The sequence below is a fragment of the Podarcis muralis genome, chromosome 4 (genome assembly GCF_964188315.1).
Source record: "Podarcis muralis chromosome 4, rPodMur119.hap1.1, whole genome shotgun sequence".
Taxonomy (NCBI): domain Eukaryota; kingdom Metazoa; phylum Chordata; class Lepidosauria; order Squamata; family Lacertidae; genus Podarcis; species Podarcis muralis.
Genome location: NC_135658.1, coordinates 72,018,043 through 72,088,749, shown reverse-complemented (window position 1 = coordinate 72,088,749; position 70,707 = coordinate 72,018,043). Strand labels below are relative to the sequence as shown.

Below are 70,707 nucleotides of genomic sequence, written 5' to 3'. Positions count from 1 at the left end.
GTATTAGGAAGGTATAGGCCGGTAAAGAAACTAAAGTTAAGATACTGACAGGAATATTATCTGAGAAACAATAAACTTGTTAATATTTGTAAAATAAACTTGTATTTTTGGTTCACTTTTAACAACTGTTTGGACTCAGTGTTTTACCAGAGAGTAACGGATTGGTGGCAGCGGGGAAGCGAGCACAGTGGTGGCACAGGGATCAATAGACCGTTAAACGTCCGGGGACCCTGTGTGATCTCCACACCCACCCACGTGCCTCCCTGTGCCTAGTAGTCAACTGGAAGCATGGTTTGTTGTACACACAGACGAACAAACTCAACAACATAAGTGAATGCTGTTTTAATAGAATGTATAGGATGAAAATCTGATGGATTAGGGTAAGAAAGCAGAAACGGGGTGGAAGAAATTCTAAAGTATGGTTACCAGATGTCCTCATTTCCCAGGGACAATCCCTAGATTTACAAATCTATCCCCAAACAAAATCCGTCCCCGGAATGTCCCCGGATTTCATTTAATTTCCCCGGATTTATATTTTAAGTGTTGTAGATTTATTAGCAGGGAATGAATGTTGTGTGATTGGTTCAATGGCACAAGACACATCATATGGGGACTTCTGGTGAGGCAAAATGGTGGGTGCCATGGCAGCGAGCAGCTCCTGAAGCCAGCCAGAGCCAACTGCACTACCAGGCTGGCTCCGAGCTGCTGAGACTACTGCTGCCACTGCCACTGCCAAGGGGGAACCAGGGATGCCCAGCGCGTCAACTGGGGGAACTGCTGACCCCCCGAGATCCAAATCAAGCCGGGAGCGAGAGCACCCAGCCACCCGGCCGATTGCCCAGTGATGCTCCGGGGCCAGGAAAACCCCGGAGCTGAAACACGGAGGAGGAGGAGAGGAGAAGGAGCCCTGACCTTGCCGCACCACTGCTGCCACCGCCACTGAGGAGGAGAGGTAGGAGAGCACCGGGAGGGCAAGGACACGTGGCTGAGCCCAGGCCTGACCCAAGCCTACTCCATGGCAACTAGCACTCCAAGAGAGCAGGCCGGGGCCCAGAGGAAGGATGCGTGACAGAGGAGACCACAGAAGAGAAGATATTACTTCTTAATTACTATTATTTTAAATAGCTTTTTTAAAATAACTTTTTAAAAAAAAACACCAAAGTGTCCCCAGATTTTTTGAAAAAAATCTGATAGCCTCATTCTAAAGACTACAGATGCAACTTGCTCGAAGCAGCTAAGGACAAGAGGCAGCAGGGTGGCTGATTCTAGATGGTTCTATCTGAAGTAAGAAATTTGAGAAGCCAAAGGAAACATCAGTGATCTCCGATAAGTTCACATGCGTACAGTAATCAGACAGAAAATCTCCAAAGGACCAAAATTGTGCTTAGTAGTGAGTTTGAAAGCTTAAACAGCAGACAGGCTGTTTTATCAACGGGGGGGGGGGGCATTTTCAAATAAAGAACACATTTCTGATATCTGAGAAAAACCACATCAGCTATTATTTATTTATTTGTGTGTGTTTTTTTCAAAGGTATATACTGCACCTTTACCTAAAAATTGGTTTCAGGGCAGAATGCATAAGAAATAGAATGTAAAACATAACCAACAGCAATGCAACAAAACTAAGAGGAATAAAACTATTCAACCAGCTTAAATACACCATAATTCTCAATGCGTGGGTAAATAAAAAGATTTTAACCTAGCAGTTGGAAGAGTACAGTGCCAGCACTAGGCATACCACTCTTGGAGAGCATTCCACAATTGGGGCACCAACACAGAGAATATTGTCTCCTTTGTATATGTGTGCTTTCCCTAATGATAGGACATGGGGAAGGACCTCCCGCGACTCTCTCAAAGCATAGGCAAGTTGATAAAGGAAGAGGAACATCTTCAAATATTTGTGTTCAAAGCCTTTTATGTATCTATTGCAACATACATTTTCCTAGGAATCGCCCCACTAAACACAGTATGTTTTACTTCCTAAAATACACTGAAAGTTCATTTAAAAAACAATGTTCCAATTCAAGTTCACTCACTCCAAAAAGGAATTAGTTCAAGTTCAAGTTCACCCCCTTCAGAAGGGAACCGATTCTGCTCCAGTTCAATTGGCAGCTCGATCCTCAATTTATCCCTGCCATCCTTGGCATTTTTATTTCAGGCCTTCCTAATTTTATAAGCTTCTCTGATAAAGTGTAAAATATACTCGAAAAGACCAATTAAGAAAACATCATAGCACACACACAGTGTACTGTGAACAGCAAAGATGCACTAAAAAATGAACTTCATTCTCATTCAGTTCTCATGGAAACTTCAGAAACTGCATCAAGTGGCTTAAGAAAATCGTAGAATCCCAACTACCACCCCTTTAGCTTTGCTTTTGCCTTTTCAAATTATATCTATCTATCTATACACACACACACACACACACACACACGTATATACATATATCTCACATTATTTTCTTGGAGGAAATAATCCTCAAATTCGGGTGTCCTTTTAAGAGAGAATAGAATCATAGAACAAGCCGGTTCAAATGATACAAAGATCTATCAGACACAAAGTCATTTAAGATCAATCCAAACATTGAAAGTGTTTTAATAGAGTCTTCCATATTTACCAAAGTATTGATGCAGTTTTACTTAGAAATGAAAGAAGGAAGTAGTAAAATACCACAAGAAGGCATTTGGTTTTCAAAACATTTGTGCTTTCTCTCTCTCTCTCTCTCTCTCTCTCTCTCTCTCTCTCTCACGTTTTAAAAACAGATTTGTGTAAGAGCAGCTTTCCAGATACAGTACTGTCTGTTCTTATTTTATCAGTTAATGATGCCCCTCACCACAGAGAAAAGTACACACACAAAGGGAAATACCACAATTATTTAGCTAAAACAAGTGGTGCTGTTTCTGCTGTGTTTCCATGAACTTTAACTTTTAGCAAGAAATTTCTCTTTCATAGTCCCACTCAAACTCTGTGAAACGTTTCCGCACCCAAGTGCTAACAATAGTTCAGTCACCAACCTCTTTGAGCCTGTGGGCACAATTGAAATTTTGAGAAAGTGCTGTGGGCATCAGTAATAAAATGAATGCAACTGAGAAAGTAGAAAAAAGACAAAGGACCACAAAATGGTGCAGACATGTTGCCACCTCATCTTCAGGTCCCAACCATGTGGAAAAGGTACCTCCAACAACCACCACTGTGCTCACTCATATGAAAGTCTTTGCACCTCACCTTTGTTCAGACTGAGCCCTAGCTGTTCAATCACTTCATCAGCAAAAATGTAGGCATGTTTAAGGTGGCCAGTTCAATGCAGAGGAGGCCCCCTTCCTTGGAGGTTCTTAAGCAGAGGTTGGATAGCTGTCTTGTAGGGTTTAGTTGAGATTCTTGCATTGCAGGGGGGTGGACTAGATGCACCTACCAACTTTATGGTTCTAGGTGAAGTATTAACTCAGTTGGGTTATTTATTGTGCGTGTTATTCTTCATGAACCTTAAAATCACCATCAGCAAAACATTTTGGCAAGGACCTCTCTAGGGTTCAGTGGGCCTGTTTAGGGTGAATTATTCTTCATGCACCATCAAAAACATAAGGAAGTCACCAGAAGCAAAAGAAAGTGCTCCATTATACTTCCTTGTTCAATGAAATTGGAAGCGAAAAAGGAAATTCATGAAAGACTGATGCAACACTCCTCATGAGAACAATATATATACCCTCACTTTCTCAGTAAAGCACACTTAGCAAGTGCACTACCAAAGCTTCTCTCAACTACACATCTCTCTGAGCCCATATGAGGAGGAGGTAAGAATAACACCCCACTCAACAGAAAAGGGGGTACATTCACAACCTTTACGACAAGCTTGATGGAGAAGGGGTGGGCAGCAGCAAGAGTAGTTCCCGTAACCCCGCCACCCAATCCCTATCTGCTAACCTTCCATATGCTAAGTGCCCAATCCCTCCATCAGCATGGCAGCAGTCACCAGTCCGGTCCCACCCCAGGTCTTTGCCACTCTCAATTCCTCATCATCAAAGTTCAAACCCCCCTTCAAACTTCCATTGTTTTGGCCCTCCAGAATATTCCCACAGACCCAAACAGGTGCTTCAATCTGTTCTGTCAGTCTCGACATCCCTGGCATCCTTCTGGCCTCAAACATCCACCCATCCACCAATCCTCTAAGCTACCAAAACTGTTCAGTTGCAAGTTCTACACTCCCTGTACCTTTAGATTGCAGCAGTTTCTTGTTGGGGAAATGATTTCAGGTTTGTTTGGTCCTTGCTTGTGGGGGGGAAGGTTACTGCCATGTTCTATGAGTATTTCTTTCCAAAGCTTCATTGCTCACATGAGCAGTCCCCATCAATGTATTTATTTATATTCAAATATTTATAAATGACATTTTCATATAAAATATAGCAAGCACAGCAGAATACTGGGGCGGGGGGGAGGGGGACACATGATAAGAAAACTGCCTGGTAAATAATCTATCATCTGTCTATCTTTCTGTCTGTCTATCTATCTATCTATCTATCTACCTATCTTATTAGCCAGCTCTAGCAAGAAAGAACATTTTTTAAAAAGCTGAACTTCAGTATTGCATGTCCCATTGAGGGAACATTGTAGAACATTAAAAAGAAACCTTCTTTGTAAAAGCTACTGAACAGAAAACGCAGTAGCCATCAGAGTTGTTTTGTCCACAGAAAGTCTACACAAAGTCTTTCATTTATACAACAGAACTTGTCCCCTTCACACCTTTCCTAACACACCTCACAAATCTGTTTTGGGGGCTTTGCTAACCCTCCAACCCAGATTTGGGGAGAGCACAGGAAAAGGGGGGCAGTTGTGTTACACAAATGAAAGTCCTTGCGGCATGATAACAGAATGGCTTTGCAGAAGGAAAAATGTACCAAAACAATGAAATAAAAGAAACCCCCCTCTTTCACTTTAGGACTCATTCCTCTCCACTTATAAAGAAAAGAAAAATAGCATGGTAGCCACTCTAGGATTTGCTGACACAGTTCGGCTCATTGTTCTGTTGTACTCTATTTTCTACAGAACTTTTGCACAGGAGGAGGGTAAGTATATATTTTCAAGTTGATTAGCAGGTTATAGTGCAGATATTAATATTGCAGAGATTGAAGTGGCTGGGTGCATAAGAACTGACTACTTTTGGAAATAAACATTGTCCAATCCCATAAAAAAAAAAACCAGAACAAAATACATCAAATGATACATCCAAAACATTTGTGCAATGTCTTGTGCTGTCCAGCACAGGTTCAGCATCTTAGAAATGAAAGATAATTCCAAAAATCCAAACTGTGTCTCTGTTCCACATTCCAGACCCCAGTGGCCTTAGCCTATGCATGCCTTGGTGAGCCATCTACATCCTTTTGTTCTTTGTGGCATCCAGAGAAAGGCTAAAAGCTACCATTCTTTCAAGATGGCAAATTTGCAACTCAGTAACTTCATCACATGCTCAAAGGTTACATTCAGAGTAACAGGATACATTAGAGAAACAGAAAACACTCAACGGGCAATCATTGACCCATTTAGGAGCTTAGAGTACCTTAGAAAACTGTGGGGGAAATCCATATTAGAGATACACATTTATCCATTCTCCATGTTAAACCATCATTAACACACAGGCATTTCCTCATTTCTGTGTAAATAAAACCAATTACTGTATACTTAATAGATGATGCCAACATACAGGTATATGAGTCATTCATTCCTATACCAGCATGTTTGAGTCTATCTGAGTCATTCTAGGCAATCATATCATACCTACAGAAGTACAGAACTGCTGCCAGGGTATGCATAACTCTGGTGACAAGGGGTGTAATATGGGGTTAGCATTCTGACCTCATATTGATTGAATTTAGAACACCCTAGGGTGAACATTGGCAATGGAACTTGTAGAGAAACACCACTTGACCTTAAAAAGGAGACACTTTCATAGAATCATAGAAATGTAGAGTTGGAAGGGACACCGAGGGTCATCTAGTACAACCCCCCTGCAATGCAGGAATCAGAGCTGAAGAATCCCAGACAGATGGTCATTCCATCTCTGGTTAAAAGTCTCCAGTGAAAAAGAGTCCACCACCTTCCAAGGTAGTCCATTCTATGGTCCAACAGCTCTTGCCATCAGAAAGTTCTTCTTCATGTTTAGTCGAACCTCATTCAAACTTATAGGATGAGCACATTAACTTAAGGTTACCAGATTTTTTTCAATGAATCTAGGGACACTTTTCAACCAATGGATTTTGTATGGGTACTGATTTGTAAATCTGGTAACTGTCCTCGGGAAACGGGGATGTCTGGTAACCTTACATTAACTCTTCTCAGAAGAACCCATGCAGGCAGCGGCGGAGCAAGCCAATCGGGTGCCTGGGGCGGCGTGCGTTCCCTGTGCCCAGGGGCGGGGCCAGCCGGGGCAGGACACTCCACAGGGCCTCCAAGGAATCTGCCTGCCTCCTCCCACTCAGCTGCCCTACAGCTGAGGGGGAGGCAGTGGGCAGACCGTTTGGGGCAGAGCGGAGCCTGCGGGTGCCTAAGCCACCGTGTCACTCCCAGGAGAGACGTGTGGCTTGGGAGCTCTGCAGGCCCTGCGGTGAATGCTGCCCAGCATTTTGTCACCCCCCTCAGTGGTGACACCTGGGTGGACCACACCTACCCGCACCTACCGCATCCCCCTTCCTTCACCCCTGCATGCAGTTCCTCAGACTCAGAACCAAACTCATATACACAGATGACACATATATGAGATGATGATAAAAGTACTCTGAGCACTTCAATGCATGTTACTAAACATGATCTTTCCTAATTTTTCTCCCCAGGACTGGAAGGGACATCAGCTGAAAATTTATCCTGTGTCATTTACACAGTTCATGTTACCTCGATGGATTGCACTTGGGATACTGGCAGGAATGCCCCTAATGACGTCCAGTATTTTCTCAACTTGATATATTTGTAATTCATTTTCATTTGTTAAACGGGGGTGGGGAAGGGAATGGTTAGAGTATGCTACTCCTGGTTGGATTTTTAACAAAATATTTTTGCATGCAGCGAAAACGATGGAGAAAGCATTGAATGTCCCCAATACAAAAATAATGAACTTGGAAGACATGTTGGGTGCCATTTTCCTAATATGAAAGTTCCTGAGAATCATATTACCCTCCAGGTGACTGGCTCAAGCAAAGAATCGCCAATTCAGACTTTGGATCACCAAGCCTGGCCTTTCGATTATGGTGAGAGGGGGTGGAGTATATTGGTTTACTTTTTTCTGCCAGCAGTACTAGAAATTTTGATATAGCTATAAATCTGGGATGGGAAAATGTGGCCTCAATATTAGATTCTGACTCCCATCGCCACTGATCACAGGTTAGGTTGGCTGGGGCTGCTGGGAGTCCAACCACATCTGGAGAGTCAGATGTCGTGCAACCCTGCAATAGGCCCTTAATTTAAAATGCTTGTAAAATTATCATTAAACAACCTCAAAAACGTATCTGACATACATCACAGCTTTGTCAGTGACAGATACACCCACCCACACCCTGTACCCTTGCATGACCTCACACCATAACATTCCTGGCTATAAACCTGGCCACACTCACCCATAGCGTATGTGAATCTGAAGTATTTAAGAGAGGGATGGAAGACTCACCACTCTAATGCCCTTGTAATCTCACACCTCTTCTAATGTCAAGTAAAAGATGGGTTATTTCATTCCAGAAAAACTTGCCCCACCGCAATTTATCACTGTGAATTGTCGTGAACTGCTATTGTATTGTAAAGTAGAATGGAAACGTCCTCCAACTGCTACTACAAATGCAGATTACTGTTTTAAGTACCAGATAAAGGTAAGAGGCCATTGTGGTTCTCTTTGTTGAATTGTTTTTGGTCATCTTTGCTTGTCCCATGTGCATATCTCAAGTAGAAATCCAAAGGGGGGACGGACCATTTCACATTTTGAAATATGTCCAGCTTTCAAATGTATATAGAATTCAGTTTTAGCACTATCCATATCTGCTAGAATCAATGACAGCTTGAAATAAACAGAATGAGATTCAGATTTGTTCAGCTTCCATGTTAGAAAGGCTATGACAAAATGTGGGTGAATAGAAGAAACTTGCAATGATTCACAGGATGAGGAAAATTCTACAGAGAACAGAAGAGGGGAAAGATGTTGCAGAGGACCCAGTACTGTTACTCTGGGATTGGTGAGGCACATGAGGAATCAACAAGATTCAACAAGGTGGATGGGCTGAGAAAAGGGTCTATCTGGCCCAGGACCTGCAGTGTAGAATTACCATCAGCAAAATGCCCCAAGCCAATCATGTTTGTCATGTCAAACAGTGGAGCAAAGAAAAGATTGGGAGGAAAGTTAAATCATCTACCCACAAGTAAGTCACAGACACATGTAATCAATTGCTGTTGACAACTTTTGCCTTCCTTGCTGATTAAAGTACCCAGCTGAATTTGTGAAATCAAGCATACTTTGAAAAAAGCACAAAGAAAATTTGACACCAGTACCAACTAAAAATGTTACCTTTTTCCCTTAAGGATGAACTGAGAAATGGAATTATAACAGTAAGTATTGTTACTTTATATAAACACTTACACATGGGGGAATGAATTTAGGAATGAGACAGCCATGTGTATGTTGCCGTGGGTTACATACTGGAAGAAAAATGGGGTATAAATGCGCGGTATAGTAAAATTTGGTCACAACGTTCTGAAATAGGGCCAGTCTAGAAGTCCTATCTAGGTGTCTCCCTGTTTGTTTTGTTTTTTTAATCTACTTTGCTTTCTGATGTATTCTAATCTGGGTTAAAGGGACGAGGGTGGTGCTGTGGGTTAAACCACAGAGCCTAGGACTTGCCAATCAGAAGGTCTGCGGTTCAAATCCCCACGACAGGGTGAGCTCCCGTTGCTTGGTCCCTGATCCTGCCAACCTAGCAGTTTGAAAGCATGTCAAAGTGCAAGTAGATAAATAGGTACCGCTCCGGCGGGAAGGTAAACGGCATTTCCATGTGCTGCTCTGGTTCACCAGAAGCGGCTTAGTCATGCTGGCCACATGACCTGGAAGCTGTACCCCGGCCCCCTCGGCCAATAAAGCGAGATGAGCACCACAACCCCAGAGTCAGTCAGGACTGGACCTAATGGTCAAGGGTCCCTTTGTTGTTGTTTAGTCGTTTAGTCGTGTCCGACTCTTCGTGACCCCATGGACCAGAGCACGCCAGGCACTTCTGTCTTCCACTGCCTCCCGCAGTTTGGTCAGACTCATGTTTGTAGCTTCGAGAACACTGTCCAACCATCTTGTCCTCTGTCGTCCCCTTCTCCTTGTGCCCTCCATCTTTCCCAACATCAGGGTCTTTTCCAGGGAGTCTTCTCGTGAGGTGGCCAAAGTATTGGAGTCTCAGCTTCACGATCTGTCCTTCCAGTGAGCACTCGGGGCTGATTTCCTTAAGAATGGATGTGTTTGATCTTCTTGCAGTCCATGGAACTCTCAAGAGTCTCCTCCAGCACCATAATTCAAAAGCATCAATTCTTCGTCGATCAGCCTTCTTTATGGTCCAGCTCTCACTTCCATACATCACTACTGGGAAAACCATAGCTTTAACTATACGGATCCCTTTACCTTTACCTAAAGGGTCCCTTTACCTTTACCTAATCTGGGTTAATGATAGATGGCTGGTGAAAGAGGCAGAGAAGGGAAAATCTCCCAGGGTGGGAGACTGGGAACATATAGAGGGAATCTTCCAGGTAAGAGCTGGGAGGGTACACCCCCTTCTGTGTGAGACAAAGGTTAAGATATGCTTATGAGAGAGGCCATTGTATACTCCACCCATTTCTATTTCTATTATTTCTATTATTTCTATTATTTCTATTATTTCTATTATTTCTATTATTTCTATTATTTCTATTATTTCTATTATTTCTATTATTTCTATTTTTTTCTTTTTCTTTTTCTATTTCTATTATTTCTATTTCTATTTCTATTTCATTTCCCTTTTTTTCTTTTTATTCAGATTAGTTTGCTTTTCAATGTATGGTATAATGAAACATTTTAATAAAAATTTCATGGCAAACCCCCTCCCCACAAGAGGGCTTGGGAGAATCACAGAAGTAAGGCTGTGGACCATAGTTTGAATTGGCCATGCATACTCAAGTAAATCTAGGAAGGACCACAGTTCTCCTCTCCCTTGCCCTTAAGACAAACATATTGTGACTTTTCTTGAGTTTCGACTTCTAATCTCTTAATAGTAGTTGTAAAACTGAAGAATTATTAATATCCTGCTACTGAGCATATTTACTTAAAAGGCAGCTATAGTGATTTTCCAAGGGGAAAGTATTTTCCTAGTGAGTGAATTAAGGCAGCAGCTTGTTGAATGCTTTTGCACAAAAGAAATATCCGTCTTTACATTACACAGTGGAATTGGGTGGGCACCACTAATACTATTTAAAAAATCAAATCGTTGAATGCAAATTGGCATGTAACTTCACTTACAAAGGCATAAATCAGATCAATATCTTCCTTTTAAGAAAAAAACTGGGAAAACCTACCACTTGTTTCCGAAGGATAAAGAATACATCTTGAAGCTTCGTGCAGCTGGACAGTATTGCACTGTTGGAGAAGAATGGAGTGACTGGAGTGAACTAATTAAATTTGGTAAGGTTACAGATGTCTTTCTCTCCATGTTCTTCTTCCTTTGCCCTGATCTCTATCATTCTGCCTAAGTGGCTAACTCAGGTTTGAGAAGTGCCTCTATCAGTTTGGGAAACAAGGCAATCGAAAATGGTTTTTTGCACATTAAACAACATCCTTGGTATTCAGAAATATATATGGGTTTTTAAAAAATAATAATAATAATTGTTTAATAAACAAAAACAGCTTATTCTTCCAGTTTCCAAGATTTATGGAGACCTGTGTCAGGTATCAGGGAATCCGATCCCCCCCCCCCCACAGTAGGCTGCCAGGAACAGATAGACAAGGAAAGTCCTTACCAATGTCTTTTATTCAATATTCACAGAGAGAGGCTTAGAAATGCAGCCTCTTGGAGTAATGGCATAAGTAAGTCTACTTACTTATTATTTATTTATTTCATGGAAAATGTACACTGCTTGCTTGTAAATAAAAACCTTAAAGCAGTTCACACACACAAATATTTATTAAATTTTGATACCACACTTCAGTCAAGGGTCACCGGGTGATATAAAAATATAAAATATAAAATATATAAACATACAAATATGTAACATAGTAACAAAGACAGTTTAAAAGGCCATAGCTTGTTTAATTAGCCAAAGGAATTTAGTTTGGTCACACAAAATCCGCTCCCAGTTAGTCAAAGCTTTCTTTATCTGAACGGTGTAATTTTGGACCAGAGGGTGAGTCATTTTGTTGATCCTACTGTTTGGAGTCAGAAAATTTCAAATGGAGAGTCCCCTTGAACTCCAATGGGATTATTCTAGGGTACAAAGTTTAGAGCTTTCACTTTCCAATAGGTGAAGGCTGCAACGCTTACTTTACTTATATGAGAGCATTCCCCCCCCCCCCCTGCTATTTGGTAACAGAACTTGATGTTTTGTAACAATTGTCACTGGATTTTCAGGATGCAGAAAGAAACCAGGAAAGAATACATACACCTGTGAAGAAGGTTAAAAACTCAAAAACAGTGCTAAAAGATGGATCACATATTTACCATAGTCATGCAAAGTCAAGAGTTTAAAACTTCTATGGAAACCTGAGACCTGAAGATATAGGGTGGCATACAAATTTATTAATAATAAATCACTGAGATTTCTTGCTGCAAGTGGTGTTCATTAACTTATGTCCGAGTTCCATCGTGAAATGTATCAGGTTTAACAGTATGCCATAGAGCTCGCAAGTAAATTTGTGATTCTTTCAGAAATATATTTCATATATTTTTGTACCATAATGGAAGATCTGTATCTTATAAAGTTTTCAGTTTCTGTACAATGGATAACCAAGCAGCTACCAATAAAGAGATCAAGAGTTATGCAAACAAAATGTATCTGATGTTTCCCTCAGTGATTTGGAAAAGGGACAGGTTGAACTATTTCTTATATGATACTCACTATTTTCCTTAGGGACGCGGGTGGCGCTGTGGGTAAAACCTCAGCGCCTAGGACTTGCCGATCGCATGGTCGGCGGTTCGAATCCCCGTGGCGGGGTGCGCTCCCATTGCTCGGTCCCAGCGCCTGCCAACCTAGCAGTTCGAAAGCACCCCTGGGTGCAAGTAGATAAATAGGGACCGCTTACTAGCGGGAAGGTAAACGGCGTTTCTGTGCGCTGCGGTGGCTCGCCAGAGCAGCTTCGTCACGCTGGCCACGTGACCCGGAAGTGTCTGCGGACAGCGCTGGCTCCCGGCCTCTAGAGTGAGATGAGCGCACAACCCTAGAGTCTGTCAAGACTGGCCCGTACGGGCAGGGGTACCTTTACATTTACCTTTATTTTCCTTTAACCCAGTCGACCCAAATCAAATAGTTGGTGTGGCTGTGGCTGTCCATAGTACCTATCAGGGGCCATATTTGACATAATGCAAGTTAATTCAACCAGGGTGTAACAGGTGTATTATTTATTTGGAAAATTGCACACCTTAAAATTTCCTTTAGCTATCCTTTGCCAGAACTTTCCTCAAAGTGGGCTCAAAAAGAGCAGGGTGACAATGTAACCGTGTTAGAGGTGAACAGACTGGCAAAATGCAAGACTGCCATTTCTCCATGTCAAGAAAGTGCACAAAGTAAATGGGTTATGTATTTTTGAAAGGTGAACCAAGGTGAGGTGACCTGCCTCAGGCAGCAGGATCCACAGGAAACCTTTCCTTTCAAAATTGTTTTTGCAGGTCTTTGTACTGTCATAAAGAATGTGTGTTCACTTCCTCTTTCCTGGAGGGGAGGGGCGTCAATTTGTTGTTTGCCTCAGGTGTCAAAATGTCTTGGGCCAGCCCTGTTGAAAGGCAGTGTCCATAAAGGGCCCTGGCCTAACATTTTTTCCTACCCAGTGTTTTCGTACCGTCATCAACCTAAGAGAGGTTTAATGAAGCTAAAAAGCTTCATAATATAGCATATTGTTTAGGAGTACCCCATCTCCTTCCATTGGGTTTTTCATACAGAATTTCCTATGCCATGTGTGGATCAAGCATTGTAGATCAAGCACTGAATCAAATGAAGTGGATTAGCTTCTGCACACCTACAAATTAAGCTTTCAAAACAGGTATTTTAAAAGGAAATTCACTTCAATTGCCAGACAGCTTTGTAACAGTCAGCTGTCATCTGCAGATATTTTCATCCATAAAACCACACCGTCAGAGCCAGCAAAATTATGCAACACTGGCTTGTTAAGAGGCTTTCCTCATCAGATAATGATAATCATGCTTGCAGAGAGATCTACAGTATTCTTTAGACTGTGGTGCAGTATAAATATTTTAATCACTTGGGAGTGATCTCTGAGTGTTGTGAGCTTTCAGGGATTGCACTTACCCAGGGTTCATATTTCTCTTTTTTATATATAATTTTATTTATACAATTAATTTTACAACATACAAAAATTCAAAAAAAGAAAAACTAAAAAATCCAACAATGTATCATATACTGTATATATATGACTTCCCTCCTCCTCTTTCTGTAGTTCATTTTTTATCATATTTTACTGCATTTCCAAATTAAACCAATTTAATTTTTATCCCCTATGTTCCATATACATTTTATTCTACTACTGCACGTTTTTATATTAAGCCTGCTAAACACTTAATGTGTTTACAATAATTCTGAATATACGCTATAAATGATTTCCATTCTTAAAAAACTTGATCATTTTGATTTCTTATTCTTCCGACGAAAACCAGCAGCGCAATGAAAGGGAAGCGCTGCCGCGGCTGCATTTGACCCCGCCCCCAAGCCTCTGCCTGATTGACTGGCTGCCAGGGGGCACGGCACAGCAGCCCGCTCACAACTCCTCCCCTCTGGAAGGAGGAGAGGCTTTGCCTTTATATCTAACAAATAACAAGGCACAGGTTTTGAAAAGGGCAAAATTGAAGCTGTGCTGCTCTGATGATCGGCTTCTGTGGCTCTCTGGCCTTTTCGATCACCCACACTCTCTCAACTACACAGGTCAAGATGCTGTTCCATCTCTCTACTTTTTTCTTTTAGAATGGCCATTGTAAATAGTCATCATGACACCGTCTGTACTTTTCTCACCTTATTGTTTCACAATTCTACCCAGCCAGGTTTACATGTACCTACACATCAGGATAATGCTTCATGCATCCGAAGACATGGACTTTTGTATGCCATCTTCCCCATTACAAATGGCCCAGGATTTTCCCCTCCCTTTACTTTCTCCATCTTCATACTCTTTCAGACACATACATTTTCTTTCTCTTCCCCCCTTGGCCTGTCTAGACATAAGGAGGTCAGGGTTTTCTTTTCCTGAATCAGAGAAGCCAAACCCACAGGCACAAGTTATCCAGAAAGCTTTACCTTCCTCTTCCCCTCCCACACCAGCAAAATAATGATTTTGTGGTAGTTTGGCACCACTCCTCTCCTTAAATAAGCAATTCATAACACTTAATGAAGCCTATCTGGAAATGTGGGGGTGGGGGTAGAGGAGGTGGTTCACATTAGCATGAGACTGGCCAAATATATCCTTCTGAGTAAGCAAGCACAAAAGATTGTTGATAAGTAAAAAATAAGTTTTGGCTGTCTACACCAATGAAATTTATCTGATGGCAATGTTCAAGGGATTCCACAAGGCAAAAATCTGAATCTGTTACTCCTTTAAGAGAAATTGCAGCAGTGCATTTGAATGTCCTGCAGATGTAAAATAAATGCCCCCATGTCTCTATTTTCCTTCATTTTCCAATGGCATTCAGTTCAGCTTTTTCCTTTTTCCAGATATAAATCATTAAGATTTCAGGAGGCTTTGGCCAAAATGGAGGCGGTACAGTTTACCTCCCCTCACACATAACTGCAACTTTTTAACTATATGGCACACATGACCATCACAAAATAATTAGATTTGTTTCATGAACAATCCTGCCAGTGTTTCTCTCTCTGTGTGTGTGTGTGTGTGCATATCTATCTATCTAATCACTCTGGGACTTTTGCCACCCTGAATACTGCACATCTGAAAGTACTTTGACTCATGAAACATCTTCCAAACTTCCTAAGGAGATGTTCCATTTAAACATTCTCAGAACCCGGTGTTAAAGCAGTGACCAGTGTGTGCTGCTATTCCCAAGCAGAACCAGCACTTGGGACAGGAGCCAAGGTCCCAGTGCTGTTTCACGGCACACTCCAGGGCCCCCTTATTGTGTTTTCTGACCAGGCACTCCTGGAAACTGGATGCAGCTGCTCTTTTAATTTCCTACCATGGCCCCAGCTCTAAGAGTTCCAAGGCATTGTGTATGTTTCTGAGCACAATTCAAAGTGTTGATGCTGACCTTTAAAGCTCTAAACAGCCTTGGCAGTATATATCTGAAGGAGCATCTCCACCCCCACCGTTCAGCCCAGACACTGAGGTCCACCTCTGAGGGCCTTCCTCACTGTGAGAAGTGAAGTTACAGGGAACCAGACAGAGGGCCTTCTCAGTAGTGGCGCCCACCCTGTGGAATGCCCTCCCTTCAGATGTCAAGGAGATAAAGAACTACACAACTTTTAGAAGACATCTGAAGGCAGCCCTGTATTTGGAAGTTTGATGTTATGTTTGATGTTATGCTTTTATTTGTGTTGGAAGCTGCCCAGAGTAGCTGGGGCACCCCAACCAGATGGGTGGGGTATAAATAAAATGAGGATAGACTCGATGGACAGATAGGCACAGTGCCAGAGCAATGCCACTGCAGCTAAATATGCCAAGGCCACCTGAGGCAGGTGATACCTGAAGACATTTTGACCAGCCCTTCCCCTCAAACCTGGAGCCAGCCCTCTTCTCAAGTGGAGCTCAGCTGGGTGACAGTTCTGGAGGAAAGTCAGTGCACACACCACAGCATTGCCTTACAAACTGGGCTGCCAGCATCTGCCTCTCTTGCTCACAACATGTGATGAAGCTGATTGGGGTACCATTAATGTCATTACATCATTTATTCACTAGATGGCACAGGCCTTAGTTGTTTCCTGAGTTTCTTCTCTTTCTCTCCTGGATATAATATAATAATTATTGTCTTCTTCTATGGCGATCACTTGTAGCCAAGTAAGAGTTTCTTCCATGAAAAAGGTTTTAACAGTGAGTCCATAAGTGACTGTGGAGGCTGGTTCTGGATCCACATGTCCTTCCACAGTGGGGACATAGGTTTCTGGGCAGGAGTTTATCACAGTGAGGGTTTTCCAAGAGTGCCTTCCTCTTAGCACATTTCTCCCTTTCGTCATGGGTGTCTTCAAAGCCCATGACACCTTTGGTAAAGACTGTTCTCCAGTTAGAGCACTCGCAGGCCAGCATTCCCCAGTTGTTAGTGTTTAAACTACATTTTTTTAGATTTGCCTTGAGAGAGTTTTAAACCTCGTTTGTTCACCACCAGCATTACGCTTTCAATTTTTAAATTCGGAATAGAGTTGTTGCTTTGGAAGATGCTAATCAGGCATCCGCACAACATGACCAGTCCAACAAAGTTGATGTTGAAGTCAATGAAGTTGATGTTGAATTATTGTCCTGCCTTAATGATTGGAATTCCCTCTGAGCCTTCCATCAATAAGAGTTTTGTTGTCACTGCTCCAAGTTGCAGAAGGATGAAAAAAGTGAAGGGGGGTAGGTAGATTCCCTTCTTCCCAAACCACTCCCCAAATTATCGGAAAGTTCAAACTTTCCACCTTTAGTTTATATACCCAGGGATTTGCCTAAGGCTATCTTCTAGGAATGTAGTTTTGCAGCAAGCATGTGATTTGAAGAGATTTCGAGATTATAATTCCTGCACTACATTTACTCAAGCATTCATGTGTATTTTTATTAGTAGTAGTAAGTAATTTCTATACTGAGATTTGAGTTGATTAGTGTCAGTAAGAAATGTAATTTGTTGCAATGGGATTATTGTAGTGAAATTTAAAATGCCATGTTTCTAGGAGGGGGCAGCAGTGGGAGAGAAAAAATAAGCTGCAAACTAGTTGAGTGTTTTTATAGGTGTTTCTGTATCAACAATGGGGGGTGTTTTTATTTATTGTTTTAGTTTTGTTTAGTTGGGTTTTGAAAAGTGGGGGGTTGTATTCTCATATTCTGGTACTTGCATGGCACTTGGGCATGAAAACCTATTGGAGAGAACAGCTGCACCATCTTGTGGTGAATGTTGAAAGTCTCACCAGTTAATACGAAACTGTATTACAGCTTCATAGATACATGGCTGTTTTAGCATTATCAAACTCCTGGGACTTTTAGCTTTTAGGGTTTGATTCTACACATATCAAAACACACAACATGAAGGGTTTTTTTTGTAATACTTTAAAAAGCATTGTGGAGGTTAGTAAGAGGAGTTTAATAAGGGGTTGGGTTAATAAGCCTCTTAAGGCACACAGAAAAGAGCCCGAAACAACTGGGAAGACGAGAAGTGATAAAATTGCACATCCATAACTATATCAGCACCTATTGTATTCATTCTGAATTAATGTATTTATAATGAAGTGGGCACGTGTATATGAATAGCTCCAAAGAATAGTGTTTTATCGGTTTGGGGCCACATTTACCTTCTGTTCTACTGCTAATTTGCTTTCTGTGTACAAGGCGAGAATATTGAGATTAAGCCAAGTAGAAAGCAGATTAACAGCTGGATGGAAATACAGCCTTGAAATGCAAAGCTATAGATACAAATTACATGGAAATTCAGCTTCTTAGAAAGATAAAAACAGGAAATCAAACAGTGGCCATTCAATTAGTTTTGTACTCAGAACTAGGTTTTCTGTAATTAGACCAGGATATGAAGAAATACACTGTTCTGTGAAAGGAGGAAAGAAGCCTCTTTCTCATGACAAGTTCGTCTCAGAACAAAAATGAAGCAAGCTTCCATGCAAAGTTACACCCTCCTCTTGCTTTGCATGCAAATTCATCTTCTCTCTTGCCCCACTTTTTCATTCTTGTTGGATGTGTCATCCCCTATGTCCACAGCCTGTGCAGTGGTTTATTTTAGATTCAATTCTCAACCCTAGCAAAGATTCGAGAACAGTTGGACTGTAGGACAGTCCATGATTGGAGAAGAAGGACTCTCTGTCTAAAGGACTCTCAAATGACCTCTATTTGAAAAAGCCCTCTTTTTGAAGCACTGTCTGGTTCAAGTCCAGTTTAAAGACCAGTAGGGAAAGCAGGCATGCAGGCCACCTGGCTATTTGCACCCCAAGGTGAGTTGTGTTGTTTGGATAAAAGTAAAAGTAAAGGGACCCCTGACCGTTAGGTCCAGTCATGACAGACTCTGGGGTTGCGCGCTCATCTCGCTCTATAGGCCGAGGGAGCCGGCGTTTGTCCGCAGACAGCTACCGGGTCATGTGGCCAGCCGCTTCTGGCGAACCAGAGCAGCGTACAGAAACGCCGTTTACCTTCCCACCGGAGTGGTACCTATTTATCTACTTGCACTTTGACGTGCTTTCGAACTGCTAGGTTGCCAGGAGCAGGGACCAAGCAACGGGAGCTCACCCTATCACAGGGATTTGAACTGCCAACCTTCTGATCGGTAAGTCCTAGGCTCTGTGGTTTAACCCACAGCGCCACCCGCGTCCCATCGTTTGGATAAAAGTACTAGCTAAATTTGCACCTGTACATATATATTAGCAAAAGTAAATTTGATGGCAATGCATAAGTGCAAGGGGCAGCCCATCCCATTTCACCGCCTGAGGCAAAACAGGAAAGTGTCCCTAGCCGAAGCCTTGCTTACCCTGCTTGCACAGAAGTGGCTTCCAGGGAGATCTCTCCTACTGCTCTGCATTCCCCAGTGGTGGTAGGGCAGGCGGGGTCCCTGTGTGGGCTCTGCCCCATGGGATTCCACTGTCCAAGATGGCTGCTTCAGCCTGCCTCGTGGGCAGGTCAGCCTTGCATAAGTGGCGACCCTTCCCCATTCCTAGTCTTCTGCTGGACCAGTGGGCCAGGAACACTATGGAAAGAATGGCTTCTGTGGTTTGCTTGTATAAAACTGGAAACAATAAAACTATCCAACATCTTTTTTAAAAAAAACACACCAGGCCTTTATTATTTCTGAGGCTCCTTGTGTATGGCAGCACTCCATTGCCCACCCAGTGTCCTATCACTACCCTGAAAAAAATCTGATTGCATAAACAAAACCTCCCCTCCACTATCATATCCTCACGCCACACCTACTGATAACAGGGGCAGGCACTTATCCTATCTGGAAACAGGTCCTCTGGCTACAGCAAGGGCTATAGCTTAGTAGCAGAGCATCTGTTCTGTATGCAAAACATCTGGGCTGAGGTGGGAGAGAAACTTGCCTTCAGCCCCAGAATGCCACTGTCAGTCAGTGTAGATAATTCTGATGTAAATGAATCAATGGTCTGACTCAGTAGAAGGCAGCTTTCTGAGCTCCTATGCTTCTTCCTAACAATGGTTATAATATAAGCTCCCTTGCATAGAAATAAGTATTTTCCACTTAACATGTTCCAAATTAGGTTATTGTCCTGTCTTTGACAGAGTGAATCACTGAACTCCAAGTCAGGGCTCTCAAAACGGCTGTGTCACATCAGAGCTTCTCTATGTTCCCGTCAGACCAGAGGAGCTTTGCTCATAACCCAGCCAACCACTTCTCACCAGTTCCTTTTCTCTTCTCAGTAAGAAAGCTCCGCCCTTGCCCTGCTCCCTTCCACGACTCTGTCTGAGGCTTATAAATAAGCCTTTAGGACAGGCATAGGCAAACTCGGCCCTCCAGATGTTTTGGGACTACAACTCCCATCATCCCTAGCTAACAATAACAGTGGTCAGGGATGATGGCGGGCAGCAGCGGCGGGACCATTGGCAAGAAAGGGCTCCTTTCGGGCCACTTGTCCCTCTGCTGCCGCCTCTGCCGCTTGCAAGAGCAGAGATAGGAGCCACAGTTGGGAGAGGCACAGCACAGTGCAGCACCTCTCCCAACCACAGCTCCTGTGCCTGCCCTAGTGAGAGGCGGGAGGCAGCAGTGGGACCAGCAGCAAGAAAGGGCTCCTTTCGGGCCACTTGTCCCTCCACCGCCATCAGCCTCACTCAAGTATAAGCTGGGGGGGGGGGCTTTTTCAGCGTAAAAAATGTGCTGAAAAAGTCAGCTTATACCCGAGTACAGTCATACCTCAGGTTGATGTAGCTTTGGGATGAATATTTTCGGATTGCGTTCCGCAAGTAATGGAAGTAATGGAGTACGTTACTTCTGGGTTTCGCCGCTCGCACATTCGCAGACGCTCAAAATAACATCACACGCATGTGCAGAAGTGGCAAAATGCGACCTGCGCACACGCAGTCGCGCACTCGTGGGTTATGTTTACTTCAGGATGCGAACGGGGCTCTGGAACAGATCCCGTTCGTATCCAGAGGTACCACTGTCTATACAGTAGATGGAAATATTTTTCAGCTCTAGCCACGTGTTCCCCACTGTTTTGTTTTTTAAAAGATATTTATTAGAATTTTACAAAAAGAAAAAAGAAAAATACAAAATAAAAATAGATAAAAAACAATTCCATCTTTCCATCACTTTCTTTCATTTGCTTATTTCCCGGACCTCCTCACACCTCCCTTTTTGTATTCCAGTTCAATTTGTTAGTTCAGCAAATCCTTCCCCTCTTTGTTTATCCTAATCTTTAATCTTAAAATAATGTAACATTAAATTTTTGTCTGTTAATAGTCCATTTTTTTTTCATACTCCTTATAGCTAAAAACCACATAACTTTTCATCCATCATCATTCTAACATTCATTAATTTTACAATATTTCTGTAGGTAGTCTTTAAATTTCTTCCAATCTTCTTCCACCGACTCTTCTCCCTGGTCTCGGATTCTGCCGGTCATTTCTGCCAGTTCCATGTAGTCCATCACCTTCATCTGCCATTCTTCCAGGGTGGGTAGATCTTGTGTCTTCCAATACTTTGCAATAAGTATTCTCGCTGCTGTTGTAGCATACATAAAGAAAGTTCTATCCTTCTTTAGCACCAATTGGCTGACAATGCCCAGGAGAAAGGCCTCTGGTTTCTTCAGAAAGGTATATTTAAATACCTTTTTCATTTCATTATATATCATCTCCCAGAAAGCCTTAATCCTTGGGCACGTCCACCAAAGGTGAAAGAATGTACCTTCAGTTTCTTTACATTTCCAACACTTATTATCGGGCAAATGATAGATTTTTGCAAGCTTGACTGGTGTCATGTACCACCTGTATATCATTTTCATAATATTCTCTCTTAAGGCATTGCATGCCGTAAACTTCATACCTGTGGTCCATAACTGTTCCCAGTCAGCCATCATAATGTTATGTCCAACATCTTGAGCCCATTTAATCATAGCAGATTTCACCGTTTCATCCTGCGTATTCCATTTCAACAGCAAGTTATACATCCTTGACAAAGTCTTAGTTTTGGGATCTAACAGTTCTGTTTCCAATTTTGATTTTTCCACCTGGAATTCAATTTTTTTATCCGAATTGTATGCCTCCATTATTTGATAATAATGAAGCCAATCTCGCACTTTGTTTTTTAGTTTTTCATAACTCTGCAATTTCAGTTTGTCTCCCACTTGTTCCAAAATTTCCCAATATTTCGGCCATTTGGCCTCATGTTCCCCACTGTTTGAGTCACAACTGTTTCCTATAATTTCTGCTGCTTCCCACAAAGAGGAAGAGGTCAGTTGGGGTCTATCCATCAATTGTGTAACACTGTGTGGTCCCACACCACCTGATGTTACATTAATTTGGGCATGGGTTTTAACCAAATAAGTCATGATTAGAGTAGACACAGTGAAATCCATGGATTCGTTAGTCAATGAGTCTACTCTTAAATATGATTTAATTAGATCCAACCCTATAGTTATGGGAACGGTTTATTATGCAAATCACTGAATATTTTGTTAAAACAGCTCAGTCTTGTGGTACCTTATAAAACCTAGAACCAAAGTAGACCTGAAGCAGGAGGTCCTTATCTTCCCATGGGTATTTTTGTGGGGTGTTAATCACAGCTGTGGAAGATGGAGCTTATTCTGATTGGGACAATGACACTTCCAATTGAAATCATCCCTTTTCCATCGCCACCCAGCTTTTATGCACCACTCAGAACAAAACTTGCAGGTTCTCTACAGGTTGGCAATTTTATTCTGCCAAAGTAAACCTCTCTGTGTCTTAAGGGAAGGTTCAGAGGTCTTGCTAGTAGTCCAGTTGGTAAGATCAGTTAGATCGGTGAGCATGAGAGAAAGGAGCTTTTCGGTGGTGTCCCCACAGTTATGAAACACCCTTCAAAGTGGTTTGTGTACAGCTCCATCAGGACAGACTTTTAACCAGGCATTGGAAACCCACTGAGTACAGATACTATTGGCCTGTTTGGGTGAGTTGGGGTTCTATCTTATTATCTATCTATCTATCCCCCCTATTTTTGGAGTTCTGCAAATCTTCCAAGCTTGCTGATACCTCTCTCTTGTGCATCAGCTACATAAGCAAAGGCTGAATATCAGAAATAAAGGGAATGGTGACTAGATATGATACACGTCATTTCTATTGGTTAGAATATTATTTTCCTGAGCATAAGAGTGGAAATATCCTGGGTTGAGTTCCCAGTGGATATCCATTGCAGCCCCAGGAGCAAAACTGAAGCTCTCCCTCATGAAGTATACTATATTGACAGAAACTTGCTTGCACCTTCAGAACGCCATGGTGACAACTGTCATTCAACAAAAGAACACTCTGCAGCCCACAAGCTATTGTCTTTCCTGGGCTAAGAAGATGTGAAAATAGGAACTCCCCAAAAAGGAAACTTTTGGCTGACATTAAAGACAGGAAGTGGTTGTTCTTAGTGAGGCAACTGTGACAACTGAGATGGCCTGTGATGAGAATTTCCTGAATTTCCCCATGTCTGTTACTTTAATTAGAAAACTGTGGGCTTGAAGGCTTCAGACACTTTTCTCCAGGTCCCAAGGATCCTCAGAACACCAGGAGGTCTCTTATGTCCAGAAACCCTTGGTGAACCCCGCCCATACACTGAATTGGGAGTTTTTAATCATCATATCATTTATGAACAAAAGCTTTTGACAATGATCTTTCTAGGAGATATATTTGTTCAGTGGGCCTGTACATGGTGAATTCTTCTTCAGGCAGTATCAAGAATATAAGGAAGACACCAGAAAGGCCTTCAAGAGTAAGAGAAAGCATCCCACTACTTTGTTCTTTCTTATTCACTTACTGTAAATTGGAAGTGAAAGAAGGAAGTTCATGATGCAATGCTCCTTATGAAAGCAACTTATATATCCTTGCGTTCTCTCTGCACTGCCACAACTTCTCTTCACTACAATCTTATTGAGCCTGTAAGAAGAGACGGTAAGAACAACTTCCCACCCAGCAGATAACAAGGGGCCACATTCATAACCTTTCACAAATACATCACCCATTTTTCATTGGTGGGGGGAGACACAGCAGGGATAATAGAATATATCTACTATCCCAATCCTTTCAACATCGTGACAGTCATCACCACTCCAACCACTCTAGGTCTTGAGAAACCCTTTGCTATTCTCAAAAACTGGAAAGAGGGTAGTTTGGGTACCCAAGACAGAAGAATGCTACCAAGAAGCAGGAATCTTATTAGGACTTAGAAAGGTTTGTGGGTTAGGAAAGAAAATCAGTATTTTAGACCAATGGAAAGATTCTTAGTGAAAACGATGTCTAAAAGAACTAGACAAAAAATATTATTGTGTGCAAACTGTATTAAAAAAACAACTGCTTAACAGATTGGACATTCTTTTTTTACTCCCCAAAACATAACCCATTGCTCCAGTACTTGATGATGAAAGATCAACAGATGGACAAGTAGGGAACTTTCATACCTGGAAGGAAAAGGAACTGGATTGCTATCAAGATTAGAGAAAGAAAAGAACTGACAAACAAAAAGCTGGAAAAATACAGGTAACCAACCTATATTTCTATATACAGTGGACCTGCAACTTATACTTACTTTACATATGTGATTGCAACCTTACATGGGGGGTGGGGGTGGAGAGTGGTGGAAACCTGCCATTCCCCACTCCCCGTTTATTTATTTCCCCCCATCTGTACACCCGGGCTTTCTCCCCTTGTTTACCAGGCAATATTAAAATGTCAAATTTAAGAATTTTATGGGGGTTTGTTTTGAAATTTTAGTAGGGTTTTCCATGCAACTTTTTGCAAACAAAAACCTAAGCTTTGTGTATTTTTTAAGCAGAGAGATATAGAAAGAGAGAGAATTATCAATACATTTTTAATTTTTAACTTGGGAATATGTATATATCATCTGATTGTTAGGTGTCAGTGTTTGATAAAACAGATTTACAGAAGAGGGTAATGCTAACATAATGCAGAATGCCCTGCAGTGATTTTTTTGGATGGTTGTTGTTGTTTTAAAAAAGAAAAACTTTGTCATTAAGTTCAATACTGTATATTGGGTGACTATGGGATGCTGACTGTGGATGATACAAGTTGTAGTTCAACAACAACTGGAAGACTGCAAGTTAGTCAGGAGTATTTCAAAGACGTGTTCTCTGAAAACAATGTAGGCATGCCATATGTAGAACTGAATAAATACAAATGAGAACAGAAACTTTTTTTAAAAAAACCAAAGCTCCAGTATTACATGTCCCCTCATATAAACTAGAAAAAACGAGGCTGGCAACCAATGAAATTGTTCCATTAGCAAAAGGATTTCCATTTCCCCTCACTCTTCTCTGCCTGGTCACCCTCAAACCTTTCCTGGGTTTCCCTCAAATCCTCTGGAGCAGATTTAGGGAGGGCACAGGGTGGACATAAAGGGAGATGAGAGGGAAAGAATGTTCCATTCTCCTAATGGAGTAACTTCAAAGAATACCACTCCAATGAAAATGTGGCAGAACAATGAAATAAAACAAACTCTTTTTTTCATTTTAGGATTTATTGTTGTGTATTTATATAAAAAACGAAAAATCAGTATGGTGCCCAATATAGGATTTGTTCACATGAGTTGCCTCACAGTGTTCTGCTCTGTTTTCTTTATTACTTTTGCGAATAATCAGGGTAAGTATACATTTCTATTGAACTGTGTGGGACTTACTTTAGCATAGATATGGTTAGAATTGCGGAAGGTTAGAATTGCGGAAGCTCAGTTGAGTGACAGTGGAGAGCAGGCAAAATCAGAGTGGAAGGAAATGTATTTATTACCAAAGTAGTTCATTAATGTGTGGGTGAATGAGGCATTTTAGTTTTGGAGTAGGGTTGGTTCTTATGTGGGTGTAAGATGGAAAATGAGGAGAGATGAAAGAAGCATGTTTTCTTGAAGATTTCTCTCTCTCACACACACACGCACACACATATAATACACATATGTAGGCACACAATACACCTCAGGGCAGATGGATACTTGAAGAAGATTAGTTAGGTACCATAAACAAATAACATATTACAGTAGGGAGCATTTGTGTCCGCTGAAGATGATACAAAAACAACTATGAGATATAAAACAAATCATGAAGTTCCCAGAAACTGCAGCAAACAGGAATGAAACTACCATGAAGTTACATGAACAAGCAGCTACATGAACAGGCTCAACGGAAGCTGAAATGAGCAGGTGTCAGACTTCAGGGACTCTGCTTCCTCCCCTCTTGGCTGTAGTTAAGCAGTACAAAGAGAAAGCAGTCTCTTACCAGTAACAGAAATGTTTAATGTACGGAGCAAAAGAGCAAGCGACCATTCTCAGAGTGCAGGTGATCCCAATTAAGGTTCTGTCCACTTCCCTCTAGTCACATCCGTCCTCTCGCCTCCTAGCCACCTGATCTCTCAACCTTTGAGCCTTTTGCGCAGTCACCTTATCTAATCTCAGAGCCTGCACAACTTCCAGTGAGAGAGTGTCAGCTAGTTCACTCTCTTCCCATTCTTCTTGCTGTTCACCTCCTAGTTCTGCCCAACTATTGTCTTCTGAACTGTGCCCCTCAGCAAATCATTGTTCCAAATCAACACTACTCCACTGCTCCTGTGGAGTTTCAGGATCCTGGCCATGAGCAGGGGGAGGGGTAGGCTCCCGCCATTCGTCATCAGAGTTGTACTCTTCAACCCAGTCTCAGACAGCAGGTAAGCAATAGAGAATCACATCCCCACTAGGGATAAACATTGGTGGTGGAAACTGTGTTGAAAAGCCACTTGACATTAAAAAAAGGAAGCACTTTGCATAGTTTGATCTCATAAAACACATATAGGATAATCAATGCAGGTATGCAGCCTCAGAGCTACACACACACACACACACACACACACACACTGACCATTCCTATTTTTTCTCCCCAGGACAAAATGGGACATCAGCTGAAAATTTATCCTGTGTCATTTACACAGTTCGTGTTACCTCAATGAATTGCACTTGGGATACTGGCAGGAATGTTCCTAAAGACGTCCAGTATTTTCTATACTTGATATATCAGTAATTCATTTTCATTTGTTAAATGGGGGTGGGGAAGGGAATGGTTAGAGTATGCTGTTCCTGGCTGGGTTTTTAACAAAATGTTTTGGCATGCAGCAAAAATGATGGCGAAGAGACAGAATGCCCCCAGTACAAAAATAATAAACTTGGAAGACATGTTGGGTGCCATTTTCCTAATATAAAAGTTCCTGGGAATCATATTACCCTCAGAGTGAATGGATCAAGCGAAGAATCACTGGTTCAGCCTTTGGATCAGCAATTCTGGCCTTTTGATCATGGTAAGAGAAGGAGGGTGGGGTTTGTTTGTTCGTTTACTCATAGTGCAAAAAATTAGATATCTTGAGATACCTTATAAATCAGGGATGGGGAAGCTGTGAACCTCCAATATTGTTGTTGTTGTTGTTTGGTCGTTTAATCGTGTCCGACTCTTTGTGACCCCATGGACCAGAGCACACCAGGCACTTCTGTCTTCAAGTCTTCACTTCTGTCTTCACTTCTGTCTTCTACCTCCAATATTATTAGACTCTAAATCTCTTCACCCCTGATCACAGGCTAGGCTGGCTGTGGAGTCAGAAATCCCTCATCCCTTCTCTAGTCCTTTGTTTTAAAATGCTTGTAAAATTAAAGAAACCTCAGAGATGTATTTGTCTGCCTGCATTCACATACCCTGTACCCCTTCAAGACCTCTCACCACAAAATTCCTGGCTATAAGCCGAGTGACACCTACCCACAATGTATGTGAATATGACATGCTTAGGAACTGGAAGCAGGGAAGTTGACCGCTCAGATGCCCTTGAAATTTCACAGCTCTCCACCTGTCAAGTAAAATACTGGCTATTTCATTACAGAAAAACTTACTCCACCAGCAGATATCACTTGGAATTGTCATGAACAGCCGTGGGGATGCAAAGTACAATGGAAACCCCCTCCCTGTGCCTTTAAAGATAACGCAGACTACTGCTTTAAGTACGAAATAAAGGTAAGAGGTTAATTGTGGTTTTGCTTGTTGAATAGCTTTTTGTTACCTTTGCTAGTTAGTCACATGCAGATATCTGATGTAGAAATTCGTGGTGAAAGAAACATTTCACATTTTGAAAATTTGTCAGATTTCAAATGTACACGGAATTTAGTTTGACTGCTATTCCCTATCTACCGGGGTGAATGGTCATTCTTAGATAGGTTTTTGGTTGGTAGAGATGGAGTTGTGTACAGTTCTTTCATGAGTAAGAAAATCCTCAGATAAAATAGAGCAATACTTTTCTTGTGGGATGACCTCCCAACATATTATGCATTGCAGCCTCGCTTTTCAGTTCATTTGTTGAGCCTCCCTATTAGGAAAAGCTTATGTCTGCAATCTAGCCTAGAAAGTCCCCATGAGGATAGACACATCATTCGTTTTTCATTGTGATGTCAAGGTTCCAATGTGTGAGCTACATTGACCGGCATATACCATCAACCCATACATGTGGGTGCATCAATGTACCCATGTGCAGAAACATCCTGCAACAATGCTGGTTTCTTAAATCTCGCCCTTCCTAGCTTCATACCGTATGGCTCAATTTAGGTATGCATGCTGGTACACAAATACCAGGTCTATCCTACATATTTAAAATAATGACTGGATTGTGGCGATACATTTATTTGCTGAGTTCCTATATACATCACAAGCTGGTCTGCCAAATCCTTGCACTATAACAGAGGAGGCCTATTTGTGGCCCTCCTCATAGCCCCAGTTTGCATAGGCCAATAGATGACAGGATCCCCCTACATCTGGAGAATCACAATTTTCCCACCCTTGGTCTATAGGAATGCAAAATGGTTGCCTGGTGCTTTATGGTCAGCACTTGTGGGAAGCCAAACACCATTTTCTAAAGTTTCACATCTGTTAATGTATGGAAAAACGTGAACTTCTATAACTCATTCGTCTTCTTTTAATATGTATGTTTAAAATTGTGTATGTGTGTTACACAATGAAAAAAAGAAAAGATTATGGGGGAAGTTAATAGTCCACCCACAAGGAAGTCCGCCCTCTGTCCTCCGATATTATCAGTTACTCTTGACAACTTTTGCCTTCCTTACTAATGAAGGTATACAGCCAAATTTGTGAAATCTAGCATACTTTGAAAAAGCACAATGAAAACCAACTAAAAACGTTACTTTTTTGTCTCTAAGGATGAAATCAGAGGCCAAATTTCAACCGTAAGTATTGCTATCTTATATAAACATGAGGCATGTGAACTGAATTTAAGAATGGGAGAATCATGTGTATGCTACCTTGGAAGAAAGCTGGGCTATAAATATTAAGAAAGTAGCCTAGTATTCTTTGTCCACAGCATTCTGAAATTAATTAATTAATTAATTAATTAATTAATTTTTTATTGCTTCTACCCCACCCATCTGACTAGGTGTCCAGATTTGGTCCAAAAGGGGAAATACAGCAAAAAATATATCCAGAATCCTCAAAAGATGGGCAACACAAAGTAAAATAAATATTTGGCTTGGAACCTGCTTCATTGCTTCAGATATTCAATGTGATATTATGCTTCAGAGCTGATTACCTTCCATTTCCAAAGCCTTAGGTGACTTCCACATTCTAACGAATGGGGAAGTCAACAAGTGCCTATAATCTTTTCATTTTCTGTATTTATTTCAACTGTTTATATACCGCTTAACTCCTTAGTCTCTAAACAGTGCCCAATAAGGTTTTAAATGCAAGAAAATAAAATCAGAAAAAATACTTTAAACACCTGCTGAAATAAAGTCTTTACTGCATGACAGAAGTTCAATAGGCAAGCGGTTATGCTGTGTCTGTCTGTGATGAAGGCACAGAAACATACCATGGCCACCTCTGAAATTTCTGCCTGCGAAGGCAAGACTGTTTGGTGCTATGAATGCAGGGCTGGTTTAGCTCACACCACAACTGTAGCACTTTACTTGTGTGTTAGAAAACAAAGGATTGCTGTCTTCGAAGAAATAAGCTTGATATACAGCAAAACAATTGAAATGCCCCCTGCACTGGCACTACTTGGGCTTAGGATCCCGTCTGTTCATGATTATCCTAAAGATGACCTCTTAGCCTTTCTACTGACTGTTGCTCGTATGGTTTAATGTATGCTTTAATATCATCTGTTCCTTATACTTTGGAACTCCCTGCCTATTGAGATGAAGCAGGTGTCCCAGAATTACAGACTTGTAGAAGGTGGGAGGGACCCCAAGAGTCATCTAGTCCAACCCACTGCAATGCAGGAATCTTTACCCGAATGTAGGGCTCAAACACACAACCCTAATATTAAGAGTCTCATTTAATCTGTTTCAGTATGTTTTAAAACATGCCTGTAATTTTTTCTTGATTTTATCTTTCTTAACTGTTTGAGGTTTGTTTCCTTTTACAATCAAATGGTGTGTAAGTTTATGAAATAATAAGTTGATGACTATGAATTGGCATGCTATTTCACCTACAAAGACATAAAGCAGATTAATGTTCTACTTTTAGTTAACAACAGGACAAACCCACCAAAATTACACGGTACGTGGGAAATACTCATTGAGGCTCCGTGCAGCTGGACAGTATTGTCCCATTGGGACACAGTGGAGTGACTGGAGTAAACCAATTGTGTTTGGTAAGATTACGGATTTATTTATATTTTTTTCCATTGGCCCTTTCTCTATTATTCTCTCTGCTGGCTAACTCAGGTGCTTGTGTGCCTCTATCAGCCTGAGAAACAAAGCCATCCAAAAATGTTTATATATATCTATTCGGAGAACTCCCTCAGCATGCAGAACTATATAAATTTGTAGATTAAAATATTTTTTTTTGAAAGAAAACAGCCCATACTTCCAAGACTTCCAGCTTCTAGAACTTACAGAAAGTTTCTGGCGGTTGAGCCTTACAGACATCAAAAATGATATAGTGTCAGTCCCCCTGTTGCTTCGAGATGGAACTTTAACAACAACAACAACAACAACAATTTATTTATTTATACCCCGCCCATCTGGCTGGGTTTCCCCAGTCACTCTGAGCTGCTCCCAACAGAATATTAAAAATACAATAAAACACCAAACACTAAAAACTTCCCTAAAATGGCTACCTTCAGGTGTCTTCTGAAAGTCAGATAGTTGTTTATTTCCTTGACATCTGATGGGAAGCAATTCAACAGGGCGGGCGCCACTACCGAGAAGGCCCTCTGCCTGGTTCCCTATGACCTCACAGTGAGCGAACTGCCAGAAGACCCTCAGAGCTGGATCTCAGTGTCTGGGCTGAATGATGGGGGTGGAGACGATCCTTCAGGTGTACTGGGCTGAAGCCATTTCGGGTTTAGAGGTCAGCACCTACACTTTGAATTGTGCTTGGAAAAGTACTGGGAGCCAATGTAGGTCTTTCAGGACCAGTGTTCTATGGTCTCGGCGGCTACTCCCAGTCACCAGTCTGGCTGCTGCATTCTGGATTAGTTGGTTTCCAAGTCACCTTCAAAGGTAGCCCTATGTAGAGTGCATTGCAGTAGTCCAAGCGGGAGATAACCAGAGCATGTACCACACTGGCGTAAGGTTACCAGATTTTTCCCAATGAATCCAGGGACACTTTTCAACTTCAGTGAATTTTGTATGGGGACTGATTTGTAAATACGGGGACTGTCCTTGGGAAACGGGGACATCTGGTAACCTTACTCTGGCGAGACAGATCAGTTGATTGACACTGCCGTACATGTGTGCTTATATAAGACTGATGCTTGATTTGCAAAACACCATCCTGGTTCTTCCCCAAAGCACTACTCTGGAAGCCCCCATCCCAGCAAGCAATGTGGACAGAGCCAAGGGGCAAGAGAGGCTGTGGTTGTTACCAGGTCTGGTGCTCCTTTAAGGACCAGAACCACGTCACAAGCTGATGTTGGGCCTGTGTTTATGATACACTTAGCACTAATGCCTTCCTATCTTTTCAGGTACTGACCCCAATCCATTTCCTACAGAATTATTAATATTTGTAGTACTTGGGACCGTCATAACAATCTTGCTCCTGATTTTGATCTGGAAAAGGTAAAACACAATGCATTTTACCTGCATCTAGAAAATGGCTAGCATTTTTAATTACCATTGTTCTGAGATTTGACAAGCCTGAGTATTCTTTGTTAGGATTTTAACCAAAAGATCTGAAAAATTCAACATTTCTAGAAGACCTGAAAACACTAAATGAAAATCTAACGCATTAATATTCTAATCAAAATGTTGAATAGGAGGATCTGTTAAAGATTTAAGACAATGCAGTACGTATAGTGCATAATTCAATCTATGTCCTATCTGTGCATGCTGTTTGGGCGAGTGCTCCCCTTCTAAGCATGAAGCTCTCCATCTGCAGGCAAGAGGATATGGATTAGGGTGAACAGGATTTGAGACCCTGGTCAAAGCCCCACGTTTTCCTTCCTACAGATTCCACATATGGAGATGCCTAACTTTTCCAGTTCCACAACCAAAAGATGTTCTTTGGCAATATGAGAATGTGGTAAGTTCTAGAATGCCTTGAATGCAGTATTCTGCCAGTTTTTAAAACAATTTAAAGATGAATGGCTGTAATTCACAAAGTAATGCTATGTGATTGCTTACTGCCACACGGAAGGTGCCATGAAATTGCTGATCTAGCAGTTTCCCCCCATTCCTAGAGATGTTTGCATGCTAGAATTTTATCTAGTCTAGTAAAATATTTCCACAATTGTGTAATTATTATTATTATTATTATTATTATTATTATTATTATTTATACCCCACCCATCTGGCTGAGTTTCCCCAGCCACTCTGGGCAGCTCCCAATCAAGTGTTACAAACAGTACAGCATTAAATATTAAAAACTTCCCTAAACAGGGCTGCCTTCAGATGTCTTTTAAAAATAGGATAGCTGCTTATTTCCTTCACATCTGAAGGGTGGGTGTTCCACAGGGTGGGCACCACTACTGAGAAGATGCTCTGTCTGGGTCCCTGTAACCTCACTTCTCGCAATGAGGGAACTGCCAGAAGGCCCCAGCGCTGGATCTGAGTGTCCGGGCTGAACGATGGGGGTGGAGACGCTCCTTCAGGTATACTGGGCTGAGGCCATTTAGGGCTTTAAAGGTCAGCACCAACACTTTGAATTGTGCTCAGAAACGTACTGGGAGCCAATGCAGATCTCTCAGGACCGGTGTTATGTGATCCCGGCAGCCAGTCCCAGTCACCAGTCTAGCTGCTGCATTCTGGATTAATTGCAGTTTCCGGGTCACCTTCAAAGGTAGCCCCACGTAGAGTGCATTGCAGTAGTCCAAGCGGGAGATAACTAGAGCATGCACCACTCTGGTGAGACAGTCTGCGGCCTGCATACCAGATGGAGCTGGTAGACAGCCGCCCTGGACACAGAATTAACCTGCACCTCCATGGACAGCTGTGAGTCCAAAATGACTCCCAGGCTGCGCACCTGGTCCTTCAGGGGCACAGTTACCCCATTCAGGACCAGGGAATCCCCCACACCCGCCCGCCCCGCCCCCCAAAAACAGTACTTCTGTCTTGTCGGGATTCAACCTCAATCTGTTGTTAGCCGCCATCCATCCTCCAACCGCCTCCAGGCACTCACACAGGACCATCACAGCCTTCACTGGTTCATATTTAAAGGAGAGGTAGAGCTGGGTATCTGCATACTGATGAACACCCAGCCCAAACCCCCTGATGATCTCTCCCAGCGGCTTCATATAGATATTAAAAAGCATGGGGGAGAGGACGGAACCCTGAAGCATCGTGTATGAATGATGGAAGTCTCCAAACACTGTAACCACTTCCCCAAACCTATCTGTGTGGTCATAAAAACAAAAAATGTAAGAGTTTCTAGTTATAATGGGTGGGATTCACCTAACTAGCTCCATCAGTGGAAGGCCTGTGTAAGAAACTAGTAATTTTACTGACATTTTAGTGCCAAGGGTAGTTGCTTAGTTTCATCTAAAAGAAATGGGACTTTCAAGTAAGTTTTAACTTAATTGGAGATATTGAAACCATAATAATTCTACCCCGCCCACCTGGCTGGGTTTCCCTAGCCACTCTGTGGAAATTTGAAACAGGGCTGAACTGAATATATATTACAGAGGAAAAGCTGCATTGCAAAAAGTGTTTGCTGCAGCTTCCATTTGTCATTTTCTAAATGTTGGAGGAACTGTGGAAAACTCAACCACCAGCACACCATTCTTCAATACTGGCTATGCTAGCAGAACTTTGTTATGAGCTGTAATAAAGAAGTGAAACTGAAGTGGTCACGCGCCTTAGGAATTAACCTTAAGGGGATTTTTCTTTTCCCTTTTTGTAGAAAACATGGGTGGACCTGATGCCAGCAGCAGATGAAAAAATAACAGTGGTTGAAGAAATGAATTGCGAATTGCAAAAACAATGAGATTTTTACTTGCCAGCTGCTACCCCAAATAAATTAGGGAAATGCTATTATTTTGGTGCTTCCTTTCGTCTCAGCTGCAAATGCATGTATACAAGTACAAAAGCTGCTACTCAAGCACACTGGAAGACAATGTCAGGGATAGGTTTCCTATGCAAGTAACAGCTAGAGAAAGAAGCTTGTGCTTGTGTGTATATGTGTATATATATATCCAACTGTAGGGGCCAACACAGAAATCAAGTCAGGTGTCATTTTGCTACACAAGGAAGTGGCAATGATGACCGCAAGGTAGATGCAGCTGAACTATCTACACAAAATTTCTGTCCCCTAAAATATAAAGGGTTATAGATTGGGTGCACTAAATTCAGAAGGGTTGGGGAACTTAACTGTTTGGGAAACACTACTCTAAAGGACAGGGGCTACTGCAATGTTTGTAGTCTATCTTTGCCATGCTTCATCGAAATCAAGATCTCAACATTTTCTTAAGATGCCCACTGCTCCAATAAATAAGCCTTATTGGCCAACAAGGCTTTTTGACAAGCCTGTTAAGACACTCAGTTGATTGGCTAATCTTACATTTTGCTGGTTTTTATTGCCAGCCAAGCTTTAAGTGATCCTTATTGTGATACTTCCGCATTCATGTGTTGTGATTTTAAGTTTTAGTGTATTGATGTCTTGTGCCCTGCACTGAGATTTTACAAATATTAGCGTTTTTAGCTCTTAATTCCTCTTGCTAAAGGAGTTAATAAAGGTTTATAAAAACCATTTCTAATGTACTGTGTAATCCTAAGCATCACTAGAATAGATGCATCAGAGCTAGTCATGCTGCAAAATATTACTGTGTTGCAGGGGGTTAGAATAGATGACTCTTGAGGTCCCTTCCAACTCGACAATTCTATGATTTATCTAATGTTTTTCAAAGCAGAGAATCTTGAATTTGGGCTATTAAAATGCTCTTCTTGTACTATGCATACACAAAGGAAACAGTGAATATACCTTATCTATTTATGAATGAACTATATTGCTCTGAAGTGCTGCTTCATTCACTTTGTTAATTTGACAGCTGATGTCATCAGTACAACCACCAGCTGTACAAATCCAAATTATTTCAAATCCACCTACCTGCTTTCCAATGTGGTTTTATACCGTGCTTCCCACCACTTCTTTTTGGGGGGCCCAATTGTCATACTATTGCACAATGAATTATGTACATAAGCATTGCCAAGCCATTTTTTAAAAATTATTTTGCAGGTTCTAGTGTTACCATATTCAAAACAGGTTCCTTGGATTCTAAATCAAACTATTTTGCCCATTTGTCATAAAGATGTAGTCAAACCTCTGGAAGTCTCAGAAAGTAGATCTCATTTACTCATTTAATTTAAAAGTGGAAGTTCAATCATTAATGTCCAGTGATCAAATGTGGTATTTGCAGTGCCAAGCCAAGTCAAATTCAAATGTTACCCACCCCTCAGCTAGGCCCACTCCTCTACAAAATCCTGCTGCACCAATTTAATTTTTCATCCGTGTTCCCTCCCCTATCTGAAGCTGGTAGAAGTACCATACTGCATAGCAGGCATGACCCTGAACATCAAGTTATAACAGTAAATTCAATACATCAGAGTTAATTTTGTTTATTATTTCACAGAATGCCTCAATTCTGAGAACACAAATGCTAGATGTTCAGCTGTGCAAACAGTACATAGTGCTTAAGTACAAGTGGAAAAAAACATGATTTGTTAAATGAATACTTCTCAAAACATGATTTTATGGTCCTCTAAGATAGGACTTGAAACTTCAGGCTGCTCTTCAGTGAAGTTCAGCTGCCTTGGACCCAGAACTGCTAGCACTACGATTATCACCAAAAATAGACAAACTCAGTAAGCTGAGTTGTCTGTTTCAATGCCGGAATAATGGTATCTCAAAGTGTTATCAGTTCACTGAAGGCAGTTTCTAGCCCTACTTAAACACAATCTGGCCCCGATAAATAAGACTCCACACAGGAATTTTTCAAAGATCAATGGTCCATAATGGCAAGTTATTCTACATGATCTGTCAATTTAACTTACAATTCTAGTAAGGGTATTTTTAGATGACTTTCTTGAACTCATCATACAACACAAGCACAAAAGCACCACCCATGCCTCGAAGAACATTAGACCATGCACCCTTGAAGAAAGCCTTTCCACCTTCATCTTTGGCAATCTTTTTCCAACAGTCAATTGTTCCAGAGTACATGATGTCAGCTGTAGGAAAAATAAGTTGATTATTTGAAGCATTTATTCTGTGAACCACCCTGAGATCTTTTGATGAAGGGCAGTATATAAATTTAATAAATAAAAAGTTTCAAGGACAGCAGGACTATCATGTTAATTTCTGTCCAGAGAAATGTAAAAGCAGTACTGAGCTAACACACTGTAGAACCTATGCACAGAAAGTTGTTCTTCAAATATTACTCTGAAACTAGATAATATACTGCTTTTATTGGGGGTGGGTGTAGGGTAGAAGAAGGATCCCAGTTGTTACTACTAAGCCGATTTTACAATGCTTATATGAGGGCAGTCTCGTCCTGTGACCCCAGAAGAACTAAATTACAATGAGTATTAACAGGAGTTAAATATTAACTACTTATGTAGAATCAATGCAAAGTCTATATATATGGTGTCTGAAGCTTAGTAGAACAGAAACAAATTTGAGACACAGCGCCAGATTCACCTAACCTAGTGTGCTAGTGGAAGCCAGAGCAATCACTTCCACTAGCGCAATGGGGCGTTTCCCCTCTCTCTTCCCCCTGCACCTCTCCCAAATCAGCTCTAGGGGGTTGGGAGAACACCCAGAACAGCACAATCAAGAGTGTGGTATTGCATTCCGCCCAGCATAAAAGTGCTCACATCTGCCACCAAAAATAATTAAAAGCCACATAGCCCATAAAGGTAAAGGTACCCCTGCCCGTTCGGGCCAGTCTTGCCAGACTCTAGGGTTGTGCGCCCATCTCACTCAAGAGGCCGGGGGCCAGCGCTGTCCGGAGACACTTCCGGGTCACGTGGCCAGCGTGACAAAGCTGCATCTGGCGAGCCAGCGCAGCACAAGGAAACGCCGTTTACCTTCCCGCTAGTAAGCGGTCCCTATTTATCTACTTGCACCCGGAGGTGCTTTCGAACTGCTAGGTTGGCAGGCGCTGGGACCGAACAACGGGAGCGCACCCCGCTGCGGGGATTCGAACCGCCGACCTTTCGATCGGCAAGCCCTAGGCGCTGAGGCTTTTACCCACAGCGCCACCCGCGTCCCATAGGTAAAGGTAAATGTACCCCTGCCCTTCGGGCCAGTCTTGCCAGACTCTAGGGTTGTGCGCTCATCTCACTCTATAGGTTGGGAGTCAGCGCTGTCCGCAGACACTTCCGGGTCACGTGGCCAGCGTGACAAGCTGCATCTGGCGAGCCAGCGCAGCAAACGGAACACCGTTTACCTTCCCGCTGGTAAGCGGTCCCTATTTATCTACTTGCACCCGGGGGTGCTTTCGAACTGCTAGGTTGGCAGGCGCTGGGACCGAATGACGGGGTTGAACCGCCGACCATGCGATCGGCAAGTCCTAGGCGCTGAGGTTTTACCCACAGCGCCACCCGCGTCCCCCTTAATAGCCCATAAACATTACTTATTACCCTGTTAAAGATGGAGAGTTCTGACCTTCTTGCAGCAACCCAGTGATTTCAATGTGGGAAATGCAGAAGAGATCTAGCACTCTTCTCTCTCCTCTGTTAGCCTGCTCACTAGGTTTGCATTCAATTTCAATTAAACATCTGCATGAAATTCCTTGCAGCACAGGACTATCAGGCTGATGCTTAATGTAAAATAAGCTTATTTTTATGTGCTGCTTACCTGCTTTACGTCCAGACTGCATCATCATTCGACGTCGCACTGTATCAAATGGATAGGAAACCACACCAGCTACTGCAGTCACTGATTGTGCAATCATCCAGCTTATAAAAATGTGAGTGTTTCTAGGATCTGGGAGCATACCTATAATGAAAAAACAAAACTTCTGCATCATTTTGAAAATTGAAGAAAGGATCTGTTTACCATTACGCAACATTTGAATACGTATTTTGGGGCACTTTATGGTGTATCATGAAATAATGCTCAACTGTTGAATTTTGCCTTCCTGGTTAATATAGAAGATCATATTACAGGCAACTCTGTTTACCTCTGTTTTATGATTCAGCCATTAACACACAACTAATGGAGCCTTTTCTCAATATCTAGTTACTAGAGAAGGTGTATAATCCCTTGTGACTAACACTGCAGCTAGTATGTATGGTCAAATCTGAAGTTCTAGTCTGCTTGCGTCCAAATGGACAGTAACCTCTTTTACTCAGGGAGTGAATCCATATAGGGGAATTCACTGGCTGCTAGTTATGACCAACATTTTAATGTTTTGCTATTTTTTAACGCCACCTCTGATCAGGCAACCTCAGTTCTTTTAGTAAAGTCTTGTTTTGTTTTTAAAATATGCTCCTCCCTGTCATCTCTTTGGTAGACAGTGAGATATGCGCTACTGGAAAGATACTCCATTCAGGTGTCAACACCTTATTTAATTAACAAAAATCCAGAACATCTAAATTCAGAATCACCACTAAAATCCATCTCAATAATATGAGCTTTGGGATTACAGCAGTTAAATTTAAGCTCTAGTCCTCTGCCCTAAATGAACAGCCTTGGGTAACTTACATACTTGGTTACAGTTAAAATTATAGCAACAGTTAATGTAACCACTTTAGCTTTTACAACTTTCCCTTTAGTATAAGTAACATTTCATTTGATCTTTTTCCTCCTAGTCTCTTTCATAACCCTCTTCAACCGTGACTGCCCAGGGTTCCACTCCCTGCACTCCAAGAGAGGTTTCCATCATCGAGTACAGAACCAAATAGTGACACACAGCCTAATGCCTATTTAAAGCTGGTTCATTTTGTCAAACTGATTCACATGGAGTTTTCTTCCCTAGATAATCTGTGTGGCTTTGTAAACCAACACTTTCTGTGGTTTAGCTCCCTCCCCCCGCCTCTATGTGGATAGTATAGCAAATGAGTCTATCAGTTTTACTTGTGCTACTAGGCACATCGCAATAGTTACATGGTGCTATTCAAAAACACAAGGCCTGTTGCTTGTCAGTATCAGCCTGACCATCACATTTACCTTTTGCTGTGTCATAGATCCCAAAGTAGGCAGCTCTATAGATGATTATTCCCTGGACAGAGACATTGAACCCTTGATATAAGCCCCGCAGACCATCAGACCTGAAGATTTTGACTAGGCAGTCCCCCAGGCCTTTGAATTCTCTTTCAGCGCCAGCTTTTCCAACATCAGCAGCCAGTCGGGTTCTTGCAAAATCCAAAGGATAGACAAAGCAGAGGGAGGTTGCTCCAGCTGCACCACCAGAGGCCAGGTTACCAGCAAAATATCTCCAGAACTGTGTGTGCTTGTCTACTCCGCCTAAGAATACTTGCTTATACTTATCCTTGAAGGCAAAGTTGAGCGCCTGAGTTGGGAAATATCTGATGACATTGGCAAAATTCCCACGCCAAAAGGACAGCATTCCTTGCTCTTTAGGAATGCGGACAACACAATCAATGATTCCTTTGTACTGCTTATCAGCAGCAATCTGTTGACTTGCATGTTGTACCTGCAAGAAAAAGATGTTCACAGTTACTCTAAATGAGAAATTGTATGGTTCCAAATAAGCTTTATTCTTTCAGGTTCAGTCTGAAGTATACATTTCAAATATCTGAAGTCACAATGGGAGCTAGAGAAAATGGGATAGAATAATTTAATCCAATTAAGTCATTAAAGGAACAAAATTGACTTTCTACTCAAACTATGCTTTAGTATAGTGACATTAGTACACCATTCCTATTGAAATCAGATAGGCACCTACAATTCTGGCTATGTTGTCATTGCTGAAAATATTTGTTTCAACAAGTGTTTCCAGAGAATTAATTTAATTCAGTGTTGGTTATTAGTTCTCTAATCATTTTAATTTCCCCTCATATTTTCTATGAATTGGCAGTTTAGAAATGCTCTTATTAGCTCACTATGTAGTTAATCTTCCAATGAGGCTTGTTAAAGCCACAAGTAGACTGTGAAAATGTCAGCTTACTGTAAAAATTTAACTAATGAGCAGGGATATAGCTATTGCAACTTAATTTCTAAAGGAAGTTAAACCAGTAGAACTACAGCCATTCCTCATTGCTAACTGTGGGGTTTTCATTTAAATAAATATGTTTATATTTCTAAACTAAGTGCCCTTTTGCTTCCATGCAGAAACACTCATAAAACTGACAGCTTCGGTTACCATTCTGTACATCAGTGGTAGAGAATCTTTTTGGTCTGGTAGGCTAGATCCTTAACTCTCCCACTCATGGGTCAATTTTGTGTGGTTCAACCCCATTGTCAATCACCTAACATCATAATGGTTCCCATGTGTCTCTAAGTATCAGCTGGTTTTTGAGTTCTTAGGAATCTCTGTATAATGGAGGAATTCCAGGCACTGCTAACTGGCAGGACCTACAAAGCCCTGTTTGGCAAAGCCCCACCTTTAACTTCCCCACACCTGACATCAGATGCACAGCAAGTAGGTATAGCTTGCCCCAAAACAGCTTTGTGGGCCAAATGGGGACTTGTGGCAGGTTCTCCATCCCTGCTGTTATCTCAGAGTAAAGACCCAAGGAACTCAGTGGAGTCGGCTTTTTAAAACAAATGTGCATAGGATTGTACTGATCATCACAGGTTCTGAAGCTACCAAAGAACATTCTCTTCCGCCTTGTCCTTTCGTGGTTTTTGCCCATACTTGTAGCGTAGGCTGTAGATGCTGGACACACCTTATACCGAGTCAGTGGCAGTGTGGCGTAGCGGTTAAAGTGTCAGACAAGGACCTGGAAGACCAGACTTCAACTCCTCACTCTGCTAGGAAGTTGACTGGGTGACCTTGGGGCCAGATACTGTCTCTCAGCCTAACCTACCTCACAGGGTTGTTTCTGGACATTAAATGAGGATGAGGAGAGACATGTAAGCGACCTTGAGCTCATTTGGGGGGGGGAGAGAAAGTGGGATATAAATGCAATAAATTGAAAAAATAAAGTCAGCCACTGGGTCATCTGTCTACAACGTGACTCTCTGGGATTTCGGGCAATGCCGAGGTTTAGCATTAAACTCATGCCCTTCTTCGTGCCAGCCGGATGCTCTGGACGGCCCCTCTCCGTCCAGAATATATCCTCCCCAATTAAAAGGAGAAAGTTATGTCCTTTGGATGTACATGGCGGAACTAGTCTGGAAAAGGTCGCGCTCTATGTGTCTCTGTGCAGCGCGAGGCCTGCTCTGCCTGCCCGCATAGGGAGTCTCACAGCCCGCCCCGCCTCAGTCACGCATCCGCCCGGCTGCGGCCCGATGGGAGGGGCTTGGGCTTAGGCCCCACTGCAGCACAGGCGGCGGTGACCTCGCGCGCTCCGCAGGGGTCACCCGCCCAAGCCTCGCGAGACGAGAGCAAGGGCGGGACCCGGAGGCGGGAGGCCGGTCGCATCCAATCGGCGCGGACGCCCTACGCCGCCGTCGCACCAATCAACGACACGTCGCCGCAAAAGAAGATGGCGGCGGCAGCTTCCTTCGACCTCTCATTGCGTTCCCGCCCTCTACATCTTAAGTACACCGCTACACAAAGAGGGGGGGGGGCATAGGAAATGAAGCGGGCGCGGGCGCCCCCACCGCATGAGGAGAGAACCCTTTCATCTGCGTGTTGGTTGGGGAGGGGGGGAAGAGGAGGGGAACAGCGCCGCGCGCATTCAAACTGCCGCCAACGAACTTTCTACAGCGGAACCGGCCTAACGGCAGCCATGCGCGCGCGCGCGCACACACAGAGAGACTCACACGGGGCGGGCGCCTCTCTCGTCCTTGCCGCAGCCGTCGTCACGAGCGGCCTTTCGAGGGCATAAGTAGTTCCTCACAAGCATACACACATGAATGCGTATTAAAAACAAAATAAAGCAGCGCAGTGGGGGGTCTGGGCCGCGCACCCCAAACGCCTCATTCCTAGCTTTGCCCCCTCTTTCAGACCCCCCCTCCCACAAATAAAAGCGCCCCGCGAGGAGGCCTGACCTGAAGCAGCAGCTTGACCCGCTCGATGGGCGCCACGGCCGTCTTGCTGATGGCTGCCGCCACGCCGCCTGCCAGGAAGTCCTTGGCGAAGGAGAGGGCCTGGTCTGCCATGGCGGTGGTGGTGGTGCTTGGTAGCGGCGAGTGTGCGGGGAAAGGGGCTGCGAGGCGAGAGACCACAGGCGCTGTCGCAACTCAGGCCGCCGAAAAGGGAAGGGCCAGCCCGGCTCGTGAGCTAAATGGCCGGCTCAGGAGGCTCCGCCCGCCGGGCTCCATTGGCGGGGCAGCCGCAAGGAGGAGGGATCCGCGGCCTCGCAGACGCCGGGGGAGGAAGAGGCGGCCTCCTGACGCGCTTCCTTTGCCCAGGAAACCCGCCCATGAAGAGCTGTTGAGTGAATTTATTATTATTATCATTATTCTTTATTAAATTGGAATGGCGGACCCCGGTGGGTGTTATGCCTGGGCTGCGGTCCTCGTCGGAGCTATATCCCCGTTGTGGCTCGAGGGGGAGTTACAGCGGACTTACTCCCGTGTAAAGTGCACGTGTGAGCGCACCAAGTGTTTTGCTGCGGGGGGCGGAAGCGCGGGCTGCATGGTGTCAGTGAGTTGGCACGAAGTCAGGCCCGGCTCATGTTGACTCGGGCCTGATCCCCCCTATACCCCGAGGTTGCAGCACCAAATTCAAGAGGTCAATCCCACTGAACTCGCCGGGACTTAATTTGTGTGCCCGATGTGCGTTGGGTCGGGAAAAGATTCCGCATTGGGCTTGCTGTGTCAGTAATTCACCCAGTTGGTTATCGTGGGCTATTTTATCAGGACTCTTTTAACCTGGATTGGAGGTAACTTCATCCTGTGGCCTGAACGAGCAAAGTTGAAATGGGTTCTAGACGCATTATAGGAAACTCCTTGTTCATGACAGTGTTGCAGTTTAATTGCTTTGTAGAGTCTATCCGTATATTACATCCGTTTTAGATTATGGTCCCATACTATTAATATTACGCTGCAAACAGTGCTGAAGCCTGACAGCTTCTGTTTCAACAGGACATGAGGGAAGGGTAGAAAGATTACAGTGTTATCACTTATGAAACACTGCACTTTCATATATAATTGTTGCAAGTCCTTGGATATTTTCCTTTTGTATGTAATATTTCCTTATAAATTCCAGAGGACCAGCCTGTTAGTCTGTAGCAGCCAAAACAAGGGAGTCTGGAGACACAGCTAGAAGACTAATAGATTTATTGTCATGGCATGTGTCTTTGCAGACTTTAAGATGATGCAGGACTTTGTTTTTACATATTAAAATATGTACACATTCACATTGACAGTTACTGCTTTACTGAGCTGTGATTTCCACCCCGCCCCACAAGCTGGGATGGTTCAAAGTTTCATGTAATGTTAGATTCTCCTTTACTATTTTTAATTAAGCACATGTACTTTATCTTCATCAGCAGATGGGCTTGGCTTAAGCTTTATCATTTTCACTTGTTAGCTGGCTTTCACAAATTTTTGTAAAACCCTTATTTATTCAGAAGTACCATTGGTTTTATGGGACTTCATAACTAGAAAATAACACAGGATTGCAGCCAAACTACTAAACAACCTTTTTATTTGAAAGCTGCAGTTACCAAGAAAAAGTTTCATTTAACTCAATGGGCCTTCTGAGTAAACTTGCCTAGGTAACAATATATCAAAAACTGTTGATTTGTTGAGACTATGAATTGATACTTTGACTGTTACTTAGCACCAACAGTGAAATGATTAAGTGATTTCAAAAGAAGGAGGAAATTTAAAAATAGGCTAATTGTAAACAATGATACTCTATAGTTTCACTAATTTCATAGTGCTTTTCAAAGAATGAAAGTGACTCCTTTTGTATTAATAGTAAACATATCAGGAGGCTCGTTTTTTATTTCAGAAATGGTTATGCAAATATATGGTAATAAATCATTTTTGGAACTTAAATCGTTAACACACTGATTGGGAAATTTCATTTTAGATATCTTTGAACAATCTTGAAAATAATAAGAACTAATTTTTTGACAAATAGATTAAACAAACAAGTACCACCACACATTCTGGATATTGTATAAGTTGCATGTGGAACATGAGGGCACACAGAGAGGAAACACAATGTAAAAAAACAACAAAAAACCTTTCAGGATAAATTTTCTATGGTTGAAATGCAAATTAAATTGTTACAATATAAAGTGTTCCTTGTCTGATTCATCAGGGAGACCTTTGCTCTGCACATTGCATGTTGTATGAAGGAACTTTGCTAATGCTTTGCATTTATGCTTTCAAGATTAGCTCAAGAAAATAAAAATCTGTAACTCACCTGCTGATAGTCTTTGGAAAGTTACTATAGTGAGCGTTGAGTAGCTCTCTTCCCTCCTTTTATCAGATGAGAGGAGATAGTATTCTGGACGATTATATAGCATGGTTCAGGGAGTGAACCAGAGGTCAAAGAAAAAACTTGCATGCCTCCCCTAAAAAACCCCAGTCCAGTCAATTTTAGCAAAGTAAACTGTATATAATCATATTTTGAAATCCACAAAACAATAGAACTAGTCACAAGTTGTTTTGGCAGATCTAGAAAGCAATTTATACCTATTGTTTTAAATAAAAACGGTCATTTCTCTATACAGCTTCCTAGGACAGAGAACTGGGAAGGAATACTGCACTGAGAACATTTGATTGAATTCATTTCAAGTTCTCTGAAAAGACATTTCTTTAAAAATCAAAGAGATATGTATTCATGTCTTTTCTTGAAATGTTATTTAACTAAATTATTCTGGATCAGAGAGGAGGCCCTACCTCCATCTACACATTTTGATGCCATTACTGAAATGGAGAGAGATATTTTATGGTCTGAAGTTTTATTCCATGCTGACCCACTCCAAATATGGATGTAGTTTCTCTTACATGCCCACTAAACCTGGCATGGATGTTCACAGCGAATTGCTAAGTCACTTATACCTGTTCAGTTTGGGTTCCTAGCTGTTGTTGGACTACAGCTCCCATCATACTTGACCATAGGTCCAGCTAGCAAGGGATGGTGGGAGTTGTAGTCCAACAACAACTGGGGAACCCAAGTTTGAGAAACACTGCACTAGTGATACATTGCTGCACAAGAGAATGTGTGATCTGGTTGTTGGCAACTTTGTTGCACAATAGATTTCACAATATAAAGTAGCTAGCGCTACTGTTGTATTGGATTCTTCTTCTGTGCCACATTTAGCCTTGCACAGACAGACAATATCTGATACAGCCCTGAATACACACCAATTCCTTTCAAAAACTGCTGTACAGATTGCATGAGAAACTACATAGTAGTCCCGCTGAAGTTAGTGGAACTGTAGCTTTATGCACAGTTTGTTCTCTCTTGTTTCCTTGATGTTTCCTGAGTTTTAAAAAGTGGTTGCAAGGGGCACATGGTAAGAAAAAATAAACATGGATTTGAAACTAAATTGCCATCAATTATATAAAGGGGCAAGCAATGCATTTCCCAGGTAGGGGAAAAAATAGGTCACCGGATTTTCTTAGTACTGTTTTAATCAACAAAATAGGACAAGCTTTTATGCATAGTTCAAACTGTAACATGACAACCATTAGTGCAACCCCAAAACAGAAACATCTATACTAATTCCAGCTGATGGTGGCAGTAAATCAAATTACTTGCTCCATCTAATTTAATGAGTAGATGTTTTCTTAAAGCACAAAATTGCATCTAGCAGGTTTCCTGTTATCTTAATCTGCACATTGGTGAATCTGTGTTTCTCCAATAACTGTTTATACTCCAAGCCAGTTCTTTGCTTGCCTTCCGTCATACTAAGGGACTGCAGGACAGCTCTAGCAGGGCTTGTTCGTTTCTCATCAAGCACAATTTCTGCTACCAGCAAAGCACTGCCTGCATTTAAAGGAAAGAAAGAAAGAAAGCAACGACACCGTTTAGTTACAAATTTCTAACTTCAAGTTAGCATTTTGTCTTCTCTTGCTCTACAGGAAGGTTTTTATTTTATTTTATTAAGAGTCAGGAGATTTGTTTCTTTTCCTAAACTTGCTCTATCTGACTAGAGGTGTTTGTACAGCTAAACTAGAAATGTGCAGTTTGAGCTAAAAAGAGCAACTGCTGCAGGAAAGAGTCTCATCAGGACTGGGATTGCTGCATGTATGTGTGTGTGGGGAATTCAACCCTTTCCCCTGCACCAATAACAGCTTCATCCCACTTCTCTATTTTGACCTGGAGCCCTAGTGTGGGAAAATCCTGATTACCTACAGCTGTTTAATTGTTGCGGGGGAGGGGGGGAGTGCTTAAAATTTACATTCCTCAAAATTTACATTGCTATCTGAAGTGCTGGCACTTTGAAGGTACACATTTTACATGAAGATTTAGTTTTAAATATATTGTTCTTGATTCAAGAGACTGGCTGCTTTGTACTGTACCACTCCAGTGCCTTTAACGGTGAAATTTAAAAATAATAAAGTGCCAGTGATATAAGGCTCGATTAATCACATTCCTTCATTCACTACACTGTGGCAGGGCAGTAAAAACCTGCTTTAATTACTGGCTGTACTTGTCTCCTTTCCAGCTCTGGAGTCTACATTACCATGTCTAGATATACCCCCCCCCCTTTTTTTTTTAGGTGGAGGAGAAAGCAAGTGATCTCCCTGCATCATAATCACTCCACTTTTTCTTTTTTCTTTTTTGAGAAGACAAAATATGTAATGCACAAAGTTAGGTGTGTTTAACAGAAGTCCTACTGCTTTCATTTGCAGATAAGTGTGTACAAGACTGCAACTTAAGATATGTCAAGGATGTACTTCAAAGCCATTCTGTGAAGCTCTAATCAAAACTGTCATTAGAAGGATGTTAATGGTTCTTAAGAGCTAATATTCAACTTTTACATGTTTGCAATTGTCCTTTGATACACTACTTACTGCAATTTTACAGTGAAAAGGACAATTCTCCCCAGAGACTGTGTGGAGTTAAACATGATAGGGGAAAACACAGACAAGAGGTGGCCACATGTAATAGCAACCTTACACTCTCTTTCAATATTTAATTTTGCAATCTTTGGGGAAATGACCCTTTTCACTAGTGCTAAAATAAACTTTCACTAGTGCTAAAATAAACTCCAACTACCGCACAATTGCACTCATTTCACACGCTAGCAAGGTTATGCTTAAAATTCTACAAGGAAGGCTCAAGCAGTATGTGGATCGAGAACTCCCAGAAGTGCAAGCTGGATTTAGAAGAGGCAGAGGAACCAGAGACCAAATTGCAAACATGCGCTGGATTATGGAGAAAGCTAGAGAGTTCCAGAAAGACATCTACTTCTGCTTCATTGACTATGCAAAAGCCTTTGACTGTGTTGACCACAGCAAACTATGGCAAGTTCTTAAAGAAATGGGAGTGCCTGATCACCTCATCTGTCTCCTGAGAAATCTCTATGTGGGACAAGAAGCTACAGTTAGAACTGGATATGGAACAACTGATTGGTTCAAAATTGGGAAAGGAGTACGACAAGGCTGTATTTTGTCTCCCTGCTTATTTAATTTATATGCAGAATACATCATGCGAAAGGCTGGGCTGGATGAATCCCAAGCTGGAATTAAGATTGCCGGAAGAAATATCAACAACCTCAGATATGCAGATGACACAACCTTGATGGCAGAAAGTGAGGAGGAATTAAAGAACCTTTTAATGAGGGTGAAAGAGGAGAGCGCAAAATATGGTCTGAAGCTCAACATCAAAAAAACGAAGATCATGGCCACTGGTCCCATCACCTCCTGGCAAATAGAAGGGGAAGAAATGGAGGCAGTGAGAGATTTTACTTTCTTGGGCTCCATGATCACTGCAGATGGTGACAGCAGCCACGAAATTAAAAGACGCCTGCTTCTTGGGAGAAGGGCAATGACAGGCCTAGACAGCATCTTGAGAAGTAGAGATGTCACCTTGCCAACAAAGGTCCGTATAGTTAAAGCCATGGTCTTCCCAGTAGTGATGTATGGCAGTGAGAGCTGGACCATAAAGAAGGCTGATCGCCGAAGAATTGATGCTTTTGAATTATGGTGCTGGAGAAGACTCTTGAGAGTCCCATGGACGGCAAGAAGATCAAATGCATCCATTCTTAAGGAAATCAGACCTGAGTGCTCACTGGAAGGACAGATCGTGAAGCTGAGGCTCCAGTACTTTGGCCACCTCATGAGAAGAGAAGACTCCCTGGAGAAGACACTGATGCTGGGAAAGATGGAGGGCACAAGGAGAAGGGGGCGACAGAGGACGAGATGGTTGGATAGTGTTTTCGAGGTTACCAGCATGAGTTTGACCAAACTGCGGGAGGTAGTGGAGGACAGAGGTGCCTGGCGTGCTCTGGTCCATGGGGTCACAAAGAGTCGGACACGACTAAACGACTAAACAACAACAAAATAAACTTATTTCATGATAAGGAAAAGGGGAAAGAGCAGTCAAATCTTACCTGGCTTGCAAACAGCATATATTTTGCTAAAGAGTATGGAAATCTTCTCCTCTGAACAGTCATGTAGAACTCGTGAAAGTATATAAAGGTCTCCTTTTGGAAGATCATCTTTGAAAAAGTCACCTGTTTAAAAAATGCATTTTCATCAATTCTAAAACGAATGAACAAATCCTCATCTCAGCAGCCTTATATACACATCAATACCCCAAATATCAAGTCAGTTTTTGAAATAGATCTAACAGTCATGTTCATTAATTTTAGTGGACCTACTCTGAGTTAAACTTGGTTGAATATCACTATATGTTATAAGCAGCCCTTTAACACAAATGTTCATCACATATATTCTTTACCAATAATACTTTCACAAGAAACTGAGTATTCAAGGAAGGAAAGATGACTCAACATACAAACTCTGCCTTGTGATAAGCCTCATTTGTATCCACATATGCCAAGATTCTATACACACTGTACCTAAGAGGTATGTTTACCTGACATGAAGGAAACCTGAGCTGGGTTTTGTCTTGAAGGCTGACAGCTGGAGACACTTGTGATGATTTCAGGAAGGTCAAATACCGTGACTTTCATCTCTGGGTAGATATGGACCAGCTCATAAGCTAAAGCTCCAGTGCAACCTGAAGAGAGCAAAATATTATCAAAATAGCTCCTGTATTTAGTTCCTCATTTAGTTAAAACTTACTTCTGATGATATTAGCACTCAGTGCTTACCCAGCAGCAGCTATTAAAATCTGCCTAATTATAAAACTTGCAAGATGCTTTCACATATATTCTTTTAGAAGTGAGAAAATGCATTTAAGCTGGTTGTATGGATCATAACATCCTCAACCACTGAGATTTGCTTATAGTGGCTGTCAGGTTGTAAGATTTTCCAAGAAAGATCTTAATCACTCTCTCTGAAAACAAGAAAAGTACTCCCAACACTGAGCTGTTCCAAGCTGCTATGCATTTGCTGTTAATTCTAGAAAGTAATAGCTTCATTTCCATCTCAGTAGCTTCATATGTACTTTGATATTCCACCATTAAGTCTGCATTTAAAATTTACCTAAGTGAACCATGAACAGGCTTAATTACACCCACAAGAAAACAAAGAGAGTTTTCTTTTCTATTCCACGGATTCTCTTTGAAGTTCAACGCTTATAATAGAACCAAAGTTATAAGGAAGGATACCCAAGAGGAAACAAATAATAGAGATTACATATTCAATGACAACAGGAATTATAATGAAATTTTCCATCAATGCACCCCGATATTGGCATGCCTACCTCCCAAATCACAAGCAGCTCTGAACTGTGAAAGGTCAAAAGCCACGGCTACATCTCTTGCTGTTAGTTTGGAAATGCTGTGCATGGCATTCATAAAACGTTGCTTCGCCTCTGTAGTTTGGCAACAGAAATCCTTAAAAACAGCAGACCAAAGTTTCTAGACTCATTCAAAAGAATTAGGATATAAGCAGAACATATGCAGAGGTGTTAAAAACACACACCTTGAAAACGACTTGCTTTTTCATCCTAAAAAAGAAATAGCCATAGCCACACCACACAAAAGAGAAATGTCATATTTATTTTTATTAATCTTAATATGACCCAAAAAGTGAGTTTCCTTCGCAATTTAAGAGTGATAATTCAGACATTTCAGATTATTCTGAAGACCATGTCGATAGAACAGCGAAGTCTACTCTCTGGATCATGTCAGAAAGCAGTGTTCACTGAATTCACTATATATAACATGAGGATTGTCTTACACAACTATTTGCTGCTGCTGATAATTTACTATGATGTAAATAAAATTTTTGTTGGTAATTATAATAAAATTCATTTGGAAAAAGTAAGAAAGAACCCAGAGTGTTTCTGGAATTCCTATGGTTTTGAATAATCTTCCATATAAAACTTCCTTCCACACCTAAGAACTAGATGACAGGGAGAAGAAGATCTCCTTAACATGTCTGTGTCCTACAAACATAGCTGGTTTGTTTTCTGTTATACAGGAGGGGGCCTTCTACCACATGATGGACAGAAGTGGTACAGCCCAACAAAGTTTCCCACCTCAGTAAGAACTAAGATAGGACTTCACTTCATTGCCCAAGAGCTCCAAATAACTGATGGAGGAAAATAGTTTGCAGATCATAGTAATTTTAGGATCTGACATTGAATCCTTGATTTTAGCTTGTATTCAGAGTCAGGTATTTTCCTCAGTTTAACTACTACAGTGGTTTACACAAAGCATTTATTTGTCCACTGCTTAAACCTTACCAGCATAGGATTTTGGGATTATTTTTTGGCAGTTTTCTATTAATAGATAGATAGAAACTTTACTTCCATTAGCAAATTAACATATACCAGCCCTTATGGTACTATACTGTGTGTGGCAGAAAGCTATTTAATTCAGTTGTCTTCTGTAGGTGGATGGCTCTGCTGGCTCAAATAAATTTTCCAGCACAACAGGAACCCCAGTTGCATTATAGGCACCCAGCTCTTCAAAAAATTAATTCCTGAGCATACTGTGGCAGCTCACAATCAAAAAAATGAAAGTTAAACTTGCCCAGTAGTGACCATCTCCAAAGCATGTAATGTTTTAAACCAAAGCTCTATATAAAGAATGTGTGGATTCTACACTACCTGAATACAATCTTCTGCTTTCTTCTCAAATATTTGGTTCAGCGGAGTCCCCTCTTTGACTGCCAACTCCAAATGTTTATACAGAGGCCATGCGTGATCATTACAGTAGAGAATGTAGTCGTGAAGTGAACATTCGCCATCTGATGCTAGATATAAATTTGCCATATCTGTATTGCTGTAACCTTTGAAGACAGAGAATTTTGCAAGATCCGTATTATTTTTCCTTAGTGTCTCTTTTTTCAATTCAATAAGCTAAACCTAACCAGCTGCAAGGGTTTCACAGCTCAGGTGACTTCCACAGATCATCACAGCTCAGTAAAGAATTTAATTAAACCCAATATTATAATTGCTTCTTATTATCAGTTTGCACATTTCCTTGCCACTGAAAGATGCAATGTGATGTTAAGAAAACAACACTGCAGCCCTAAAAACACATTGTTTTCAAATGGCAAGTTCAACCTGAGTGCAGTTGTGTACAAGTGGAAGCATGGGAAGTGTCGCAGGGCCAGACAGGCAACTTCTACCCACAGGACATACTCGCACTGACCAAAGTGTTGGCTGGGGTAGGAAATACAACCTTCCTACTACATGCCCCTAAGTTAAGACCCCCACCAAGCTGTGATTTATCTCTGAAGAATGCCAGTGTAGCATGTTTGAAGGCAATAGCACCTTTTGAGAAACTTAGGAAATGGCTTCTCCTCCCGCTATCCTGAATAAGATCAGGAATCCCTGTCCCCCATGGCTGCTATTTAAAAACAAAAAAGGGAGTCACAGACACCAGAATAGTTTGGCCTTAAGTGTTGCTTTTTCTAAGGCTGTGCTAAGTTCACTTGGAAATCATATTTGACTCATTTCTCTAGACACACTTTTTTGTTCTTCTCCATTACATATGCCCGTAGTCTAGCCAACAATCCAATTGCATTAAGGTCCTGCTACAAGTTCCTTTTCGTTCCCCACCCCCAAATGTTTTAGAGAAGAAGACTCACCTAGATGGTTCTTGTCCAATAGACCAAGAGAAGTACAGGCATCAAGTAATCTTTCTGTGCCACACACCGAGGTTTTAAGTTTATTAGCAGCTTCCGTAGCTGTCAAGGTGCCCTTATCTTTCAGAATATCAAATACTTTCAGCTTAGATGCCACAAACAAAGCCTGGGGACATGAAATGTACATTGATTACTAAAAGAAAAACTAATCAAGGCAATCCATAAGCTACTGAGTCACATCAATGCCTGGGTTAGCTGCTGCAGCCCCACTTTGGGCTGGACTATTTTGGATGGAAGTTGAGCCGCTGAAATTTGTTACTGATCACAACATCCAAGAGATTATGGTAGACAAACAGCCATGGTAAGGATATTACAGAGGAAATGATGGTTGCTAGCCTTGGCTGAACCAGACACCTGTTCACAAGACTTCATGGCCGCTTAACATTTTTAATGCTGAACAGATACTCAAGTGTTCTAAAAATTGCTGAATACTGAGGGTATTCAAAAAAATGTGTAGTTGCCAAGCATTCACAACAGAAGAATATAGATATATTTTTAAAGAGAAACAGGTGGTCTATAAATGCATTTTTAACTATGAAGCAGTTGTCAGTGAGTCAGTAGATGCCAATTGGTTTTTCATTCTGTACCAAAGCTGCCTGGTATAACTAGGTCAGACATTTTTTTTCTATCTGTCCAGAATTGTCTATTCTGATTGGCAGGGGCTCAGGACTTCAGGCAAAAGTCTTTCACATCACCTTCCATCCAATTCTGGATAAGGGGGGATTGAATCTGAGACTTGCAGCAATAGACTTGAGCAATATATGATGGTTTGCCCAACAACCAAGCGGAGAGAAGTGATAATTTCAACTTTTTCTTAAAAATTAATGACCAGCTTCAATTTACCTCATTGCAGTTCCAGGTAGGGTAGGAGAATGGAGAAGAGAGAAGAGAGAAGAGAGCCCACACTGGGTGCAGCAATGATGAGTTAGGGCACTGAGTCTATGTCGTGTCAACAGCCACCTCCCATTTGCAGCAACAGAGGGAGAGTTTTGTAGTGGTATTTACAAACATCTCAAGCTGCTTTCAGATCTTCACAAAAGATCTCTTATTTACCCTTGACCAAGTATTTGAGCCACTAAGAAATGTAAGAACCAGCATATAAAGAATTGCAGCTGTAAACATACTCTTGTTCACTAAAAGTTCATTGTATCCTAATGGATAAACCTGTACAAACAAAATAAAACCTGTTTATTTCAAGGTCTCTGGAGCTCAGGTTATTGTCCTTAAAATGCAGGGACATTCCCCAAGCCCACAGGTGCCACATTACATAAAATTAACAAAAACTTTTTTTACAGATCTATATACAAAAGAACAAAAGATGGGGTACCTTTGATGCTCTGAAGCCATCCAGAAGGTGAGTGAGTTTAGATGGGAATTGTGTTGCATTTTCTATTACTCCATTCTGACTTTCCACAGGTGTGTTGCAAGAATGACTGCTCTTTATGCACTTTTCCAGGCTGTGGGGGACTCCACCACAGTTTCGCTTCTTAGCACCTTCAAACTGTGTGTGATTATCTGAAGAGTCACATTCCCCATCACTTAGAATCTCAAAAGTCTCTACTGAAGGGATAGAGTCATGCTTTATGTGATGGATAGTGTGCTTTGGGGGCGGATAATATAATTCTGCTAACTTTTTGCAGAAGCGATTCAAAGGAAACCCCACCACGTTCAAGAAGTCTCCGTGAACATATTCCACTAGCATTCCCCCAAGTGCCTGGATCCCATAGCCACCAGCTTTGTCCCTAGAGAGAAAGTTAAAAAAATAAATTGAAGCAGCACTTGGATGGAAAAGGATTGGGTATCTTAGTTTCACCTAGACATTATTCTGCATTACGTATTTCAAAAGCTAAACATTTTGTCCAGGATCTGAAAATATAGAGAACCAAATAAAGAGTTTATGCTAGCTTAGTGGATTTTTTGTCTTGTATTTTCATTGTGAAGTTGACCCAACCATGAAACTGTTTGACACTTCCCTTGAGTTTGAAAGCAGTTCAGGTGGCGTAAGGGGCAGCCATTTATGAAAAACATGTCTAAAGCCTTCTGGGACTCGTGAACTAGTGTTGCATGTTGGATTTACAGTTGCCCATGGAGGCGCAGGTCAATTCTGTGTCCACAGCAGCTGTCTACCAGCTCCATCTGGTATGCCAGCTGAGAACCTACCTGCCCGCACAGTGTCTTGCCAGAGTGGTACATGCTCTGGTTATCTCCCACTTGGACTACTGCAATGCACTCTACGTGTGGCTACCTTTGAAGGTGACTCAGAAACTACAACTAATATAGAATGCAACTTCCAGACTGGTGACTGGGAGCGGCCACCAGGACCATATAACCTCAGTCCTAAAGGATCTACATTGACTCCCAGTACGTTTCTGAGCACACTTCAAAGTGTTGGTGCTGATCTTTAAACCCCTAACGGCTTCGGTCCTGTATACCTAGAGGAATGTCTCCACTCCCACTGATGTCCAGCTCCAAGGGTCTTCTGGCTCATTGCAAGAAGTGAGGTTACAGGGAACCAGGTAGAGCGCCTTCTTGGTAGTGGCACCCTCCCTGTGGAACGCCCTCCCATCAGATGCCAAGGAGATAAATAATTTTATGACTTTTAGAAGGCCTTTGAAGGCATCCCTGTACTGTATAGGTTTTAGATATTTGACATTTTATTGTGTTCTTATATTTTGCTGGAAGCTGCTTAGAGTGGCTGGGGCAACCCAGTCAAATGGGTGGTATAGTATTACTACTACTACTACTACTACTCCTGCTACTATTACTACTACCAGGTCTGAACCTGGTTAACTTCAGCAACTCTGTGACAACAAGAGAACCTAGGACATTCGTTATGACTCTTTGCTAACCCATAATACTATATGGAGCCTTCAAGAGCCGAGATGCAGAAAACAGTCAAATGGCTTAATTAAGAATGCATCTGTGGTGTAATACTATATAGGGTTTTCACAGCTATTTATAGCCTTCTAGGCACAATTCAAAATGCTGGATTTGGTGTATAATGCTTCTAATTCCCTGCTCAGAGACTAGCAGGCTCAGCAAAACCCATTGGCCAATGCAGCATCTAAACATGTCTTAAAGGTGCCACTGAACTCTGCTTCAGCAAAGTAATGCTGCTGTTAGCTGGTATGTTAACTGCTTAAGAAAAGAAGAGCAGAATAATAGTGTTCTAGAAGCAGGTGTGGCTTGTTTCGCTTTCTCCTTCAAGGAAGAATGTAGTGTTAAGGACCCCCCAATTTCTGCTTCATATCCACATACATAAGCAGACATCTATTTTTATATCTGTGCCAGATGGGGTGATATGAGCTAGGTAAAGGTAAAGGTAAAGGGACCCCTGACCATTAGGTCCAGTTGTGGCCGACTCTGGGGCTGCGGCTCTCATCTCACTTTATTGGCCGAGGGAGCCGACGTACAGCTTCCGGGTCATGTGGCCAGCATGACTAAGCTGCTTCTGGAGAACCAGATCAGTGCACGGAAACACCATTTACCTTCCTCCCGGAGCGGTCCCTATTTATCTACTTGCACTTTGATGTGCTTTCGAACTGCTAGGTTGGCAGGATCAGGGACCGAGCAACGGGAGCTCACCCCGTTGCGGGGATTTGAACCGCCGACCTTCTGATCAGCAAGTCCTAGGCTCTGTCGTTTAACCCACAACACCACCCACGTCCCCAATATGAGCTAGAGGAATAGATAAATCAGTTTCAGTACACACTTTCATTACTCTTAATGGAAGGCAATAAATCCAGGAAGCCCTTTGGATTTTTCCACTGCTCAGAAAAGGAGAAGAAACGGTACACAGTCATCTAAAAATAAATTCAGTTGTGGAGAACACATAAGCTTGCCTAAATTCTTGTTGTAAAAGACTTTTTCCCTTTGTTCTAGTCAGGCAGACAGAACTGTAAGGCCCTAATGTGCCATGCTGAGGCTGATTTCTAAACCCAGAGGGTTTGGGTCATTCCATTTAAAGGCTGATTGACTTCTGTTTCATTTTGAGATCTCATGAACTTTTGACCTGTCTAAAGCACACGAGTTTAATTATGGGCAAGCCACAATATCCTGGCAGGAAGGGAATCAGCTAAATCCATCACCAATCCCTCCCAAACACTGTGCCAGGGCAGCATTTGCTTATTGATTTGCACAGAAAGATCAAGGCCTGAACATCTGTAGCCTAAACATCTCTCTCGGTTGCAAGACTGAAGTTCATCCTAAAAATCCCTAGCATTTACTATGCAAATGACACAATTCTGATCAGTCTCATGCTCTCAACAAAGATTTAAAAACATGCTAGCTTGAGCACTAAAAAAAATAAATCAGAATTTCCCACCGGCAAAAATGGCGATACCTAAAGCTTAGTTAGCAGCCATTTGCATCTCATTTTTTTAGTCACCTAGATATGACACACAGACACCAACATAAGTGAAGTGTTCACAGGCACTAGGAATTCTGAGCTCCCTGCCTTACTAAATCAGTTTCCTGTGATGTCTCCAAAAACTCAGAGGTCTTTGAAACAGAAAGGAAAACTACAGTCAGGATGGGGCATCTTGTATGCCTCAAGGTAGTTTTTTAAAATCATCATCCAATGTGATGTTGGTTTTCAGGGACCTTGAAAAATCATGTAAGTTCAACAGGCTCGTTTTTAATTCTATTGGATGAGACTTTCACCCAAACCCCGCAGAAAAAGGAAGTATGTGTATGACTGGTGGAAGAATAACCCAAGAGAGAGAAGCCGCCTTGAGTCCCATCAGGAAAAAAGGCAGGGAATAAATAAATATAATAATAATAATAATAATAATAATAATAATAATAATAATAATAATAATACCCACAGGCTCCAAAAGATCCAGCCCTGGCCTAGATGTTCAAATCATGTTTAATAATGCACAGGGTAACATTTAGGAAGGATGGGGGGCAAACTCCTCTTCACTTTGATTTTCAGGCCACGTGTGGCAATTTTTCAGGAGAACCTATGTTTTTGGCTATTCTACTCCCCTGTTTGACTGTCACATACAACTAAAGTATGTCTGCAAAGCTGAAACATCAAAGGCACAAATCCAGTTTTCCTCAAGATAAAAAAAGGAGGGAGAGAGAGAGACTGGTTGTCTTGATAACAGTGTTATATCTATGAAGCAGACTAAACAAATGCTTTTGATATATCCTGTTTTCCACATTCATTCTTTACCATATAGTAGGCCTTTGAATTCTGCTACCAATTTTTTCCTGCCCTCACCCTCAAAATCCAAAACTGTTCCCTCTCCCTCTTGCTAGATGACAAACCAAACATATTATTTTATGCAGTGTTACATATTTCCAGACTAAACTCCCATTTTGTTTCATGTGCTACATAAACAGCCGGTTTTCCCACACAACAAGCCATCTATAGTGATTAGGTCTGCATTCAAATCCGCTCCCAACTATTGTGCTTACATGGGCTCACCACTGTGAATATACTCCCATAAGAGTTCTTCGGAGAGTGTAGAAAACTTAACTTTGGTTTCTTCATAGAAATCTGTGACTTCAGTCTCTAGCTGGTTATCTAGAAAAATAAAAACCACTGGTTAAAAAAAAAAGACATATCTGATGAACACCAGCAGTTTTAAAGCATTTTTATTATGAATACGTTACACTGTAGTCAGTATGACTGCATTTCGAAATTCAAATCCAAATTATGCTGCAATGAATACATGGATCTTCTACATATAAATGTGCTTCCAGTTACTGTACTTCAATAAAATGAGATGCTAGTTTATAAATATCCCTCTAAATATTGGTGAGGCATTTGATGTAATCTGTTGAAAACTGGCTTTATATTTCTCTTGCCCTTCAAGTCAAGGATGTTCATCTGTACTGATCTGCAGTGCAGATCTTTGTTAACATTCTGGAGGCAGCAGCAATATACAATGAGCTAAATAGCTGCAGCATAGATTGGTGCAAATGATAGTGGAAGAGAAGCATGTTGTAAAGATTATTACAGACTGAAGAAACATCATAATTTGGCATTAACTAATATGCTCCTCAGTACCAGCATGCGTAGGGACGCAGGTGGCGCTGTGGGTAAAACCTCAGTGCCTAGGACTTGCCGATCGCATGGTCGGCGGTTCGAATCCCCGCGGTGGGGTGAGCTCCCGTCTTCGGTCCCAGCTCCTGCCCACCTAGCAGTTCGAAAGCACCTCCAAGTGCAAGTAGATAAATAGGTACCGCTTTATAGCGGGAAGGTAAACGCCGTTTCCGTGTGCTGCGCTGGTGCCGGCTCACCAGAGCAGCTTCGTCACGCTGGCCACGTGACAGGAGGTGTCTCCAGACAGCGCTGGCCCCCGGCCTCTTAAGTGAGATGGGCGCACAACCCTAGAGTCGGACACGACTGGCCCGTACGGGCAGGGGTACCTTTACCTTTTTACCAGCATGCGTAGTTGAATAAAAACAAAACATGCTTTCCAAAGGCTCACTTACTCATTTAAATTGGATAAAATGCAAAACAGTGGGATAAGTTATATTTGGCAGCTGTACCACGAACTCTTTTACACAGGATTGGGCATACTCAAGTAGGCTTTTGACTCTCTCTCCTTTGAACTAAAGGCACATTACAAACTGCCTCTTTTATCCCACAGAACATTTGATTTCCTAAGCTGGAAAGCCTTTTGGGGAGCAGGCATATTAGCACCAAGGAAAAACTACTGAAATGCACTTTTGATTCCTTAAGATAGAAATCAAATGAATAAATACAACTTTATTGTTGTGGGGCTATGATATGACTTTAAACTCTTCAATGCTGCAACATACATTTTTAAACCACCCCCATTGGTCAGGACCCTTTGTTTGGATTTGAGATTTGGAGTTTATTCCCTGTTTTGACAAACCCTGTGGCTGTGATCCTATACATATTTTCCTGAAAGTAAATCTCCTTAATCAATGGGATTTGCCTGAGTAGACATTCAGGGCCACAATGCAATGCAATGCAATAGTCCATTTTATTTTGAGGGGCAAGGATTGCTGTGAAAAGGCAAAGATTCTGATTTATGCTGGTGATACTGACTGGATGTTCTGCTTGGTGCTTCTGGGCTGCCTTCAGCCACTGGAACAATTCTAGTTGCTAAGATGTCTGCCTACAATCTCATCTGATTCTGCGATTTACCTCCATTGTGTTCATGTGAGGGGGGGAGTAAATAAAGGTTGACGTCACCTTGCCAAAATAATCACCTAGGTTGGCTTTACTGTCTTTTGCCTGGTCAATCATATGCTCCTCAGTGACCTTCAATTGAGACTGACATTTGGGGGAAAGGGGATTAATTACTGGGAATTTCTGGAAAGATAAATACATGAAACTGGGCCACAGTGTGAATGTCAACACGTTTGCAAGCAAAATCAACATGGAAGTTGTCAAGTCAAGTCACAGCCAGAAAGGCAACAAATTGGCAAGGACAACAGATACCAACCCTAACTCAAAGAGTTTTACTATGAACAGGAAGTTGACAGTGCCCAGTTCTATTCTAGTTAGATTCAATTTATTTCCAGATCTGAGACCTACTTAAAATGCTTGTTATCATTTTGCCTGTTACTGTGTTAGTTCTCCTGTCCTTCCAGGGTCAATTTTGGGGTGGGCACAGGATTTGGGGAGATGGGGTCCCACTACACTAGCAGACGTTCTTGAATCCAGCCCTTTGTGTCTTCCAGCAGATGCCACAAGCCTCTACAGAAGCCACTGAGGTGCCATCACATACCCTTTGGGCTGGGGTGTCTGAGATCCACCCACTTCAAAAATGAATTCTCAAGAAGAGTTTGGATTTGATATCCTGCTTTATCACTACCCGAAGGAGTCTCAAAGTGGCTAACATTCTCCTTTCCCTTCCTCCCCCACAACAAACACTCTGTGAGGTGAGTGAGGCTGAGAGACTTCAGAGAAGTGTGACTAGCCCAAGGTCACCCAGCAGCTGCATGTGGAGGAGCGGAGACACGAACCCCGTTTACAAGTCTAGATTACAACCAGACTACAAGTCTACTGCTCTTAACCACTACACCACACTGGCTCTCAAGACTTCTAAGCAATTCCATTCATCCCAAAGTGGTGTCCTCTAAAAACAGTGGATGCTCTCCAACACAGAGCAGACCCAGTGAAATATGAATGGACTTAACTCAGGGACGTGGGTGGCGCTGTGGGTTAAACCACAGAGCCTAGGACTTGCCGATCAGAAGGTCGGCTGTTTGAACCCCTGTGATAGGGTGAGCTCCCGTTGCTCAGTCCATGCTCCTGCCAACCTAGCAGTTCGAAAGCACGTCAAAGTGCAAGTAGATAAATAGGTACCGCTCCGGCGGGAAGGTAAATGGCATTTCCATGCGCTGCTCTGGTTTCGCCAGAAGCGGCTTAGTCATGCTGGCCACATGACCCGGAAGCTGTACGCCGGCTCCCTCGGCCAATAAAGCGAGATGAGCGCCACAACCCCAGAGTCGTCTGCGACAGGACCTAATGGTCAGGGGTCCCTTTACCTTTAACTCAGTCATGTTCATTAATTTAAATGGATCTACTCTGAGTAAAACGTAGTTGGATATCCCAATGTAAGTACCCAATGTACTCCTCAGTGTGAACAAAGGGAGAAAAGCCAAACTCCTGCAGTCTTCCGATTTATGCAGACACTAAAGTCCCCCACTTGGTGACTTTCAAATGAGGTTAGACTACAAATACCATCATTCCTTACCCTAATGGCCATATTGACTGGGGCTAATGGGAGTTGCAGCCCAACAACATTTGGAGGCTTCTGGGTTGGGGAAGTAGGCTACAGGGTCAAAGGAGTCTTTGATTCGCCACGAGCATCTTTATTCGTTCTTACCCATTACCTTTACTGCTGCAATGAACAATTGCGACACCCGTGAAAACACTGTGCTCCTTGCCACTCAGCCTGCGAGAAAAAGCAGATATATTTAGGCTGCAGCCAATTTGCACTAATTTTTTGGAAATCTAACACTTGAATTTGTTTGAAAAACAAATTCTGCTTATTTATGAACGATGTAGCAATGTTGGCAATCTACTCAATTTTATAGCCTTACAAACAAGGCAAAGCTAGGCACTTAACTTTGATTCTGTTTTATTCTCCCACCGAACTGAATGGGGCTTCAAAGTGCTTGACTTTGGCTGGATTGCATTTACATTGATTGCTACCTCTGAACTGAAGTACTACTGAAAACATGAAAAAGGCACGAGAACCAGGCACAAAATGATACCTTTCTCTCCTTATCTAAATGAAAAACAGACATAAAATTTGAAAGCATTGGTGAGAAACACTAACTGGTGTGCTATACTTTGGGGTTGGTTGCCTCTGACTCTGATGGACATGAGGTCTCATTTTATGTTTTTAACAATTAGATTTATAAACTACTTAATCATGAAACTCTCTAAGCAGTGCACATAACAAAATATTGGTAAGTTCTCTTCTAATGTGTGACTAGGCAAGAGAAACTTTTATAGGAAACTCAACTATGCAATAAATAGCCATGGTCAAATTAGGTCCAATTTGATTACGCAAAACAATAGGTCCAAGCATGGATTAAAATAAAAGCTTGATGCTTTCACAAAAATGTATCACAGCCTGCCTGCTGTGATTCACACACAGGTGTGTTTATGGTTGTATTTGACAAGCAGATTTAAAAAGTGATCCAGAGATTAATCTGAAACAGAGCTAGCCTGTTATGAGCTGTGGGAATAACTACACAAGACATGCAGGTAACTGTAATAGATGCATTTCCCCAACAAATGAAACTACATGCTTATCATTCTTATGAAGGGCAACTGAAAAGCATATCCCAATCAAGTAATTTTTCATTTGCTTTCCATATCCACAAATAAGGCCGACAAAGGCAGAATAACATGGTTAGAAATAAGCAGTGATTTGAAGTACAAACTTTGAAAGCATCCTATATGCATCTTGTTTGTCCACTGGTTTCTCCAAAATCTGTTCTTCTATTGTCTGAAATGGGAATAAATAGATTTAAATATGTATATTTGCATACACTTGTCAAGGAAAAGCCTAGTTCTCTCCCATAGAAGAGTTGCTACTTGAGGTGAAATAAGGACATAGGAAGCTACTTTATACCAAGTCAGTCCAATGGCCTATCTAGTTCAGTGTTGTTGACACTTACAGTATTGGCAGCAGTTCACCAGCATTTCAGACAGGAGTTTTTACTATCCTGCTCTGGACTTTTTGCATTTAAAGTGCCATATTTTTTGCTCTATAAGACGCACCAGACCACAAGACACACCTAGTTTTTGGAGGAGGAAAACAAGAAAAAAAGTATTCTGAATCTCAGAAGCCAGAACAGCAAGAGGGATCACTGCACAGTGAAAGCAGCAATTCCTCTTGCTGTTCTGACTTCTGGGATAGCTGTGTAGCCTGTATTCACTCCATAAGACGCATACACATTTCCCCTTACTTTTTAGGAGGGAAAAAGTGAGTCTTATAGAGCAAAAAATACGGTATCTACTGTACAACTCAAGCTACAGTCCTTCCCCACTTAAACTCCTTTTCACCCTGGGATATTTTTACATATTAATGATTAGCTACTTTGCTTTCTGTCTGTGTACAAAGCGCTTAAAGTAAACACTGCAGGTGATAAGCGTTTAATTCCATGCACAAGTAAAAGCAGGAAGTCTAGGAAAGAGCTATTTAAACCCTGGAGTTAAAAAAAGCACATTGATGGAAGCTTGGGCTGAATGGTTTGGCATACCCAATTTCTATCGTGCAATTATAAGTACATGCAACTTCCGCATTCCGGGAAAAAATGTGTTCCTAGGAAATTGTTCATTAGGTGAGCGTTTGCATGACGAGCTGACAATTTCCATTATTTCCTGACGATTTCCATTATTGGCTGCAGCCAATCAGCAAAAGAGAGACAAAAGAAAAATGGATTTGTTCCATCCCTCCTGCTCTCTGATTTGTCTGATCTCTCCCCCATCCCTCTCTCCTTGGTTTCTGCCCAAAAACGATTGCCATCAACCAGCAAAGCACAAACAAGTATGGAAGTGGCAAACTCTGGCTGTTCGGACACCTGAATCAGTGGGGTGTGTCGCATGGTTTGGGAGACAATTCTTTCTGTTTGGATAAGTGAATTTCTGCATTGCGAGTGAAAGCAGGACCTGTGTGTATTGATAAAACAAAAGTTGCTAATTAGAGAGATTCTAATTTTCAGCTGCTGGTGTATATGACTTACCACTATGGTGTCTGCCCCTATAACGACATCGGGTGTTCTAAGATGTTTCTGAAAAAATAAAAATGCATTTTGTTCAGTTTTCCACCTTAACCATCGCTTAAACTAACAAGTTGGGAAATTAAACAGCAAGTGCAGAATCAGCACAATAGAAGCAATCTTGAATTGATTTAGACTGCATCCAGCTTCCCCACCAACCATTAAGTAAAACAGTTATGCTAAAGGTGTCACATGAGGGGGTTCTGTGATGACTTGGCACTTGCTTTGTTCAATCACTAGTGCACAACTGTCTGGAAAAGGAAGCCTTCCTGTACTACTGTACTATAGATTAAATGTCAACCTAATGTCACATGGACACAACTAATTGTTTGCATGCCCCATCTCAAACACTCATGCACTTCTGTAGTTAAATAGTTCGTTGTTAATAAGCCAAGTTCAATAAACCAAGATGTAGGGATCTGGACTGCAACAGCAAAGAGTTTGACAGCATTTTTAAAGCATCGTCTCAGACGTGGTCCATATATGGCTTACCAGATGCATTCTGTTTGCCACTTCAAGTGCCTTTTGCCTTGCAGTTTCTACAGCATATTCAAAAGGAGCTGCGAAAGATGACTTCTCAAGCGTCTCTTTGAACCAGGAGGGAACAACTTCAAACCGGAGGCCCTGTTAGAGACACTAAGTTATTTCAGCAATAAATCTTACAAAACTTGAAGGCTATGTGGATGTTCTCTGCTTAAGGCCCTGGTGGAGGGACTATTGAACTGGCTAGCGGCTACTGAAAACATTTATCTCCGTGACTCTGGAGGCATGGTTGGAAACCAGCTGCTGGAAATCTCGGGAGGGGAGAGCGCTCTTGTGCTTGAATCCTGTTTGCAGGTTTCCCACAGACATCTTGTTAGCCACTGCGAGAACAGGATGCTGGCTTAGACAGGCCATTGGCCTGATATAGCAAGATCCTTGCATGATCTATTGTCTAATCCTCTTTTAAAGGTAAAGGGACCCCTGACCATTAGGTCCAGTCGTGGCCGACTCTGGGGTTGCGGTGCTCATCTCGCTTTATTGGCCGAGGGAGCTGGCGTACATTTTCCGGGTCATGTGGCCAGCATGACTAAGCCGCTTCTGGCGAACCAGAGCAGCACACAGAAACGCCGTTTACCTTCCCACTGGAAGTAGACCTATTGATCTACTTGCACTTTGACGTGCTTTCGAACTGCTAGGTTGGCCGGAGCAGGAACCGAGCAACGGGAGCTCACCCCGTCGCTGGGATTCGAACCACCTACCTTTTCATCGGCAAGTCCTAGGCTCTGTGGTTTAACCCACAGTGCTACCCGAATCCCTTAATCCTCTTTTAAAGCCATCCAAATTGGTGACCATCGCAGCCTCCATTGGGAGCAAATTCCACAGCTGAACTAGTGGATCAAGTACTTTCAAAGACTTCAAAATGTGTGAGAACTGAATGTACCTTTGAAGACCTGCCATCTCATTGCACTCTGTGCCACTGTCTTTCCCCCCTCCCCTCCCCCCTGGAATGTTGTGGGGGGTGGGAGCTGTCTTTAGTGCAGCCTGCTATCCTGGGTCTGAGTCCAGCCCATGGTGAACTTGCACAACAGCACCTTCATTTCATCTCATAAACTATTTTACAGGCTGCAGACATGAACTTTCCATCGCACTCAACATCCATTTATTTCCTCGCCGCACTTTTAGCCAGATGAACTTGAAAACTTGCTCCTTTCTTTAGAACTTGCTTTTGAATCCCCACCCCAATAAATGACACAAGGGTTTGTCTGAATTTTTTGTCCCCTTTGAAACAGAGGCTCGTCCAAAGGACAGGTGTGCTATTTGTGGCTGGGGCAGTGGCTCCAACACATGCCAAGTAGGATTTTAGGACACTAATACAGTGGTACCTCAGGTTAAGTACTTAATTCGTTCTGGAGGTCCGTACTTAACCTGAAACTGTTCTTAACCTGAAGAACCACTTTAGCTAATGGGGCCTCCTGCTGCCGCCACGCCGCCGGAGCATGACTTCTGTTCTCATCCTGAAGCAAAGTTCTTAACCTGAAGCACTATTTCTGGGTTAGCAGAGTCTGTAACCTGAAGCGTATGTAACCTGAAGCGTATGTAACCTGAGGTACCACTGTATATCCTGAGCACTTCATTGTTGCTTCCCAGGACCAAAAGCAGAGGGCTGTGTGTGAGATTGAGTGAGTGAGTGAGCACATTAAGCCCTGGCTCAGAGTAGGGTTGCTACAAAACAAACTTATTTTGTTGGGGGGGGGGCAGACTTTTCTTGGGAGGGAGCTGAACCGCAGATTTGTATTACCGGTATTTTTTCCTGATAAGTAGTTGGGAAGAAAGTGGCTGCCAATGGGATTGTCAGCGTCCCCTCCCTCTCTCCCTCTTGAGCTGTCAACCTGGCAGGCAGGAATTCAAGCGGTGCAGCTTTTCCAGCAGCCAAGATGCAGTGCTGGGCTGTTTATTAATAGCGTTACAAGTTATTTCTCAATCGCCTTGCAAACCACCGTCTCAAGGCGACTTACACGTGACGTCGCCACCTGTGCAGCCGCCCAAAACGCAGCAGCCCCCCTGGCGGAAAGGAAGGCAGGGGCCACCCGGGGGGGGGCGGTGCCAAGCGGGGCGCAGGAGCCGCGAAAGCGCACAGGCTGCCCCGGCGCGCAACTCACCGCGTTGGTGAGGATCTCCTGGCGGCGCGGAGAGGCGCTGGCCAGCACCACCCTCTTGTGGACCAGCTTCCCGATGACGGGGTTCAGGACCATGGCTGCGGCGGGACCGGACGGCCGCGGGAAGGACGAGCCGACGGAGAGGAGAGGAGGGAGCCAGCCGGCGCCTTTATCGCGGCGCACTTGGGGGAAGCGGCGAGGGGCGGAGTCCTCCAGCTTCTCCTCCCCAGTTTGCGCGGAGGGGAGGGAAAGGAGGGAAAGAGCAACCTCTCCTTCCTTCCCCCAGTGGGCGGCTGTTGCTACTGTGGCTTAGGAAAGACGTTTTTCATGCCTTGTAGACGCGGGGGGGGGGGAGTGTCCTAGAGATTATTGAGCAAATAAGGGGCAAGATCTGTTTGAAACACAGACAGTATCTCAAGGGGGTGGGGGTGCATTTAAAAATGCAGCAACTAAGCATGGCATTGTTTTCTATTTCTGTCACTTGGTGCCACTGGGCTTAAAGGTAAAGGGACCCCTGACCATTAGGTCCAGTCATGATCGACTCCGGGGTTGCAGTGCTCATCTCGCTTTATTGGCCGAGGGAGCCGGTGTACAGCTTGTGGGTCATGTGGCCAGCATGACTATGCCGCTTCTGGCGAACCAGAGCAGCGTACGGAAACGCCGTTTATCTTCCCGCCAGAGCGGTACCTATTTATCTACTTGCACTTTGACGTGCTTTCGAACTGCTAGGTTGGCAGGAGCAGGGACTGAGCAACAGGAGCTCACCCCATTGCGGGGATTCGAACTGCCGACCTTCTGATTGGCAAGTCCTAGGCTCTGGTTTAACCCACAGCGCCACCCATGTTCCTAGGCTTAGTCGTCTCCAGTTAAGGCTAAGCAGTTTCTTATTCTGTTCTTGCTGCAGAATGAGGGGGCTTTCCTTCCAAGGCAACCACAGCAAAGTACGCAACGACTTTAGTTGGAAAATAAGCACCACCTAACGCCCCAGCCACGTTTGGAACAAGAGGGCGGTCTCCCCTTCCGGGGTTCAAATTGGGAATCTGCTTTGGAATGCAGGATGTTTTCAGTCCCATGTTTTATAAGGGAAGGAATCCCCACGAGCAGGTGCAGAAAAAAATCTTTGTACACGACTTTTATAAATCTACAAACAAATATGACAAGCCCATAGCACATGAAAATCAGCAAATCTCAAAAGAATCTACCTGGGGATCAGCGACAGCAGGGAGGATTGATATTCTGGTGACCAGGAAAGCAACCAAGGAGCTGGGAAACCTCTGACTCAAAGATCCCCCTCACCATGAATTTACAGAGTGGTCTTAAGCAAGAAATTATTCCACAGTATCAGATGTCACCACACCTCTGCCACACAGTAATAGGGAGATAATAAATGCCTTTCCCCATAGAGTTGTTATAAAGCTTTTCATTTTTAGAAAAGAGATGCTGAACTAGATGGATCCTTAGTCTGATCCACCAGTACTACTGAATCAAGTTGCTGTAATTCAAAGTAGTGTTGAAACCCAGTGGAAACAACTAAATATTTGCTTATTTATTTATCTATCTATTCGTTTCTTTCACATCTTGCTCGCTCATTCCTTTGGAACTGGCAGCTTGGAGTGTTTATTGCCACATTTTGTACCCGATCTTTGCATAAGCTTACATCTAACAAAAAAGTGTCTTTTCAAAGTGCTAGAATCATACTGGTATTCAAATGCATACTGCCTCCAAGCAGTTGCTAAATGTTCCAAACGGCCAGTACCCAGGAGTTATGATTTGTGTTGTTCTGAGCATTCAAAGCAAGCTGCATTCTAACTGCCACAGAACTCCATGGAGCAGTTGCTACAGTGCTCAGACCAGCTTCACTCTTCTCAGGTCTTCTTTGAGGTCAGACACACGAAGAGAAAGCCCTGGGAAAAGTCCTTGCGTAACAGAGACTGGTTGAAGAACTGATTTCATGTAGGTGTATATATTCAGCACCCCTCAGTTCCCCACCAAGATAGCAGTGTTTTCTCGGATAAGAACAAATTGACTTTTATTTCCTTTTGTCCTGTCTGAGAGGCACTTGGTAGGTTTTTCCACATTTTGTGTGTGTGTGTGTGTGTGTGTGTGTGTGTGAGAGAGAGAGAGAGAGAGAGAGAGAGAGAATGAGGATTAAAGTAAGAAAGGATTCTGTCCTGAACAGTAGCTGTATTGGTCTGTTGCACCAAACTTTCTTTCAAGGGTAGAATGAATAACTTTGGTTGGCTCATGCCTGACATTTTAACAAAGAGAGGGAAGGGAGGGGAGCATAGGAATGCAGAGGAGGAGTGGACAAGACAAGAGTCCAATTACCTGCATGAAGTGGGTCCATGCAACAAAAGGGGTTGTGTGGTTGTGCAATTTCTTCACCCACCCCTGGGGAAGTCTGATTCCTGGCACTTATGATTGCAGGTACAGCAGACTTTTCCATTCCTATGTCTCAAGGGGGAAATGCAGAATTTGCCCTAGAATGATGGCATTGTTTTAGCTGCACATCACTATTTGCTCAAACTTTAGGAGAGGTCCATATGATACTGTGCCTAACTATCTAACTGTTATCTTTTGTCTGTTTTTCTCCAGCATGCCTTCTATCGCCAGCCTTCCCAGTACCAAAGCTCCCGTTCCACCCCAGGCACATTATGGCTCCTTTCCGGTATGGGTGTTGTGCAGGGTGTCCTGTTTTCAACTGGGAGTTTTTGTCCTGGCTCTTATCGGCTACATTATGGAGCATCTGCTCCACAGCCAATCTTGAATGGAGAGTGTGGCAGGTTGAGAACATCATGGGCAGCAACAAACCTGGCATTGAAGGGATTGGGATCTGGGGCGCCTGTTCCGTGCGTAGAATTACAACGAAGAAAATCAACATTATATGCATACCATTAAACGATGAGGAGTCCCTACCCTCTGAAATCATTGCCCAGGACTTGATGCCATTGGTGTGTGGTGACCGTTTTTTGTATGGCCTTTGCGCTATATAGCATCTTTAAGCCTGGAAAACACGATGATTTCATCACTACCTTCTTTTTTACCTTCTTGTGTGTGTTTGCAGTCCATTTTACAGAGAATACTAGCCAAGGCTTTGAGTGCCTGTGTGCTGCTTTCAGCCCTGGCCAGCAAGAACAATGATCAGGGACACTCGGTTTCAGTGGTCCAGAGTGACCTAGGTCACTTCCAGCTTTAGGCAGAATAAAAAATTAAAAATGATGGAACACAAAACAAAATAGCGCCACACACCAAAGAAGTGAGACTTAATTAAATGTGATGAAATATCTGTGAACAAAAAAGAACCATGTCTTTTACCAAATCATATCTCTCATTTGCTTAAATTTTCAGCTCTAAGCTGAGAGGGTATGTCACATTTTGGTCCGCTGCAGGTAGAAACAAGTTGAGAGAAGAATCAAATACCAAAAAATTAAGAAGTGACTAAATCCACATAATTATACAGACTATAATTTTGAACAGATCCATAATTTTTTTAAAGTCCTGTAAAGTTTTCAGTTTTTAGGCTTCCAGAAGGTTGGGTTTTCTGCCAAATTTCACCAGATCTTATTTTATTTTATTGCTGCCATAAATACAATTCTGCCCCTTACAGCTTTCCCACAGTGATTTGCTACTAGGAATGACTTCAACAGAAGACCACAGGTATTTAGGAACAAATTTCCCTGTACATCACAGTAAAATTGTTATCTATACAGACTGTGCTCTCTGTGTCTATAATCCATACTGTGAAAGGAAAAATACATTACACATTTGTAAAAGTCAACAGTTTCATAACAAAACCTTGGCCGTAGTAATCTTTGACCTGCCTATCCAGCCTAGGCCACTACTTTCCTGATAACTCCTGGTGTCATTGTTCTCCATCTCAGTCAACTTGCTCACTTCATCCTTTGGTTTCTCAAAATTTGTTCTGGAGTAAGTTATAATGATTACCTGTCAGGGTCACCTGGTCCCTGTGTTAGCTTATTAGACATGGTTTACTTTGTTGACATTGGGGTATTTGAACTTTTCCATAGAAAGCCTAGCAGGGAGGATTTGGTTTCCTAACACAAACTTATTTTTGCTTTTTGCTTTGCTGGAACATAACATTTGTATAGAAAAGCATACAGTTACTTTATTATTTTATTATTATTTATTTTAAAGCATCTTTGTCCTTCACACCCCAAAACACTCCCAAATGTCAGCTTACAAATGACAGCTCCTGCCCGCAGGATTACGATTTCTATTCCGCTCATATCTCGTCAAGGCTCTCCAAGGAACTCAAGGTGACAGAAACACAGGCAGATTTAGGGACCGGTTCTGAGAGGGTGCCACAGGGGGCAATGCAACAGTGATGAACAATGGAAGGTGATTCTGTGAGATGCGAGGGGGGGGCATCAAATTTGGGTGTTGCACAGGGAGCCATTGAAAGTCCACCAAAGTCTACCACTGACATAAGTGATTTTCACTCTCCTTGTAGCCTCTCACCAACCCTGTGAGATATGGAAAGCTTAGGGGGTCTCTCACTGAGGACTCAGCTACATTGGCAAAGAAAAATCGCTTTATTTTCGTTGTTTATGCATTCTAACACAGTGGCACC

The 70,707-nt window shown here is 42.4% G+C and overlaps 4 protein-coding genes across 9 annotated transcripts; 2 read left to right on the top strand and 2 right to left on the bottom strand.

Annotated features, from left to right (window-relative positions):
• Positions 1-4,972: 4,972 nt before the first annotated feature.
• LOC144327570 (granulocyte-macrophage colony-stimulating factor receptor subunit alpha-like) lies at positions 4,973-12,872 on the top strand. Its single transcript, XM_077927798.1, has 5 exons — positions 4,973-5,060; positions 6,822-6,954; positions 7,051-7,232; positions 7,717-7,844; positions 12,855-12,872. Exons 1-5 carry the CDS (start codon positions 4,973-4,975, stop codon positions 12,870-12,872), a joined length of 549 nt encoding a protein of 182 aa, XP_077783924.1.
• A 10,383-nt stretch (positions 12,873-23,255) lies between these two features.
• Positions 23,256-34,007, top strand: LOC114596328 (interleukin-5 receptor subunit alpha-like). 3 transcript variants are annotated; one of them, XM_028727781.2, is made up of 11 exons: positions 23,256-23,467; positions 23,925-24,052; positions 25,046-25,171; positions 26,435-26,567; positions 26,664-26,845; positions 27,416-27,546; positions 28,740-28,766; positions 30,061-30,187; positions 31,505-31,598; positions 31,989-32,061; positions 33,877-34,007. In XM_028727781.2, exons 3-11 carry the CDS (start codon positions 25,087-25,089, stop codon positions 33,958-33,960), a joined length of 936 nt encoding a protein of 311 aa, XP_028583614.2. In that variant the 5' UTR covers positions 23,256-23,467; positions 23,925-24,052; positions 25,046-25,086; the 3' UTR covers positions 33,961-34,007. The 3 variants fall into 3 exon arrangements, with proteins under 3 accessions (XP_028583614.2, XP_077783676.1, XP_077783677.1); XM_077927550.1 differs by lacking the exon at positions 25,046-25,171 and having other exon boundaries at positions 23,257-23,467; XM_077927551.1 differs by lacking the exons at positions 23,256-23,467; positions 23,925-24,052; positions 25,046-25,171 and adding an exon at positions 25,424-26,221.
• Positions 34,008-35,572: 1,565 nt separating this feature from the next.
• Positions 35,573-42,320, bottom strand: SLC25A6 (solute carrier family 25 member 6). Its single transcript, XM_028727782.2, has 4 exons — positions 42,097-42,320; positions 39,145-39,631; positions 37,831-37,971; positions 35,573-36,200 (listed from the first exon to the last, which is right to left on the bottom strand). Exons 1-4 carry the CDS (start codon positions 42,205-42,207, stop codon positions 36,043-36,045), a joined length of 897 nt encoding a protein of 298 aa, XP_028583615.1. The 5' UTR covers positions 42,208-42,320; the 3' UTR covers positions 35,573-36,042.
• Positions 42,321-43,312: 992 nt separating this feature from the next.
• ASMTL (acetylserotonin O-methyltransferase like) lies at positions 43,313-66,318 on the bottom strand. Of its 4 annotated transcripts, none has more exons than XM_028727778.2 (13): positions 66,120-66,317; positions 63,970-64,101; positions 63,442-63,489; positions 62,137-62,201; positions 61,075-61,136; positions 57,673-57,781; positions 53,576-53,990; positions 52,192-52,354; positions 51,206-51,387; positions 49,853-50,009; positions 49,061-49,204; positions 48,573-48,695; positions 43,313-46,000 (listed from the first exon to the last, which is right to left on the bottom strand). In XM_028727778.2, the coding sequence occupies exons 1-13, from the start codon at positions 66,210-66,212 to the stop codon at positions 45,783-45,785; spliced, it is 1,911 nt and encodes a 636-aa protein (XP_028583611.2). In that variant the 5' UTR covers positions 66,213-66,317; the 3' UTR covers positions 43,313-45,782. The 4 variants fall into 4 exon arrangements, with proteins under 4 accessions (XP_028583611.2, XP_028583612.2, XP_028583613.2 ...); XM_028727779.2 differs by having other exon boundaries at positions 49,853-49,985; positions 66,120-66,315; XM_028727780.2 differs by lacking the exon at positions 63,970-64,101 and having other exon boundaries at positions 66,120-66,318.
• Positions 66,319-70,707: the final 4,389 nt, after the last annotated feature.

Excerpts from the sequence above, each read along its gene's own strand:
- LOC114596328 (XM_028727781.2), top strand. The coding sequence starts at position 25,087 with ATGGTGCCCAATATAGGATTTGTTCACATGAGTTGCCTCACAGTGTTC. Across the intron at positions 27,547-28,739 it reads GCTTTAAGTACGAAATAAAG|GATGAAATCAGAGGCCAAAT; the intron begins GTAAGAGGTTAA and ends TTTGTCTCTAAG. Across the intron at positions 30,188-31,504 it reads GAGTAAACCAATTGTGTTTG|GTACTGACCCCAATCCATTT; the intron begins GTAAGATTACGG and ends CTATCTTTTCAG.
- ASMTL (XM_028727778.2), bottom strand. The coding sequence starts at position 66,212 with ATGGTCCTGAACCCCGTCATCGGGAAGCTGGTCCACAAGAGGGTGGTG. Across the intron at positions 64,102-66,119 it reads AGGAGATCCTCACCAACGCG|GGCCTCCGGTTTGAAGTTGT; the intron begins GTGAGTTGCGCG and ends TGTCTCTAACAG. Across the intron at positions 48,696-49,060 it reads TCAGGTTTCCTTCATGTCAG|GTGACTTTTTCAAAGATGAT; the intron begins GTAAACATACCT and ends TTTTTTAAACAG.
- SLC25A6 (XM_028727782.2), bottom strand. The coding sequence starts at position 42,207 with ATGGCAGACCAGGCCCTCTCCTTCGCCAAGGACTTCCTGGCAGGCGGC. Across the intron at positions 39,632-42,096 it reads GGGTCAAGCTGCTGCTTCAG|GTACAACATGCAAGTCAACA; the intron begins GTCAGGCCTCCT and ends TTTTTCTTGCAG. Across the intron at positions 36,201-37,830 it reads GCAGTCTGGACGTAAAGCAG|CTGACATCATGTACTCTGGA; the intron begins GTAAGCAGCACA and ends TTTTTCCTACAG.
- LOC144327570 (XM_077927798.1), top strand. The coding sequence starts at position 4,973 with ATGGTAGCCACTCTAGGATTTGCTGACACAGTTCGGCTCATTGTTCTG. Across the intron at positions 5,061-6,821 it reads AACTTTTGCACAGGAGGAGG|GACTGGAAGGGACATCAGCT; the intron begins GTAAGTATATAT and ends TTTTCTCCCCAG. Across the intron at positions 7,233-7,716 it reads AGCCTGGCCTTTCGATTATG|AAAAACTTGCCCCACCGCAA; the intron begins GTGAGAGGGGGT and ends ATTTCATTCCAG.